The 72,089-nt window shown below is 40.0% G+C and overlaps 2 protein-coding genes across 4 annotated transcripts; one reads left to right on the forward strand and one right to left on the reverse strand.

Annotated features, from left to right (window-relative positions):
• Positions 1–3,447: 3,447 nt before the first annotated feature.
• On the reverse strand, positions 3,448–48,633 carry pex14 (peroxisomal biogenesis factor 14). 3 transcript variants are annotated; one of them, XM_034087562.2, is made up of 10 exons: positions 48,562–48,633; positions 46,436–46,486; positions 28,861–28,945; positions 22,620–22,745; positions 20,163–20,248; positions 18,099–18,201; positions 14,175–14,272; positions 8,893–8,984; positions 5,884–6,259; positions 3,449–4,469 (listed from the first exon to the last, which is right to left on the reverse strand). In XM_034087562.2, exons 1-10 carry the CDS (start codon positions 48,595–48,597, stop codon positions 4,446–4,448), a joined length of 1,077 nt encoding a protein of 358 aa, XP_033943453.1. In that variant the 5' UTR covers positions 48,598–48,633; the 3' UTR covers positions 3,449–4,445. The 3 variants fall into 3 exon arrangements, with proteins under 3 accessions (XP_071059723.1, XP_033943453.1, XP_033943452.1); XM_034087561.2 differs by having other exon boundaries at positions 3,458–4,469; positions 5,788–6,259; XM_071203622.1 differs by having other exon boundaries at positions 3,448–6,259.
• A 2,867-nt stretch (positions 48,634–51,500) lies between these two features.
• On the forward strand, positions 51,501–57,488 carry dffa (DNA fragmentation factor, alpha polypeptide). The gene is made up of 6 exons (XM_034087991.2): positions 51,501–51,729; positions 52,879–53,037; positions 53,140–53,294; positions 53,630–53,834; positions 54,782–54,906; positions 55,342–57,488. The coding sequence occupies exons 1-6, from the start codon at positions 51,636–51,638 to the stop codon at positions 55,552–55,554; spliced, it is 951 nt and encodes a 316-aa protein (XP_033943882.1). The 5' UTR covers positions 51,501–51,635; the 3' UTR covers positions 55,555–57,488.
• Positions 57,489–72,089: the final 14,601 nt, after the last annotated feature.

The following is a 72,089-nucleotide window of genomic DNA, read 5'->3' on the forward strand; positions in this document are numbered from 1 at the left end:
CTCATTTTCACCAGGAAGGAGCCAGTGCTCAGCGGCTGCTCAGAGCTGGTAAGCTGCTTTTAGAGAGACAGCCGCTGAGAGCTTTTGGAGGTGACCCAAGCTTCCTTACTTTCACAGCTGAAAACACTCTTTAGGAAACGCATCAGTCACAGTTTAGGCCTACAAACCAAGTGAATTTTTATCCAATGAAGATTATAAATCCATGAATATTTTTGACAATGCTAAGAGTCTGTAGTCACGCTAGCAGCTATGAGAATCTTTACTTGAGCTAAATGCTAACGTCAGAGTGCTAACAATCTTACAATGACAATGTCACATTCTGAAGTTGCATGTATATTTACCAAGGTCACATTTGCAATTGTTGCTTATACTGTAAGCATGCTTACATTGTTAATTAGCACTTAACAAGAAAAACCTGAAGCTAAAGTGATCACCAAAGTTATTTACATTTTCCTGGGGGAAAGTGTCACTTGGTGGTGCATAAAGGGAAAGTTAGGATCACCAAAGGCAAAAACATGCATCATCTGAAAAATGTCAGCACATCTGTACCAAGTAACTTTTGTAGCAATCCATGAATTAGATTAGATTGAAATATTCCCCATATAAATGAATTATTTGACTTTATGTTGGGGTTCTTAAATAAGAAGTCAGGGGAATCCCTAATCCAGAATTCCTCCTCTGGGCACTCGGTACAACTTCTGACTATCTTTTAAAAAGTTGTAGAAATAAGACAGTCAGAAGTAGTGGAACAATCAATGGACCAACGATAACATTCCTAAAGCCAGTTCTATTATATTCTTTATTTTCCAATAATAAAGAACATAAAAGGAAATGTTGTTGTGGGACTAGAAAGATAAGAACATCTTGAAAGACGTTTTAGTTTTCACTGCAGACGTTGATAACATCAGACCAAACAAGGATTCCTGAGGAGTAAGAGGATATTTCCAGAGGGGTAAGCGACCGGAGGAGTTCCACAGGGCTCGTCACAAATCAAAAATTACTTCAGATTTCTCCCAGGTGTATGCCACGTGCATCTTATCTCACAGGGAAGAGGAAGAACAAGTATTTGATCATCAGGCCCCCCCGTTCCTGCATTGCCAATGACCTTTCCTATGCAAATCTTTACAGGATACTTCCCCTTGGAGAGAGATGTTAGGAAGCCGTGTGAGGCGGGGCTTGAATAACTGGACCTACGCTGCTAGGTGGTGAACTAAATCGATGTGTAATGAGAAAACAAAAGCTGGACCAAGATCAACGCTCAAGGACTCAAGAAGGAGTTTTAAACAAGTAGAGCTGGTGCGTGTCTGCGTGGAGCAGGCGGAGGCACGTTAGCCCTCTGACTGGCTGCTCTGGGCTAACAACCCTTGCATTGATCCGAGGAGACACTCAGCCCTCTAACCTGCTGAGTGCTCAGTTCCAGTGAACAATGGAGTTCAGAGCGCGTCGATACACTACCCTATTGAGTGCTCTCCGTTTAGCAGCAAGATTGATGAGGTTAAGGCTCCCAACCGGGGAGCCAAATGGTGTCAAAACCAAGGTGTTGCTTTGAACAAACAATCCTTCACTGGACCACCACACTGAAAGGCGCTGGTTACTGGCTCACACTCCAGCTCTACCCAGGAAATGTACTCACATAGGCACAGGGTTTCTGAAAGGGGTTGCAGACTGTGGTGGATGTTGTTAGGACTTATAAAATGCAGATGAGAATATGAAGGTAGGATAGATGGCGCTTTCTGGACAGGAATGTGCTGCAAATCCCCTAAGACACTAAATGATGTACAAGTGGATTTATTACAGTCGGTCCCTATAAATCTAAGGTTGGCCTGAACTCCAGGGAGAGGTTAATGGATTACAAAGGGATGTGGTATCGAACCTCAGAGAAGTTTATACACCTCATCAATATGTGAAACGCTATTGATTATTTAGACCCTGATAAATTAAATTCATACACTTGATGGCAATATTCAGAATGCCCCGGATGAGGGAAAATTCAGCTCAGTTTCTGTTTGTTGGATGGGGACAGTGGGATCTTGTTTCGGGAACACGGTAAATAATTGCATATTAAGAAAACTTAGGGTGGCAGTCAGTGATTTGAGCTCCGAGGACTTTGTTGGAATTATCACCTTACAGTACAGCAGTGGTTCTCAAACTTTTTCTGTCAGGCCCCCTTTGGAGAAAAAAAAAAGTCGGGCCGCCCCAACACAAATAGTCAGAGATTTCTTTTAAAAATATTGAAGTTAAAAGCATCAATCAGGTGCACTTTTAGAGCAAAATGAAGATATCTATGGATACATCTCTCAACACCCATATGAAACAGAACTGTAAACAGATTTAATTTTTCTTTATGGATATTTTACAAATCACCCTTTTAAACTGTATTCTTTTTTTACTGTCATATAGTATTTCATAGCTGTTTTTCATTTATTCTCTTATTTTTTTATAACTATATAATGATCATATAAACGTGTGCCTCGGAAATAATTGTTTACATTAATGGTGACCAAAACATTTGAGACCCACTGAGATAACACTGAGAGAGTCCTTTAGCTCACTGAGTCTCTCAGTCTGACAGGAGAGGACTCTCCTCCACTTTGTTGTTGAAAAAACTCCTATCTGTTAGCGTAGCTCGCTAGCACCAGAAGCTAACAACAACGATCTCCAGTACCGGTGCGCTCTCTCGCTCACGCACACAAAATGGCTCGTTCACATTATCTGTCACTCAGCTAGGCAGTCAACTTACACACACACACACACACACACACACACACACACACACACACACACACACACACACACACACACACACACACACACACACACACACACACACACACACACACACACACACACACACACACACACACACACACACACACACACACACACACACACACACACACACACACACACACGAGCTTTAATGAAACACAGAGACCCAGACGTAATAGTACTGTACTGCATCATATTATTTTCGAATCAATAATTTTTCTAATTATGATCTTTTTTTATAACCATTTTTCCTCCTGGTCACTCGCGCCCCCCCTGGCATGCCCCCACTTTGAGAACAACTGCAGTACAGTATACAACAGCCACACTTCTTTTTGCTCTAATGTAAATCACAATAACTTATTGAAGCTGAGATTCTGATTGTTACTCAATATGAAATGTGCATCAGATCATACAACTTTATGTTGATATACAGTAGATATAGTTATAAGCAACAGTTATTAATTATAAAATGTTGCAGTTATTTAAAAATATCCTGGATATCTTGAAGCTCCTCAATGTATTCATAATAGTAATAGAATAGGAAACCCTTTATGAGAAGGCTCTACTCCCACAACAGAAACCAAAAGACACAGACGATACACATACAAATAAACAACTCTTCACACATTTAATGTGAAACTATGTCACTTACTCATTTCCAGAAAGAAAGCAAAACAAGGCTAAAAGTCCCCACCATGTCATGCTCTCTGAAAAGTACTGTACTATTCTCCTCTGTATCTGGTCGTACAGTAGAGCTGGTTTGGAGAATGAGACAAAAAGCTAATCTCAGTAAATATAAATGAAATCATAAAGTTGACCAGAAATGATTTTAGATTTCAAAGAGTTAGTGTATTTCTCTCCACTGTTAAAATGTTAGTGTGGTAACTAAATATGTAATGTTTATACTTGGGACACACATACGATGAAACATTGTTCTACACAATGGAAAGTCAAATGTTTCAGATTTGAGTAATACCTAACATTTTCTCTTAAAGAAACTACCCTCATATTGTTACTTGTTATGAGAAAACCTTCCTGTATCTGAACATAAACTACCACATTCACACATTAAAATGATAACTGCAACCCACTTCTTGCCTTTAAATGTTAATTGAATAGAAGGAAATACATAATAGGTATATTAAACTCAACTATTATTTAAAAAAGGCACCCTGAAAGTCATGCATTTTGCAATGTATCTACTAAAATATAAACTTGTGTATTGAAGGAAAGATATAAACATAAAATGCTCATAATACTAGGTTAAGTAGTAGAGTACAGTTGATTTAAAATGAACATAACAGAGATTTTACTTGAGTTAAGCAGATTTATTTCACATATGTACACCTGTGGCTGACATCCAGACAGTGATCAGTTACAGAGGACCAATCACAGGTTCTACAGGGGCTAAAAGCAAACGTTACATTTCTTGATTAAGTGCTTCTTTTAGCCAACCTTATTCATCCATACATAGTCATCTCTTCTGAATTCAAATATATAGTTTACATCATTCTGCATCGTCTCATCATTTAAGAGTTTAACAGAAACTCAAACAACATCACTTGTAGGTCATGATGGGTGTCACACGGATACGTGCAGAGCCCCTCTACCTCTCTGTGTTCCTATAGGCCATGTGACGGATGTGGAAATGGCACCAGAGCTGATATCCCTTCTTCTCACTCAGGGACTCTTCTTGTTAGCTGGAGACAGAGTGAGTAATTCAATAAGTCAAGTATTCATTTATTACTTTCCTTTTCAATCATGGGGCAATTTTTTCTTCTAACTTCCCCCAGCCACCTCCACACTGAGAATAAAAAAAAAGTGATTCAAGTTCTGCAACTTCCATCCGTGGCAGCCCTCGTTGTCTTACTGCAGCTTAATTACAAAATATTGACGCCGTTTTCTGTAAAGATTACTCACTGTAGGAGGCCCTCCGTAATTTGGACCGCAGGGTTTGTCACGGGAAATAATACAATGGAACTGGGCTTTCTGTATTAGATTTTCTCTTTTAGCCTCCTTGACATTTCAAGCTGCATGAACTAATACATCTGTTATTTGTTGATCATTTGATTATTAACATACTTCACAAACCAAATCAGCGGCCCTGCTGGAGACACAGACACAGCTCAGCAGACAGTCTGGGTTTTCTCTCGCCTGCCACGCGCAAACGCACTCGCTAAAGATGCACAATTCAGCCCTCGGTAAAAAGGAAAGCTGGGGAAAAAAACCATTTATCTTCCCCTCCTTTGAGCGTATGAGCACTCTGACACCGGCATGGAACAAAGCCCGTCATCACATTCTAATCTCGAATTTCAGGGCTTTTATTTCACCCAAATGCCACCCTGCTGGCCTTGTAAATTATTGACAGACTGACACCAATGCGAAAGGACACATAAAAGAGGCTAAAAGCTCCGGCCCTGGAAGAGCTTGTCCTCTCCTATTGCCATCAACAGGAGAGCGACTCTGCTAATGTTCCCTGGAAGCTCACGGTAACTTTGAGGCTGAAGTGTCAACATGCGACTCCTGACCTCCAGCTGCATCACACAGGAGAGATATTGGACCCTTGGTCTGTATGAAAGCCCTAGTACAATCACAAGGAAATGAAGTGAATTATCTGACCAAATGATGAAAATGTAAAAGCAGTCAGTCACACATGGTTAGTATTGCATCCAGCCTTTTAAAGTCATTCTGATTTGACTATTTCTTGACATTTCTCTTTTAAAAAAAACAGCATGGTAGGTGGCTCGGCGTGCACTCATTTAGTTTGTGTGATGAAAAGTCAACCGTGGTGTGTCAACTAGAAATCCAATATTTGTCAGTGTTACGTCTCCTCACGCCTACTCCTCATTTAGCTCAAGAATAAGATGTTACAGACACAAATAGGAGAAGACAGTTAGGATGAATAAAATAACTAAAAAACAAACAAATAAGTGAGAGCAGAGAGGATGAGAGAGAGTGGGCAGAGATGAGAAGCGGTGTTAGGAGAGGGTTTTAGTTTTCTACTGCTATTTAATCCACCTCGCTTTCAGTGCTGGCACCCTCGGGGCGCCTCAGTTTGTCCACCTGTTCATTCATCTGTCCATCCCCACGCCGGCCCACTGAGTGCATGCTTACACCGTCATCGTCTTTCTCTTCCACCTCTACGTGGCTGACCACCTGCTCCTCTTCCTCCTTCTCTTCCTCCTTCTCTTCCTCCTTCTCCCCCTGCACCTCCATGCGGACCTGGTCCTTCAGGTCGAGGAGCATCGTTGCAGCGGTGCCGTTGTCTCCATTGATAACATGAACTACATCAGGCTCTCCCATTGCATCCTGGGAGCTGTGGGGTCCATCTTTGATTGGGGACGAGTTGGCGGACTCGTTACTGACGGGGGAGATGTCGCTGCTGCTGGTGGTGTGGCTGACTGGCGGAGAGCCGGGTACCGATGGAGGCTTCAGAGGAATCTGCCAGGAGGGGATTTTAGGTATAGTGGGAGTGGAAGGGAATTGTTTCCTGTGGAAAAGCGGGAAAGAAAAGAGAAAAGCATGATCACAATGTTATTAAAAAACCTCACTGTGATCATAAGAGCTTTCCCACAATGTAATCAGGCATTCTGCAACCACAACATACATATAGCTTTCTAAGCCAACAAAGTGTTGACTGACAGCATATCCTCAACACTAGTTTACATTTGAGCATGCAGCAACACACGAAGCACACTATGTCTTTCTCATCATTACAGCAGAGAAAATGGCTTTTCCCCCCAAAGAACCAGATGTTTGTCACACCTGGTAGAGATGCTCTAAGATTTTTTTAATTACATCCACTGCAGCTTTTAAGATCAAAAAGACAACGCTGAATCGTAATGGGATAAGCACTTCTGGGTGTTTAAAAAAAAGAGAAAAACAGTTTGGAGATGATTTGGATCATTTGAACAGGAAGGGAACACATTTGGAGACAGATGGTGATTCAGAGCCTTTAGTTTGTGATTCAAGCCTTCGCCAGAAAACTCATTGCGAGAGTCAGGATGAAGTCAAGAAAGCAAATGACAAAGGGATTATTGCTGATTAGAATGTACGAGGGGAACAAAACACGCTCAGCCGGGTTTCTGATGTACACTTTTACTTCAGGCTTCATTATAGACGCTGATACATAATCATGCATGCTAATGGCCTGACTGAGCTGGGTTGGGCCTAACTAGAGTGAGGAACAAAGAAAGAGAGAATGAGGGGATGTCTGGCAGTATACAAAGAGACCTTTGACAAAACCAAATGTTGTACACCTTGTATTCAAATGTAGCAGGTAGGATGACAATTTCTCCTGACTACAAAAAAACCAAGCCAAGGTAAGGAGGAAGGAAATATGGAAGAAAGAGAGAAAAGGAGAAGGACGGAAGGAAGGTAAGGAATAATAAATGATGGAAGAAAGGAAGAAAAGAAAAAAGGAAAGTAAGGAGGAAAGAAGGAAGGAACGTAGGTAAAGAGGAAGGCAGTTAGGAAGTAAAGAAGGAAGGGAAGTGAGTAGAAACAAATAAAGGAAAACACAAGAAAGGATGGATTTAATATGAAAAGTAGGACAAAATGAAGATAGAAACCAAAGGAAAGAAAAAAGAAAGGAAGGAAAGAAAGAAGGTAAGGAGGAAGAAAGAAAGGAGAGTAGGACAGAAGACAGAGAAGAAGGAAAGAAAGAAGGTAAGGAGGAAGAAAGAAAGGAGAGTAGGACAGAAGACAGAGAAGAAGGAAAGGAAGAAAAAAGAAAGGAAGAGAGGATAAGGCAGGGATAGAAGGAAGGAAAGTAGGATAGGAAGAAAAAGGTAGAGGAAAGGAAGGAAGGAAGGAAGGAAGGAAGGAAGGAAGGAAGGAAGGAAGGAAGGAAGGAAGGAAGGAAGGAGGATGAAAAGAAAGAAGGAAGTAAGGAAGGAGGAAGACAGGTAGGAACTGAGGAGCTAACCTGAACCCTAACCTCGCTGGGGGAGATACGAATGATAAACAAGTACCTGTATTTGATCAGGAACCATTTTCATATGACCTCTCTCTTGGTCTGCGGTGTCAGTTTGCATCCATAACATGACTGAAGATGCATAAGAGCAATTATGCAAGTGTGGTTATCTTGCTTACCAATAAAAGCATTAATACAAAGAAGACCAGCTGATGCCTGCAGTATGCTAATCGACCAAGGCAAGGAAAGAAATGGTGTAATCAGTATTATAACCTCTAGCGCCTACATATTCAAGATGAATGATTTTGCTTTAAGTGTGCGAGTCATTTGGAAGAGCAATGTGACATTATGTGTTCTTTCATTTGATTTATTCAGTCACAAACTCAAACTTTCAGACCATAAACCACAGAAGTGTACCGTGGAAGTGGGTATGCAGATATAGATGTATAATAGGGGTTTTGTAGTATGTTGCTTCTTAGATTTTATAAAGGTATAAATAATGAATCTTAACTAAATGTAACAACTCACAGTCTTCATCAGTACATGGGACTTTCATGCTCATGTGCAACATGTAATAGTACACAGACAGTATTTCCTACATGAAACTGCTCCCACAACGTCTGCCAATAAGAGGCCAAAGACACATTTTCACTGAGTTGGACAGTAAATTCAATATATACCTTTTAAAAAGATTTTCAAGTTCATTATAAATTATTTCCAAGAAGAGCCACACAACAACCTGTCTGGTTTTTCTGGCCCTTCTGACGCCACAAATATAATCATTATAATTAATCTTCATTTGTGTCCTTATCTGTCATGTGCAAACCAAAAATAAATAGAATAAATGTCATTTCAAAGTGGCAACGTCAGATTATGTGGATAGGTGAAACATATTTAAATGTTATGTACACATGAAATATGGCCTAAGTGAACAATGGTTCAAAAGAAGTGCATCCAGGAACATTGAGTGGTTGTCCATTTTCTCACACACACACACACACACACACACACACACACACACACACACACACACACACACACACACACACACACACACACACACACACACACACACACACACACACACACACACACACACACACACACACACACACACACACACACACACACACACACACACACACACACACACACACACACACACACACACACACACACACACGACGGGGTCTGGATAACTTTGTTACCTGCTGAGCAGTAAGCCCTTCAAAGAGACGATCTCGGCCTTCAGCTCTCCAACGGTTTGGTTGTCCAGGACACGGTGTGTTGAAGACGAGGTCTAGAGGAAACACACAAGACACACACAACACATGTCACAGACACACACACACACACAAAACTGTTCAGGTCACATGTAGGGTCAACACACAAAGTCAATACACAACTTTCAACAACTCCTCTGTGCTCAGTCTCAACAACATGAAATCATAAAAAAAGCTTTGTATGAAAAAAAGGACAAAGGGTTCAAGGTAAACAAATATGGCAAATGCAAATGCTAAAAGCCACATGTGTTTGTGTGGTCAGGTCATTCGTCGCCATAACAACTTCACAACGGCTTACGGCTGGTGATGACACAATGGAGGACTAACAACCCGACTACAGCCACTTTTATGGCGTTGACTGCTCAGAACGTCCAGTGAGTGTGAATCATGCTGTTTTTACATAATTTTCATTACTATCTAGAAAAAGATTAGGCCAGTGTCCTGTGTTTTGGATAATGACTTGATCTTGAACAATGGTCACATTCATGAAGGTAGACCATAGTTTGTTCTTTTATCAAAGGCATGTGTTATCACACACGCTGGGATGGCATGAGATGCTTCAGGCTATAAAGGCAAGTATTTGAATGGCAAATTGCTGCAGAAAATCTGTCTCTGCAGCACATTTTTAGGATTGGGCATGACCTTACAGAGCTATGAAATGACAGGTTTTCACGGCAGCTGTCAATTGGGATGATAAAACAGAACTGGTGCAACGTTTTGTGACTCCTGTGTCACCACAAAATAAATGGAAATCTTACTCAATTAGGCCAAGAGTGGAGGTCAAAGTCAATCTTAGTGTGAGATGATGACCAAGTTCAGACACAATAGGAACATTATTACCATCCAAAATCATTGCATTTTTCTTTTGAAGTACTGAAGAGTTGCTGCTTCTAGCCACATGAAACCTGTCATGGGGCACCATGAGAAGGCATTGCTTGGCTTAAGTCTCAACCCAAAAAAGATTGGGAACCAGTGATGGAGATAATTGTTCCCCATCCGCGATGCATTGCTGAATAAAAAAAGAAATATAACAAACATGTGCGAGAACAGGGGGAATAGACTGATGAGACCAGAGGGAGGAGAGGGAGAAGACATGGGAGAAAGTGGGAGAAAAGAAAAGTAAAAACTGTAATTAAGACTCTCCTGACTCACTGGAGGATGCTTGTTAGGAAGCCTGGACCCCCTATCGAGGGGAGAGGGATAACTTGGACTCTTTGGCTTGTAATTAAATCTAAGAGAAATTAATTGAATCACATCTGAAAGGGATCAGACTCATTTACAGTGGAAGGAGGGAGGCAGAGGAGGAGAAGTGAAGGGAGACAGAAAAGGAGGCTTTTTTTGGCTCTTATCGACTCCTAAACCTCGCTGATAAGCAGCCCTGCTTTAGAGGTGGAGGCCTGCTGAAGACACTCTTATTACAGCCGTCACCTCATTAGAACCATCTTAATCCCTCGCCTCCCCAAGGCACCCGTATAATAAGGCTGGATTCTGCTTCTCTCTCATTTTACATCGGAAAAAATTAATTGCCGTATGGGCTGAGCTAAAAGACTTCCAAGGCAGAGAATCGACTTAAGAAGTATGCAAATTGCTCCAAATAACTAGAAATTATTTCTATATCACTTCACATTAGAAGAAAAGGCTTTAGAGAAGGATTGTTAACCGCCAGCTCCATAATGTGCATTATCTTCCAAGCAGCACTATACAATATCACACATCAAGCCTTGTCACACAACACTTCCACTGACATATGTCTTATTAAGTCTGAAGAAACCTAATTAAATGTTGGGCCAGGACTGGATTTCAGCTTTGAGATACATTATGAGAGTGTGTACACACATTGTGTAAGAATCTTGTGTTAAGTGCACTAGCTGCTTAGGTGGAGCTGAGTGGAGGGGTATCAGTGACTGGAGAGATAGAAAAAAACACAGCTGACTTAAAAAGCCCCTCCTGAAGAGCTGACACATATCCCATAGACCGCACTGTGTATATGATGTCTTTTAACAAAATGATGACCAAAATATTTAACCTCTGCAGTTATTTTTGCAGCTTTCTTGCAAAAGAATACCCGTCATCAAGAAGATATTTACAGGTCGTATGTTTTTGTTACCAATTCTATTTAAAAAATACTCAAAGAAAATTATTATTTTTAAAGGTTGAATGCTGCATATGTGACTTAAATGTAATGTGTATCATTTCTAAGACTTACATGTTAAACTTAGCAGTTCTCCTGCTGGTTTCTAGGATTTAAGCTTGTAGCTTTGAAAAGGTCTGTCTGCGTATATTTATGACTTTATACACCATTCAATTATTCTACGCAAATGTCGTTATTCATTGACCCACCTGATCTCATTGACTGAATAAATGAAAGCAACACAACTGCTTAATTAAATAAAAAAATATGAAAGGTTCAGAGTTGAGTGGAAATGTCTCTGCTGCTCTTTCCTCTGGGGTTTGACTTCTATCATACTTCCTGGTGTGCAGGTGCAGGGCTCTGAGAGCTCTGTTTGGCCTAAACAGAGGAGAACAAAACTCTCAGCTTGCCACTGCACATCCCAACAATCATCATGCATGAACAAACAACCAACAACCAAATGAACCCACCAGCCACAACCAACAACAGGACTAAGCCCTGATGAGAGGAGCCACCCAGTATCAGCTGGATGCGATTTTGTCGTGTAAATAGTGTACATAGTAAAGATTTGCTGGTTTAAAAGCCTTGTAGCTAATGACTCGGATGGGTGCCTGGGTGTGAAAAGGGTTGGCCTCTTTCTGCTGGTTAAGTAAGTGGTTCAAGAAAAAAAGAACGAAAATGTATCACCAGCAAAGAAAAAAAAAGACTATCAAGTCTAGCAGCACCCAAGGACGGCAACGCATCTGGCTAAATGAAGATAAATGCCTGTGGACCATTAGCAACAAGATAAGATCTTTAACAAGGCTTGTTTAAGAGTGTCTGAAGGCAAATTAATTCACAGTTACTCTGCCGGCAGACAGTGTGTTTTCGTGTAACGCATGTATATTTATGATGGAATTAGTTTCAAAGGAAGTCCCCAGAGGAGTGTTTTTGAGTGGAAACACTGATACAGTGCAATTGATTTTACTCTATTTATGCACTTTCCCACTGGCAGTTCATCTCCCGCATACAAGGCGGCGGTTTCTAATCTTCTATGTAGTATCCACTAATAAAGAGAACGATCAGTGAGTTGAGACAGCAGGGAAACACAGTTAACAGGCAGATTTGTAATGATAATGGAGCACAAATAGACTGGGCTGTTTAACATCAGAGCTGAATCATCTCATCCTTGGACACATCTATCCTGAACACCACTGGAAGAACACAGCTGCGTGACCTTGAGGAGTCATGATAACTGAGACAATTGTGAAAAAGAGAGGAACTGTCTCCGGCTCTAAAATATGGAAATGTGTACCGTCAGCGTGTGCTGCGTGTGTGCACATGAGTCATCTGTCTGAGCTCACTTCCATAATGAGGTCCCCAGTTTAGGGACAGTAAACGCACTCCGCAATTGAGCGGTTTCCAAACTACGAGAAATGTTTACTTAGCCGCTGAGGAAACAGAAGTCTCCATATGTTTCGGGTTAAAGGCACATTTCCGCGTTGAGAGGTATAATTGCTAAGCGTGGAGCACTTTGAGCGGCGTGGTGAAGCAAACCCTGAAAGCCGCAAACGGTGAATGATAAGTAGCTCGCCAGCTCCAACATGTGTTTCACATCAAACATCCCGGACCTGAAAACAATTTCCCAATTTCCCCCGTGGCCTGAGACAACAGAGGGCCTTGTGCCGACTCGCAGGGAAAATTTAAGATCAACACTATAGCTATAAAGCAGAGTTTATGATTTGTTTAAAAATGTATCTGTCACATTCATTTATTTCTAGGGTAGTTGGTTTGGTAGTTGGCTTGGCTTTGAATTATACTTTTTATACACTACTGCTGTCCAACAAGGCACTTATAGCAAATGAAGTAGACACTTTTTAATCCAATCTGTGATTCGGAGATGACAAATGAAAAGAAAAAAGCATTCCACGTCCCTTTATGCTGGAGAGAACTCATTGTTTGAAGTGTTCCTACAGCTGATAGGAAACTTTAGATAGATTTTAAACCAGCTGACTTGGGCCTCTTCTGCTTTGTACTCGCTCAGAGGGACTGTGCGGCTTAGATCTTGAAACAGCCAAAAATGAGCTATGAATCGTCGGTTTTTGATGAACCTCGTCCAGGGAAGAGATTCATTTTTTTTCTTTTCTCGTTTTGTGCCAAAGCAGATGTGTCCGCATATGTTTTCCTGCGATTTCCAGATGCTACAGTGAAACACCCATGCGCTTAACAAGCTGTGGACATAAAACATTGTCTAAGATTGTCTCTTCCAAGGCACTTTTTTTTAAAGCCCAGAGATCATAAAGCAATTTATGAGCGGTGTTATAAAAAGCAAGCAACATTTCATCTCAGCACATACGTTTTTAGACCAATCACTCACACCGTTTCACCTAAACACTTACAATTCTGAGTAGATTATGAACACTGTCTATAAAAATCAAGGCGAAGAGGAACGACAATATGGTTAAAGATTATGGTCCAATGATGAGATGCACCATACCTTTTTGCAGCTTGTGTTCTGATGATATACAGTATAATAAGGCTGTCCATCTAAGGTGGTTATGACTCGGGAAGCACTGGAGGTTTTAGTACACAGAGGCCTCGAGAAACCTTTTCTCTCCTCATCAATCTGCAGATTTCAACCTGCAACTTTACGTTTACGGAGCTCTTCTGCAATTTCAGAGTTAATGCCTGTCTAGCTCTCCTCAAAAACATTAATCATACGTAACAAACCTTGAAGGTGCAGTCCATAACTTTCATGCTCAAACTACAGTTAAGATGCACTTCTTGCCAGTGAGGTGTAAAGTTGTTTCAGCTCATTGCGGTTAGTTTGGCGAAAATATATATATATATTAAATAAGATGGTACTGTACTTGTGGATTCAAACTTGCATCCGACAGACCTTCAAAGGCACCTCTGCTTCAAATGTGCCAATTTCTGCTGTAACTAAATTAAAGTAAAAACTACTACAACTCTGGAGAACGATACTGTGATGTGAAGGTAGATGTTCAGATGTTTAACTGAAATTGCTGACATTATAGCAAACTGATTGTGCCGGTAAGAGAAGAGCACAGAGTTGCTGACGAGGTGATTTAGCTACCTGTGATGAAGTCAGCTCTTGAGAAAGCTCCTGGATTTTCTGCTGCTGCTGGATCAGGAGCTCCTGGACGGAGACCAGAGTGTGCTGCAGCTGGCTCACTGTGAAAGCAAGACGGTAAATTCATCAAACTTTAAAAAAAGAGAGAGATTATGTTGTTTTGGTACCTCAGAAGTTAAAATGTTCTTTCAAGCGTCGTCGACAGAACAGATGAGACTCAACTTGTGTCAATGATCAAAGCCGTCCTCTAAGAATTGTAATCAAAGTTAATACCCGGTAACTTAAGTCGCAGCTTTTTGGTCCGAGGCGCTGAGAGTAGAGGGGGGGGGGGCACATAGGATGGAGATATTAATCTCTAGTGCCTGAACTTAAATCAAATAACAGTCTCTAACCTTCCATTATCCACCCAGACACTGCCTTCTAATGCATCTTAAATCCTCAAACGATCAACAAAGGAAAAAACAAGGCTCTCATTTGGGAGGAGGCTGCCAGACAAAATGTCCCCCCTAATCCTAATAAATATTGTTCTTTTTCCATTGACTTTGAAGATTGAATTAGTTCAAGTGTTGGTGTTGGACGAGGGTGTATGATTTCAAATAACACCGAGCACAGTTTGTTGCCCCCTGCTTCCAGTCACGCGTGTATTACCAAACAATGCATTAAGTTTCCCCGAGCTGATTATATTACAGAAAACCAATAAACATTCATATAAATCATGGGCGTGTAAAGTGTTAAATCAAGCCTAATAGGATTAACATCAACAGATATTGTGGCGGTCCACTGCTGAGGTTGTCAGGCCAATGGTTAAAAGCCTGAGCTGCAGCCGGCTGGACGGGATGTAAAGAACCCTCCTCTCACATTAACCCGGGACAAAAGACAGAGCTCGGCTGTGTTTCTTTTGAAAAACCAACACACACAATGATATGATATTTGATCTTAAAAAAAGCTAATATCTTGTAGTAACACCTGTGTTTAAATGGGTGGAGTAGTATCAATATAGGTGGGGTGCTGAACGTTTGATATTTTCATGCGCGCAGAATCCTTTGGAACACGTGTTTGAGCAGGATCGTTGGTTGGAGCCAAAAAACTCATTGTGCAAACAGTTTGAGTTTGTGCTCCAGAGTGTGACCAGCCTTTCTGAAGACGGTAGTAAAACTAAAACACTGCGGCCATCCCTGCTTAAAAAGGTGTTGCTATGACAGGGTGTGCACGCTAAACCAAGAGCAGCCCTATTAGTCTCTGATTCCACCTCACCACAGAACAGCTTATCCAGATGTGTGTGTCAGTCTGCCAGCCTGGAATACTGTGCCTCCTGAATTACCACTGGCAGCGCTTTTTCAGCCACTTCAGCCAAACGCACCAAACCTTTTCATGTCCCTCCACAGAGTTAACTCCTGGACCCTTCGGACACTTGACAAAAATGCATAACTTCTCATCTTCGGTTATCACAGATATGAAGCCAAGAATAATGAAGTCAATGACTTTGGCCAGGCATGAATCAGAAGGAGGCTGTAGCCGGGGGGGGGGGGGTGTGTGTGTGTGTGTGTGTGTGTGTGTGTGTGTGTGTGTGTGTGTGTGTGGAATCGGAGACAAGATGTGTGAGGCTTGCAGCTGCTGCGAGGACGGTGCACATTGTGTATTCAGTAAATTATTCAGTAAATACCTCGATATAATGTACACTACATATGTCCAGGCCTGTCTCTGTCTTTAATGGCCAGCTGGTCACCAATATGGCTCCCACCGACAAAGAGTGCCCAAACAGCCGCACAATTCCATTACAGCCTGGGTGCGCTGAAGTAGTTCCAAGATCCATTCATTAATTGTCTGTGTGAAGTTGTAGGCAAATCATAATGGGAGTCAAGGCCTCCTTACTCTCGAGTTGGGGCTGGCGAGAGAGACTAATGTGGTCCCCATTCAAAAGGATACATCACCTCATTGCGCCCGGCACTAGAGAAATACATGAACTTTAACAAAAGGGGGTTCAAGCAATTGGCAGCAGCGAGGCAGTCGGTCGCTATTACTCAGTGCAGCGAAGAGAGAGGGAGCAATAGGGAGAGGAAGACAAAGGGAAAGCAGAGGGAGAAAACTCTCAGTGTAATTGCAACCCCTCTCCCCAACTGTTAACTACAACAGTCATTAACTACAATAGCAGCTTGGCTACTGCAGTCATAGCAAATTAGTTCCCCACACTGGCTGAAGAAAAAGACTCATGTTTTGTTTTTTTCCACTGGAGTCTCACCTACGCGGTGTAAAGCACAGGAGGACTCTCACTGTGAAATCCTGTCTGAACCGACAAACAAAACAGGGTTTGTAAGTTGGCAAATCTCCAGAAAGTGATAAGTACACGAAGAACAGGCAGTGAAATAGACAGAGGAAATGTGTTTGCATAGTTGGGAGAAAATGACCATAAAAGAGCGTGTCTTTGTTAATCAGATTCAGGGTGGCACACCTTGCACGCGATCGCACACAATTGCTGCCCTACATCTACATTAACCGACCAGAAAACAAAAGCCTGGGTGTGACTGGAAACAATGATAACAGCACTATTCTCGTCCTCACTATGTCGGTCCGTCACAGGAGCAGTATAGTCAAAAAGGTAATTTGTTTTAATTTAGAGATGAAGGGGGAAAAGTGACAAAGGATGGTGGTATTAGTCTCGCTGCAGCTCAAAACCCAGTAAACACATGCATGATGGTAATTCATACCGTTTTTAAACAAAGATACAATCACTTTAGTAATGCAATCTTTAGCCAATAAACTTGTGAGGTTATTGCAAAACACCTTTAGGATTCAACATCTCATAAATCAAAAATACCTACTTTAAGGAAAATGCCATCAAAGAGTTAGTAATTCATTCACAAATTCTATATTTTCAGAAATGCCTTAAATGTTTGATCTTATTTCCAATTACCTAATGCCTTTCAGTTATTTTACTTAAAGCAGGCTTTTAACAAACAACGCTGCATATTGTAAGCTTTACAAAAAATGTATATCACTTTTTATCTTTTTAAATACAGTAAACTCCCTGCGGGCATAGGTCGACAGTGTTTATTTAGTTACTCTCACTGACAGTGGGCGACAATTTCTTCAACCCAGCTTTTACTTTTTGTGTGAACCGTCTTGAGTATCCTGAACAAATATATTCATATTTCACTTTCAAAACTCTAGTTTCAACTGTCATTATTTCTAACCGACTAGCTATCTCAAATGGGAATTGATACCTTTCCGGGGAAAACATACTCCAGTTCAACAGGTCTGCTAACGAGACCAAACTTTCTCAGAGTGCCTCTCTCATTTACGCCTCCCTAGATTTTTAATTATACTGACGAAGAGCAAGAAAGCATCTTTCTCCCGGCTTCACTCTCTCTCCATGTCTGACAGCGAGGTTGAGATTCCTCACCTGTCCAACACAGGAGCCGCACCTGTCACCGTGCACTTAATCACACTAGGGCCAGTGCCGAGCCCAGACGCTACACAGTGGCATGCCGCACGCACATCCTGCACGCAAAAGCACTCACACATACACACACACACACAAACACAAATACACATACGCACAGAAAATTAAAATGAACTTTCTCGCAACCTACAGGGAAGAGGGTGGATGACGATGATGGTGGTGGAGGTTTGGATGGGGGTGATGTTGGTGCAGGGGGAGACGGATGGAGGGGGGGGTGAGAGAGGATGGGTGGTGGGGGGGGAAAAGTTGTCATTTCCCAACTCCTCATTAATATTCCGAGGTTAAGAGCTTTTCAGCGAAACGTAATTAATTGAGCCCGAGCCTGACAGTAAACAAGCAATTTCAAATTAAAGCGAAATGACAGCGGTGTCATTTGTTAAAAACGTGCGGGGGCCCCAGATTTTGGCGACAGATAAATGAGGGAAAATGTTAAGGAGGGAGAAAGTGATGAAGATATTAATCTTCACCTGTCTGTGTCAGCGTGCCACTCATTGCCGCAATGTTGCTCTCCATCCTCTGCAGATGCTTCTTGTCCTCTCGGCGGCCCATAATGAGGGGAAGGATGTATTTCTGCAATTAAAAGCATGGCACAATATTATAATTCGCTCTGGTGGGATGGGGCAGAAGATGAGGAAAAGACAGGGCCACCTAGACTTGGCAGCATAGGGTCAAAAGCATTGTTTTATTGGACAAGTGCCTCATTGTCTAAACTGCCTGATTATGTGCATGTTATTTTTTTGAGTGCCCAAGCAACTGATAAAGACATGTCCACACATCTAGTGTTTAAACCATTAGTTGATTACAAAATCAACCAACCTTTTGATTAACCATTAATTGTTCAAGTTACTTATCAAGCATTTATGTCAAATAGTTGCTGGTTCAAGATTTGCTGCCACTATGTCATACCATTGTTAATTAAATATCTGCTGGGTTTTTAGACTTTGGTCAGAAAAAAAAAAACACTTTTAAATGTTGTTCACAGGTTTCTATATATAAATAGACAAACACATAAAACAAATATATTTATACTAATCTACAATGAATCTGTTAGTTGAACCACTTCAAACATATTTCGAGCAATATACATGAATAAAACCCAGGAAGGGACAGTGAAAATAAGACAGGCCTCATGGGGAAAAACATGGCGATGAACCCTGAAAATAGTCTAACAAAACCCCAACAATATCATGTTGTTTATCGGCTCTCTGCCGCTAAATAAACAGAACTCCACCAAAATGATATGTTTGTCTGACAGGCAAATTAGGACGTTTGCTATCCAGTGTGAGTGTCAACCAGATGAGCCGCTGGTGAGTGTCTCACTGAGCAGAGGTCCAAGCTCACCAAATAACATCAGAGTTTATGTGGTCCTCGAGGGCCGCACTGAACTGCAAACGTTTGTTTAAAAGCTGAATAAAGGTGACTTAATACCTCAGAGCCGGTTTGCAGCCCTCAGCTGCCCGAGCCGGGTTTTCCCTCCAACTCAGGTGGCAAGCCGCAACACCAGTGAAAGTAATAAACACTTTTTAGAGAAAAGGATTAAATGAGTGTCAACACGTAGTAATTAATAAGTGGGTTGCTGGGAGTGTGATGTTTACAAGGTGCGCCATAACATAAATAAAGTATGGGCAGAAGCCTGGACATATGGTGCGACTGGCGCTACGCTCCAGTGACATGACAGCAACCTGTGCCGTCCCGCCGGGGTATCCCACCTCATAGGGGACCAGTAGCTGGCAAACCCTTTGGCACGTAGGAAACAGTGTGTGTTTTCCTCAGTGGAACAACACAGAGACATGGGCATGTGCATCCTTATAAAAAAGCTGCGTAAAATGGATGAAATAATAGGACATAACAGGATCTATAGAGAAGTCAATATGTCCGACAGGGTCAGGTAGGCATATGCAAGTACATGATACGCGCTCCTATTCTCTCTCGTGCACACACAGAGGGAACGGCCTGCCATCCAGGCGGAGAGCTACTGCTAGAGCTCCTGTCCTCCTCTAAAACGAGAGTAATGGCTTCCACATGCCACTCAGACTACTACTAACAACCACTATGGGATTAATGTCACCGGGGACAAGGGGCCTCATGAGCTCATGTTCAAGGGCTGCTAAACCCGATAAAAAACCAGGGTGATTATTTTTAGACGGTAAGACGTCAAAAAAATGGTTGTGTGCTGTGTTAGCAACTATATTTTTTAAAGGAAAAAAAAAGTATATGGAGAGGAGGAGGGACGGGGAAGTTAAAAAGAAGGGCTTCAAATGAGATCATGCTTTGACGTAAAGCAGGGTGGCTTTAATAACAAGACCAGAGTGATGTTACATACTGCAGAGGCGCCTTCTATTCTAGCACCATCATTCATCATGAACTGATGTACTTGCAAAGCCCACCAATTTTAATGTAATATCAGGGAGGCAGTACTGACAGATCTTAGGATGCAAAGGATAATTTGTAAAAACTAATTTTAGAAATATTACCTGTGAAAAAAGTCAGTGAGGAAACATAAAGAGCAGGAGAAGCAGGGTGTAACTTACTTTGTAAAGCTGATGAAAGCCAAAGGCGATGCCAACCATAATGATGGTGAGGGCACCATAGTCTCTCCATCTGTAGCCTGTGGGACCTGAAGGGGAGGATAAATTGTTTGAGGTTAATGGGAAGTTGAATTTTAGTTTATATCATACAGGCCTACATTAAAGTTTTTAATAAACATTTGTTAATGCATATTAGATTTCGTTATACTTTTTATGTCCCTCAATGTTACATAATCATTGCATGGTTGTAGTCTTTAGATGCTGATTGATTGAAAAAAGTTGTGCTGCATCACATTACTGTGACAATGTCATTTATACTTGCTCTAATTATTGTAATGTTATTTGTAGTAGATTAGACAACAAAAGCACGTTTGGAACATCTCCTAAATAATTCATTTTAGACTAAGAAATAAATGGAAGCTAATGGATGCCTTGAACTACATTAATAAATAGATTTATCATCTTTTCAAAAGCACAGCCATCTAGTTTGTTGAATGAAAATGAAATGTTTAGTTTAGACAATTTGTACTTAATGCAAACCAATGATGTGTTCCTTTAAAATAAAGATATCGTAAAAATAAATTCATAAATGAGCTCAATGCAGTACAAATGTTGTTCTTTTCATTACAATCAATCATCTATTTATCCATCAAGCTGTTTACATTCAACTCTGACCTATACAGGGTTAGGTCAACAAAGCATCACGCACTCTATCCTGCTCTTCTAGAAAGGACACCATTGTCTTCCACTTATTTTGGGGTTGGGCCTAATACAGTGTTTGCAAATAAATCACTAAAATGGACAGGAAGGTAAGTCTTTGTGTGTGTGGCTGCGTGCGTGCGTGCGTGCGTGCGTGCGTGCGTGTGTGTGTGTGTAGAAGTTGACTGCCTAGCTGAGTGACAGATAATGTGAAAGTGTGTCATTGTGCAAGCTGTCATCTGGGTAGGCCAACTGTCTGTCAAAGTGGAAATTCCCCACATAAGAGAGGCATTCAACTGAAAATGTCACTAAACAACAAACAGGTCTGCAGGAAATATACTGTGAGCTTTTTCTTTTAGACACTCTGGTTGTGCCCAAATGAATATGAAATTATTAGCTGCTAAGCCACTAAAGTACGCCACTGATATTCTATTACAGGTCTGATTTCACCTAATGGGTTATGTGGTACGTGTTTACTGGCTTGAAGTGAGTAAACCAGATTGATCTTGTGCCTTAACACTTGTGTGATTTGACATGCAAATAAAATGAAACCCACTGTCATGTTGGACTATATGGTATTTCTCAAGGTGAATGCCATTTTATTCTTCTTACTCAAGGGCACATTTCATTGCTGATGCAGCATTCAGGGATGAACCTCTAACCTTTCCAATCGAGAATTTTGAGTCATTCTCCAGCATCCATATGGTAACCACATAAATTTGGGTCTTCATCAACATTATAGCTGCGATAGACTGTCACCTATCCCAGAATACCTTGCTTCTGAAAGGCCTGGGAGTCCTTGGGATAGGTGGTTGACCCTGAACAAGCCTCACTGCATCACACGGTGTCTTCACCTGCTCTTTCCCCCGTTAGGACCTTTCATTCTTCCTCTGTCTCTCCTTTTTCTTCTACCACTTCCACTCTGCCATCTTCCTTTTTTTATTTCGTCACTTAAGCTGTGGAACTGTGGTATCCATCCCCCGTTTTTCCAATCTCCTCTCAAATTTATTGGGTTCAGTGGAGGCCTTCCTGTCCTTCTACCGCGTGGAAATAGAGATCAGAGTATCCATTACTTCGACAGAGATGGATGCGGGTCCCCGTGCACCGTCCCCATAACAAGGACATCAAAGGGAGGTAGCCCCCTCTTTTCAGCGTGACCCCCCATACAAGACTCCCCGCTCTCACCTCATTATGCAGCTCCCTTATAGCCATTTTGATATAAAAACCCCCCACTATGGACGGAGAGCCGCGACTCTCCCTAACTACATGGCCATCCCATCAACATCACTTTCATTACAAAACATGAGATGCCAGGGGAGTCAAGGACAGTGTGGTAATAAATGAGGGTGGAATACATCTGGAATCATTGTCATATGGGTTAAGCATTACGCGGACTTCATTCTGCATTGGTAAATCAGTGGACAGCACTCATAACCTCCTGAGGTAATAAAGATACAGGTTGCAGTGTGGGGTCTTCCCAGTGTGGACCCCTTTGAAACAGAATGGCAAGAGACTTCATGAGCTTGTGCTGTGCAATGTCATATCCCTGTCCCTTCCCTTCATTGTTGTATGGCAACATGTATGTAAATATTCTGGTTTTGATACAGATAATCCTCTTAAAGGGGTTTTAAATGAATAGTAACAAGAGGGAAGATGTCTAACAAGATTTTTAGACTTCTTTCTTCAGATAAGAGTGCAGATAAGTATTAATATTACGTATATGCATGGTATCAAAGGGAAGAAAAGGATGTGTGCACTCACTATGTGGTGCAAGAGCCAGCTGAGTGGCATGGTGTGGATGTGGGGGCCCCACAGGGATCAGAGCCAGGACTTCTTCAGTACTTCCAGAGCGCTGGATGGCCAACTCTACCTCCACATCCGTGAGCCCTGGAATACAGACACACACACGTTAGAGACATTCAGAGGAGGTACAGTCACTGTGTGTTAATGGGAAACGCCAAATGGCTCCTTTGCTATCATAATCTATGCTTAAATACTTCCCAAGCTGCCCACAAATCTTTTAAGTACAATTTAGAGAAAGTATGACAAACGTTCATTCAATTTTGCCTAACCTCCTCAAAAATGCATTTTCATTTCATAATTCAGAAATTCCACTGAGAGTTTCCGTTTCAGGGACATCCATCAAAGGCAGATAGCGCGGAAAGGTTCACACAATGAAATTTGAAACTCTGCTAGCCTATTAACTGCCACCAAAGGCAAAGAAAATAAGAGTCTGTCCACTTCTCCATTTATATTTCCCATGTGGAGATTTCATACACCCCAGACAGCGAAAATGCATTATTTTAATTTCTTCATTGTAATGTAAATGTATTACATAATTTTGCAAATGCCAATATAATTTAATCTTCAGATCTTTTTAATGATTTTAGTGATGATTAAATTGCAAAGGGCTCCCTGATGGAGAATCTGAAGGGAGGAGAAAAAAAATCTAATATGAACATCTCCTTTTGTGGCAAGAAAGGATTTTATTTCAGGCGCCATATGCTGTGGGTCTAATTTTCTAATGAGCAACTTGGTCTTAACAAAAGAAAATAATGACAACTATTGATGAACTACATTAAAAAAAAACATTAACCAATTCATAATAAACAAAGCTGAAGACTAAGAACCAAAAGAAATGACAGTAATATTAGACAATTATGAGCATGGTTTACCTTAGGATAAAAAACAAGCTAAGTCTGTATCATCATGTGGTCCATTGCTTATTGTGGTATAACAGAGTATCTCTCTCACTAACATCTCACTTCCTTTGGCCATTTCCCTTGCTTATTGACAGAAAACCCCCTTTGTAAGAGAGCCTTATACTTGCACTGTTCCCGGAGGATTTATAGAATTTACACAAGCTCAGAATAAGCTTCCTTCATCCTTTCCAGAGAAATCGAGCAATTGGAAAAGGTTCAGTTGCAGAGGTTCAAGAGATAGTCCAACGTTTTCATTAAAAGTAAGTGCTCAGAGCCAGATCCTAATATCTCTGGTACTGACCTCCAGGGTGGTCTTTACAAGAGAAGCATACAGTTACACCCAGGTGAAGTATTAATATTATAAACTGTGTAAACATGTACAGAAGATCTTTTAACTTCTTCAGGTTTTGAATATTTCTTATACTATGATTCAATTATCCTCCCGTTTCAATGATCTATTGAACCTTTGCCCGTATCAGCGGCACAAAATCATGGAAAAAAACCTGCGCTAATCTACCACACAGTTTGTGCCAAGAGGAGGTCCCTCCCGTCACCTATTTAAATGCTCCGAGGACTTCAAATGGCCATGAAAATGGTTGAATAATTGAAGGCAAATATTGGCCAGCCTGTAGTCTACAGCCGGTCCTGAGTGCCAGGAAGTGGTGAGCGCCATGTGCTGAGTTTGTGCAGTCAGACTGCACTGTCAAATAAGCAATAATGTGTCCCCGGACTCCTGATTCATCTGACCACAGCAGACTACATGGTGGCAGACTATTGAGTGAGACATGCAAAGATCTCCGTTTCACTGAATGAGAGGAAATAAAAACAAGCTTCTTCGTTTCACCTTGAAATGTAAAGTCTTTTGAAAATAGAAAAAACACATTTATGCTGCCATTGAGCTTAATGTATGTACATCTTAATGGCTGCTCACACCTCTGATGTTGTTTATGCAGAAAATGAAAGGTTTTGGTAGCTTGCATTAAAATAAAATACATGAAAAATACTAAAGCTGTTTACTAGTCAAATTACAGCTTGTTAAGTTGTGTTGCCTGCTCTGATCTGTTTATTGTTGAGGTGAAGACAACAGCAAATGAAAGAGCCCTTAGATCTAAAAGAAAAGGGAACACGGTGAAAGTGAGTTTTACATATAAAAGGAAAAGACCAAAAAGGGATTGGGAAATTTAGTATGGGTTCCAAAACCTGAGGAATGACCCCTGGACCCCTATTTCAGATCGACCTGTGGTGAGATGAATTTTTTAAGACATAAATTACACCTAATGACGACACCATAAAAAAGAACAATAATGGAAAGCTATTCTGTATTTCATTATACTGTATTATTTGGTGCACCTGATACACGCAGGGCCTGTTTATGAGTCACCGTATTAGCAGATGCTCAGCCAAAGCATTTGCTTTGACCTTGCCATTCTCATTGGGGCATGAAATTACGGTGCTGGCACCTCGATATTACAGCTATAAATACTGTAAACTGCATATCTGGGCTACGTTTTCTATTGTCTTTCAACATAAACCTGATCGGTATTTATTTAAAGGAAAACCCATTGCTCGTCAGGTTATTTACAGCTCTATTTTCACTGCCTCACATTCTCTGGGTATTTTTAAAGGGCAAACAGGCAGCGAGGCTCTTACATTAAATCCATTTCTCCGATTCTGGCACTTCTGGACTTTATGGGTCAAGACATAGGCCGGACAGCCAATTATAAAAATTGCTTACTAAAATATTTTCGGTGCTAAAAGGTGAATGACTTCTTCACTGTCGTCCCAAGGCCTGAATTATGAAGTTGCCCTTGAGTGAAAATTACTTACATTTTGAATATCGTATTTAGAAAAAAAGAAGGCATGGCGGGGGTCATAAATAGATGGAGGTCAATGGGTTATTAAGAAGTAGTCAAGTGCAACTTCTCATGCGGTGCTGGAGAAGGAGATTCTACATGTCATTTGGTGAGGTACAACTGCTTGAAAATAGCATGCCCTAAATAATGACCACTCTCATAGAGTATTCATTTATGTATTAAAAAAGGGGACTCTGCTCTCATTTCCCTCCTTTATCGCCTTGTACTGATGACAAAGTAGGCAAGGCCTAGGCTAGGTGGCGCCGTGGAGTAATTTATAACCACATCAATCCCTTTACCTTCTATGCAGGCCTTGGTCATTGTCATTTTTGTCCGAGAGGTGAGTCACATAACCCCACTTACAAGCAGCATCCTATTAATATCTGGGATGATGAACCTTATCCTTACCCTTACCTTCAAACCAAGTATGGTAATAGACCAATAGCCTACCTGTGTTCCCTGTGACCCTCGATCACTGGCCCTCTAGTCAGGGTTAAATCTATTAGCATTATTTATTCAACTCAATAACAATTGGGACGGGATAAAATATAAATAATTCAAGCTATCATTTATGTCTCAGTGACAGAGAATGTATTGTGCCTGTAATGCATTTAATATTGTATTTACCTGCATGCAACATTGTCTGTGTACTCGGAGTGCTTTATTTTCCCATACAAACTGCACCTAGTTTGGTAATCTGGGAGAGGCTGAGTGATGTCAGTTTAGGGGCCACGGTCAAAGTGACATGTTGAAGGCTGGAAAATGTGGTTGACTTTGTCCTGGGAATTTGATTTTTTTTGGTAATTATGTGTGTAACTGCTAATTGTCTGGGCTTAATGGCGGTGCCAAAATGGGGCCCAACGCTCTTTAGTTGTTACATCTGTTAATTGTAGAGGACATGGATGGCACAATTCACTAGATGAGACTGGAGCACATTATATTTCACTCAAACACAATAAAATTTACTTGATCTTGGCAAGGAACAAATAAAGCAAAATTGCCTCAAGATGGCTGCAAGACAGTTTAAACGCAACTCATTTCCCGACTCCTCTGCAAGAGAAAGAAAAAGACATCTGGGTTTGAATGAAGATTTATATTACATCTAAGTGACAAAGTTTCAATATTTCAGCCAGTTTATTCAACAAGGACTCGAGAAGGGCAGATAGAAATATTGGACTGCATAATTGCCAATTCATAACCTTAAATTGACAGTTGAAGGAAAACAGAAAATTATATATTTCAATGAATATTGAAACAAACCACACTATTAGGGTCTCTTTGGAAAAAAAGAGATGTAACTAGAAGGGCATCCTTCAGTGCAGATTAGGGCACAAATGCGCAGGAAAATAATATGCAAGAGCGAGATTATTGTGTAAAGATTCTGCAACATGCAATCAAAGTGGGCCCTATTTTCCCCTTCATCAGCTGTCCGGCGTAAGTACTGGCAGCAAGAGGAATCCAATTTAAAATCCACTCTACCGGGAGATGGTATTGTTTCATTTTATGTGTGCTTTGACATTTCTGGCTGTTAATATAGAGTAAAATCCAGAAGTATTTACATAAATATGACATTAAACTGTATTAGAAATTAAGACTGACACATTTGCTGTGGCGAGTGAGGGAGGAGGATGATTGAGTTTCTAGGTCAAAGGGTTGAGAGGACAATACATGCTGGTTACAAAAACGGGGAAACCGTGAGTACTGGCTTGGTGTAAATCAATGCCATAGTCTAATATGGCAGAAATGAGACGGATACAAAAAAGCAACTCAAAGATCATGATGCCTGATGTTCTCTTTGACTATCTTGTGCCAACTTATTTCATTTATTTTAGTCAACATAGAAACTTGATTTTGACACTTACTTTTTTACCTTAAAATTGTTGTTTTTTAAAATTACACTCAGAGTAAAATAATGATTATTACAGAAATGTCCAAGATGGAGCATGTCACAGCCTTTTTCCTGAAACAGTTTCCTGTAACTTAAGCATTTATAAACACAGCGTTTACAGTGTATTTCATGCTTTGAGACACTTTCCTGTAACAACTCAAGGAAGCTTTAAGTGTTTACAGGATTTGAAGGTTCACTGTTGTATGACTACACCTAAGTCCTATGAAAACGGCAGAGTGCTACTCAAACATACTTTGTGCTCAGGGTTTCATTGCTCTATTGTCTCTCATTCTATACCCCCTCTCTATCCATGAGATCAATGTCTTTATGCAAATCAAGGGTTCTTGTTTAGATCTACAGTGGAAAGGACTTTCCAAAATAAATCTGCATTAACGCATCATACATATTTCATGCACTTGAAGTGCAGTAAGAGCAAGCCATTTTAGATAGCAGAGCTCCGCAAAGTTTAACACTAAGCAGAAAGTAAGAATAAAATGTGGCTTAGTATGACATCACTTCGTATTGATGAGGCCTTATTACATTTGAGATATCCAACAGTAGATTATGAACATGCCTTGGATGTCAATAATGAGACACAAAGACAAAGACATTTCAAAAGATATCAAGAGTCATTAGAGCCACATGAGATGTGTGTATAGCAGCAGGCAACCATGGATTTGGTTTCAGGTTACCTTCTCCTGTCATGGAGCTTTTAGGCTCACTTTTCACTGTTTGACCACTCTAATGCTGGAGGCAGTGTCCCCCAGCAGGGCAGAGGTACAGCCCCCAAAGTACAGAAATGTTTTGTGAAGAAATTAAATAAAAAATATTTTTCACAAAGACCTTATCTCAGAGAAAAGCCATACTCTCTATGTACATACTCTGTGTACATATTGTCATTGCTCAGCCATAGACTGACAGTGAGAAACACATGGCACAACACTGCACATTTCCACCGCCGCTTTATATTGAACCGACTTAAATGAGTTCAGAGTAATAAAGCTTTTTGCAGGTTTATTGCACAAACAATGTGTCAGAAATAATCTCAATGAATTGCAAAGAAAACTGAAGAGCCAGCAAACATTTCCACCATCCCTGCTTAGAAAACCTCCCTGTGTCATGCTTCAAATTTATGATAACAGTTAAATTAAGTAAAAGGGTTAAAATGCTGGAAGGCAATATTGATAATCCCATTGAAAATGCGGGAGGGAGTTTGTCAATATTAATTTTCCTGAACCCAAAGGAGCATCCCAACTGGTGTGTCATTTATTCACGGGGCCTGAATCATGCACTCTGAAGCTAAATCGACCACTGTTAGACCCCCAGGGCAAAGAGCTACGGCCACAACCTTTGACCCTTATAGACTAATCTTACCAAAAAAAAGACATGGTGTGTGCATCCCCTGACTAACCGCATTTTTTAAACACATACATATGGAGTACAATGTTAATCCTATATTCTGACAGATATATATATATATATATATATATATATATTGTATTTTTCCAGGCTTCCAGCATTGCTTTCAACATAAATCAAGAACAAATCAAATGTCTCACCTTTTTTCGTTAAGAAGGCTTTTCTAGTGGCCAAGGGACTCTGACGTACTTTTGGGTTCTGGAGAAATTTGACAGCGGTGGTAATCTGTGAAGAGAGACAAATGTGATTAAATTCCTCACAGTGAGATAATGTGAGATGAAGGAGATATGGTCTGCAGGATAGTGATGCTTTCAACGGGACACACAACAGTCTAGACCTTCTTTAAGAAAAAGGTTCGTTATAAATCCAGACAAAAACTTAAATGGATATAATTTGATAGTTGCTTCTAAGCCCCCACACCCAGCAGAGAGTAGAAAGACCTCCTGACCACTTTCCAGCTAAATGTGGGGAATGACCAAATCAGCAGTTATAAAATTAGCCCATCAAGAGTGCTGGTCAAATGGAGTATGGAGCTTAATTTGCTATTACCCTCTTAAAGACAAACTTCCATTCTTAAGTGCGCAGTGGAAGAAAATCTATACTTAATGCAGAGGTGATCATTTGTATCTAATAACTTGTGAATCCTATGCTGAAAACTTCTGTAATTCTTCCAGTTAAAATCCTGCCATGATCAAATCACCCAGCCTGAATGTTGTAATGACTTGAAACGTTAATGCACTAGAACGTTAAATAGCATCAGAACATCAGTAGTTTTAAGTGCACTGCGTTCATCGATTCTATTATGTTTTCCTTCGAGATGCACCTTAATTTTCCACCCCAGTATGCATTTCCAAGAATTGGAGCGAGAAAAAAAATCTTCCTCAAATGGCATTAAAACATAAATTTGAAGTGGGCGCCGTGAAGTGGCGCCTCCTAAAATAGATAAATATGTAAGAACACAGAGAAAGGGGAAACACACTGGAGGGGAGGTTTAGATGACTTATTATCGCACCTGTGGTCCCCGTGATTCAATTGTAAAAGTCATCCCTCTAATAGGTTGAAAGGTTTTGATTACTCTTCTTTTCTCTTAGTGTTGAAAGATACAAAGTGATTGAGCGCCCTGCCAGTGGTAATTCGTTTTGGGTAATGCATTGCATATACTATGAACCGGTTTCAATCCAAAAGAATTGCAGTTTAAACTTGTCCAAAGGGTAGGTGTGGCAGAGAGGCTGCATAAAGAGCTGGATTTCTGTGACAAACACACAGTACAGTAGAATATCATGGCACAGGCAACTTTAGGGAACAAATAAAAACATATTTAACTTGTCTTTAGAGCACTATGAATACACTCATTGAGAAATAAAATGAAATTTAGTCGTTTTTGAGTCAAAAACGTTTTACTGCAATTAGGTACAAACATGAAAATAATGATGCACAATCCATTCATTTACTCTTGAATTATACTTTTGTTGTAGCTCTACTTTAAGATAAACACAGTAATGAAACTTCAATGTCAATTTTATCAAAACATGCCAGATTCCTCCCACGAGATCCTGGCACAATTTATTTAGACACTAATCTACCATTTCACTGTGACACCACCGTGACCTTGGTGTACATATGGGTTACGCAAGGGGTATGGAATTTCCTGCATCTCTATATGCTGAGGGCTTATTAAAGTCACTCACCCGGAACCTTCATTGTGACAAGCAGATTAAACCATTTGCATGGTGAACCCCCAACTGATGTTCTGGGCCAAAAGATACAGTCAAAACACAGAGAAAATATCCCTTTGATAACGAGACAAAATCATCCTGCTCTTGGCAAAGCTCTTACTGCTCAAGTTAAGTGAGCCAATGAGAGTACTTGTGGTAGAGGCAGAAACCAGAGATAATAAACACACTGAAATCTAATATTCTAATATTTATTCCAGTAAATAACAGAGGCCCTGTGAGAGGTAATGACCTAATAGAGGAAGAATATGCTGAGTGAGCAAACCTTGTTTACGTACTCCTAAAGTTTCAATAGCAAAATATTGACAGGGAAATGGTGTCAATGTTAATAGGCATAAGTATGACATCTTAGTAAGGACCGCAGCTTGCTCAGCGGCAAACTAATGAGGCAAATGTCCATTTGGTTAAATCTGTAGTGGAAGGATCTTCAGGGAGAGGAAAAGTGCACTTCTTAGCAGATGACATAGATGCTTTGCACAAGTTCCACCCAGACATCTCAATCAATTATAACCACATTGCACAGATTTCAGTCTTGTCTTGTTATTGACTTATGGATCATCCCAGTTATAGTGTTGGGTAGCACACAACTGGGCTTTTAGAGGGTTAAGATGGATGGAAATGTATGCACATTTGGATTGGAAGTGTAAATTACCAAAATAAAATGTAGGTGAATTTCCTTCATTTTTGGAAAACTATAGGAAAATATTTTGGTGAAATCAATGTTGGCTCTTTTGTAAAGCTTCTTGTAAAGCTTTGACTGCTAATGCACCAAAGTGCTCCATATTAACAGCAATAATCTTTACAAACCAGATAACCAATAAAGTGTCAGGTAAAGCCGAAAAAGAGGCGAAAACTCAATCATAGGAAGAGATAACATTAACCAACACACTTAAAGAGAGTGAAGTTGATGAACAGACAAGATTACAGCAATGTTATTGAGTTTGAATTGGACAAGACTTTGCGCTGCACTTGTCTGAAAATTACAATTGTGATACGTTGAATTGTGAGAAATGAGAATAAAAACCAATTATGTTCGAACCACATGGTTGGACGCCTGAGGGAATCCATGTAACCAGTTGTATATGTTTGCTCTAACTAGTGAGAGCACTTAACTATTATATACAGTGAGGCCTGCAGATATACTGCAGGTGCGCATTATGGGGGTTTCAGAAGTACTTGGAAAATTCATAATTTATATACTGAAACAGCAACAAGCTGTATGATTGTTTTCGGCTGGTGTCAGTATTGGAAGTTACAGTTAGTTTCAGTATTTGAAATTAACTAGAGAAAATCATTTTAAAAACAACAAATGTAAAGATGCAACAGAATAAATGATTTAAAACTTTTGAAAAGGCTATAGGATCAGAAAGCAGTGGTTGAAACTGTGGCTTTCCTTCCTAAGAGGTTCGCTGCATGTTGTTTGACATTTTAAATTACATATACTTCACGTTTTTTAAATCTCAGAGCTTATCTAAACTTCTATCCAAGTGTCCGTGTATAATGAAACAAAACACTTCGTTGAGGCGATTTAAAAGTAGAAAGTAGTCACAGATTTTCTTTTACAGAAAAATAAATTCCCATGCACTTAAAAACAACTTCATCTATTCCACAAAAAAGGTATATGTAACAATGAAGAGCTTCAGAGATCATGATGGAACTAGATGTTTGGTGGGGGGGTTCAAGGGAGGGGCTAAGAGGAAATCATTAGCAAGTATAGGATTCAGTCTCAGTGTGAATCAATTCATTCCAAATTGCCCCGGCCTGTACATTTGTGGAGAAGTGCCCCTGATATAATAACAGACTGATAGACATGAACAAAAATTGTGTTAGGCTGGTCTCAAGTTTCCCCCCCCAAACACACGTTTGGAGGACCAAAAGTGAGAGAAAGTGAGAGACGGGGAAAAATGAAGCTCTATATTAATTTGGTGCTTTCATGGATGATCTGCTATCAGTGGCAGCTGTCTTAAATGACTTAACCCAATACCTTTCTGATACCAGAGCTCTACCAGGAAGGAATGAAGCTTTAATGCAATTATTGTGTTTCCTTTAATCGCCTGACTGCTTGATGTGGCCAGCAGTGCTTTTTAATCTTTTGAAAGAGCAGCTTTAAATGCCCTTCTAATTGTGACATCTTTCCCGCCTTGATGTGACCTTTAGTGGAGGAAGTAGGGCCTCATGGGAGCAGCAATAGGGAATTATTGACCCTGAGAGACATCAGGAAGTGAGGTGCAGACCCGACCACATCCACTCTCACTCAGACCCTGCAGGAGCTTCAACGGCTCTGCTGGAGCTGAACCATTCTGACAATGACTCTACAAAAGGAACTTGTCGGGTCTTTGTGTCTCTTTTGGGCAGTGCTTTTCAGAGAAGCTACACAGTGAGCAAAAAAAAACATTGCTGAAACTCAATATCAGTTAAATCAGTAAAGAGTACAGGTGAAAAATGTCCCTCAAATGAACTAGTAACAAATCTACCTTTACTTTAGTTATAAAAAGGACCAGTGAGTGGAGAATAAATAGAGTGGTTTTGGTTTTGTGTGTCTTATTCTCTCCTCTGTGGGTAATCCATTTTTATCGAATGGTATGAAATTTGAAAGATCAGAGTCAACATAGATGAAAAAGGGTCATGGAAAACTTCATTGACATTTGCTTTGCAAAGGTTTAAAAATAACATACAGCTCCGTGTCAGTGTTAGAGCCATGGGCAAGGCTACAAACATGACATCAAAAGCACATTATGCAAGTTTTGTAAAGGGGGGGGTTGGTGGACGGAAATCGAGCTTTTTTCAAGTCCATTGCATGTACAGACTAAACTTTCCATTCAGCAGCATTTCCCTATCAGAACTCTGTGATCACAAACACGGATAAGTTGAGTCGGTTCAGCGGTAATAAACACTTGGGGCTAAAGTACATCTGATCCAGCGAGGACACCATCAAATTGTAAAAACTGTGCAGAGTACAAATAAAAGCAGATAATACAGCCTTCAAAGTCATAGTAAGGCTGTCAAGGGAAAAAATGGTTTTACTAGGGTGTAAAATTATATTTTAAAACTGTAAACTGTATTTTAAGATTCATTATGTCGCGTATGAAAGATGTTACCATGTGATTACTTCACTTCCTGTTCTTTGTACATTTAAGTTATGATATGTCTAAAAACTGGGGTCAACAAGTGTGTTTTGTCTTCAAAGGTTTGAGTTTAAAAAATAATAATTCAGCCTATTTCAAGGTCGAACTGAACAAGATTGAAACAATGACAATGTACTGCAGTATTGAGAAACAGTAGTTGGTGCTCACAGTCTTTTTGAAATCAGATGAATCAAAGTGAAGCATTTCTTATATTCTTGTGAGACCTAAACCTGCATAGAAACAAGTGGCATCCAGCCAATTCAAAACTATCTAGCGGGGTCTGACGTTTCTTAATGTGTAACTGTCAGTCGTGCTGCCTGGGGTTGCCCTTGCTAAACTAGCGAGACAGATGACTGTTTAGATAAGGACGTCCCCAGCGGGGCCCTGAGAGCCCCGATGACTAAAGAGCAGCGACTCCGTCAGTGACACCTCACTTTCACCCACTTCGGACACAAATACTTATATAGCCCACAAATTCCTTTTAATTCAGGTAAAAGGCCCAAACCATGAGTCTGGAGCTGCTCTGAGAGATGAGGGTCATCAGAGATTAACCCATGGCACTTTAGCAGTGGGGGTGCAAGAGGGGAGTCGCAGCGGAGCACAACAAACTACTTAGCCACCACAAAACATTCCAGCCCCTTCTCAGCTGCAATCCAGTAATGGATACTTCCTCAGCTCCTCGATTGGTCAAAATGTTTTCATACAATAATTTAATTCAGAAACACATTTACAAAGCAGGAGTAATCAATTTTAATTAGTTGATTTTTTTTTCATTCGCATAAAATGTAATGTACTGCCATCGATCTCCTTTGTTCTTTAATGCAGTGCCTCTTTCCTGTAATACGAAGCTTTTCTTTTTCTTTTTTCTTTTCTTTTACAGTCAATGATGACATTCTGTGACAAGCAGTGCTCTTCAATATAGACGATGAGCGTTACTTAACACGAGAGTGCTCACAATGCAACTTTAAAGCAGGAGGAAGTGCTAAATTATGTGGTTGTACTTTTTGAAATGTGCAACGTGTGAAAAGTTTTGTAAAAAATGAAACTCAATCATATGATTTTTTCTTTAAATACAATAAAGCTATACAACTGAGTATAAACTCTGGTTACCAATATTTTCTTGCTATCATAAAAAAAATGTAAATCAAAAATTACATATTTGTTATTTTATTACCTTAAAATAATTGTGTAACGTTTTTTTGAAATGAACAAAAACTGAAGTGGGGAAAAGATTAAAAGTCTTAAAATGAGACATTACAAATATTAAAAAACGTGGTCATCATTGCTTGCTTTCTTGAATTTCATAAAAACATAATTATAGTACATATACTATCTGAATTTTTTTTTATAAAAAGAAACAGATAATGCTCTGAGATAAATAAAAACTATTCAAACAATTACATTTGGAATTACAAGTGTTTTGCCAGAAACTGATCTGCAGGAGTCATCTAAAAGTTATTTTGTGAACATAAATTAGAGAAGCAACCGGCTTCAGTCACATAAACAAAGGCTTAACTTAAAAACTGCCACCGCTCTGTTTGTTGTCCTTCATATCATCAAGGCCCGCCAGCCTTTCACAATCAATTAGTTGATTGAGGCAAAACGCAAGCGACACCAGCAGCAAACAACGTGAAGCTTGTGTCCAAGCGACACACCACAGAAGTTGTGTAGTGGTGTCAGAAGAAGAGCTGCCTCCGTCACGAGCAACTTACAGTGACAAGCCTATCCTCCTCTGTTGATCCAAACTGCTCCTCTCACTGGGAAGACACCAGCCCAGTGACACACACACCCTGCGACACACACACGGGCAAGGCAACTTGAAGTGAACTTCTGCGATGGGCAAATAATGCAGGGAGCTCGGGTGAAGATGCAGAGAGTTGGCATCAGTTTTGTGTGCATTCCTTTCAGCCTGCCAAATAGACTAATACAACTAGAATAGAGAGGGCAGCGACAATAGGGAGAGAGGTGTCCTTTTATTGATCAAATTATTCCTTCTTGGGTACACTGTGCCACAAAATGAGAGTCTGCTCACAGAGACAACCAGGCAGTTTGTGACATTCCAGTGACATTATAATCGCGCGTCAACCCATTTCCAGTCAATAGGCCGAATGCACTAATCGTACGTCTTCGATCAACAATTTCATGGTCTTCAAAGGGGGCAGGAATTGATGGCATGACCCTCCACACGGGGTGAGACCCCTCCATCCTCAGCGAGTGCCACAGCGAGAAGGATGGTGTTAAGAGAGAGGCATCAAGCCAGGAGCGCAGCCAGAGAAGATTAACATCGCCATCTACTGGTCAGGGGTGGTAGAGGTGGAGTCAGAGGGGGGAGAAAAGCTTGGCAGTTCAACCTTGCGGCCTGTCTTTCACTGAGACCTGTCAGAAACATTTAGACACACTTGCCAAGACAATGGGCCACACATCTACAGAGGCAGATACGTCATCCTGAAATCACCATCAAATGAGGGAGGAAACTTAGGGCAGCAGGACTTCGCTTGGTTTTGGAGAAGGAAGAGTCTGTTCCTGATCACACTAGGGTGACAAAGAAAAATGTTGGCTAATTCTGCTTTTCTGGAGGCTTCCAGCCGCCAGTAACAATCTAACCTCGAGAGTAGGATAAGCATAAAAAGATTGCGGTGCTGAGAGCGTCAGAAAACAACACTCATCAGGGTCGCAGAAGTAGCAGGGCTCTTTCTTCACATTTAACCCGATACCAGAGAGGATACAAACACGACAGCTCGTCAGATCAAATAATAATTCTTCATTTCAACCTTTGAGCCAGGGAGGCTGCACACTAGAGATTTCATTGGCTATAAAATGTCATAAAGCGACAAAAGCATGCGTGACATTTGGTGTATGCCCCACCTAAACATTATCCACCTCTTCTGAGAAGTTCAGACAGAATTTTCAGGTTTTGCAACATGTTTGCCAGATTGTTAAGAAGTTTATGTGACGTATAAATTATATAATTTAAAACTACTCCCAAACAACTCCAACCTTTTGCCTTAAATCACAGATGTCACACAATGTTTGTGCATTTATGATCTTTCTGTAGATCTCAGATTATTAGTCTTTTAAACATAGTTGATCGCTCTCCCATAAAAGATGTCTATATTGTACAGGAATCTTAAAAAAAACAAGCTTCCCTCTACCAAAATAGAAAGATTTAATCAGCATCAAAACAGCAGATAAAAGACGCAGGAGAAAAAAAATCAGAAAGGAATGCTGCACAGCACCCATACTTGTTGTGCCTACGTGACAGTCACAGGCAGTGGTCAAGTTTGACTCTTTATCTTGGTTGATAAAGGTTGATTGGAGTGTTGCGCTGAGAAACAGAGAATTGAGCATCTGAACTCTACATCAACTCACGTGGTGACGGGGGAAAATACATGTTTTACCGGGCTCCTCCAAAAGAAAGAGGAGAGGAGAGAACCCACAGTGAACCACTATAATGTCGCACAGGGTGGCGTGTTACAGCAAAGGGGCTGAGTTGGCAAGCAGCTCAGCAGCAGACGCGCACCTGTTCTGACATTTTCTGTCGACCTTGACACAGAAAACACATGACAATGCCACTCTGTGCATTTCACAAGTACAGGCTGTTTGACGAAGCCCTTCCCCTTTTCTTGTCCCCAACCTAAAACTACTTTCCAGGCAGCATGGAAGAAAAGCATGACGTAGACCAAGGGACAACCAGCACTAAAGTCAAATACTGATAGTAAATATCAGTGAAAACAGTGAGGGAGGTTATACACAAAATCTGATACAAAGTCATTTTTGAGGAAGACCAGAGAAGTGTTCTGCTTCCAGAGGGTCGCAGACCACCAATAACTTCCTTAAAATTCAAAATTAGACAGTAAACACGATCTGAAAAGGGACACAAAGGCCTCAGTCTTTCTTCTTTTTAGTCAGTTTCTATCATCTCATTCTCACCCTTTCTTTTGAAGTTCATGACAGAGCTACAATGCATTCATCCAGCTACTATTTTAATCAAAGAGAAAGCAAAGTAGTGCTGCCAGGAGAGCCGCACAGGAAAACAAATGCAATCTTCCTGTTAATCACTGCATTAACAAGAAGTCGACAGACTTGACGCACTTGCCAGGGAGGGGAGCCAGTCCAGGTGTTGGATAATTGTCAGTTGTGCAAGTGGCTTTGGTTGCTTTTTTACTGTGCCAGCCTCTGTTTCACTGCTGGTCTACACTTGTGCCCCACCTTAATGATAGCTTTTAAAAGTCCTCTTTCTGCTGAAGGCTGCATACAGCCACTAAGAAGTCTTGGCAAGTGTTTCTCCATGCTGACTGTAGTGGACTATGTATGAAGGATTAGACGTCCTGCTGCATTCAGTGCAGCTCTATTTTAAAGTATGAGGAGTGTCTTATTTAAATGTGGCCAAAAACCACTTTAAAAAACATATACAGGCTTCGTAACCCTTTATGGAAAACAAGTCCATATATCCTCTTCCTGGCAAACAACCATATATTAGAAACGTCACAGTAGCCCGGAAAAAAACAACTTGCCAAGACAGCAACTTGTCAGAAATGATTCACGTGTTTCTTTGATTCTTAAAAAAAAATCCTTCATCTGTAGGTGAGGAGAACGTAATTCTGAGAGGATATGAATTACAGACGAGGCTCAACTTTTCATTATAAAAACACTGGAAACTTTACCGTTCACTGTCAATGCACAAACACATCACACATCTCAAGTTAGGCGAATTAGAGTGCTACATTTTCACTTAAGTGCTCTTATTTTTGCAGGTTTTAAGATAATTTATCTCAGTTTCTGTATTCTGTCACTTTCATTTTAGCCTGAAGAGTAGCCCACTATCTCTTTTTTTCAGATTCCCCAGATAAAGCCACAATCTCAGGGCGCCACACACAGAGAAACTCCGAAATCCTATTAGCATTTTGCTTTCATTATTTTTAATCAAACCCAGAAAACTGACACATATTAATTAATATCCATTACCAGTTTTTTTTTGCCTCTCTCCCAGAGAAGACGTTGGGGGGGGGGGAAGAAGCAATTAACTTAACAAAATAATCAAAAAAAAAATCAGAAATCCCTGATAAATGTCATGTGAGGTCCCGTCTAAATGTAAGAAGTGCAATACATTCTTGCTGTCATATTCCATTAAACTGCTATTACAGTCTTGATAGAACTATTAGTCACTACATTATTAATAACATTAATGTATTTACATTTTTGGTGTACAAGCCTGCTTTCATGCAATAATTTATGAAACAGACTTCAGATATGTTATAAGGCTCCACATCTAGGCTCTTTTGTGTTTATTATTGATTGTGAAAACAGTCAAAATTCCAAGCCATATCCCTCTCTGCCCTTCCCCCCACCCCCTTAATGTATTGGAGTGGGCTGTTTACATTAAAGGACTGGAATAAGTGCATTTACATCTGAAGCATAACTTCATAATTTACATTCCAACATTTATTAGAGGTGACAAACGAGCATTTGGTCCACTCGTGCTTTTCCACAATGCAGCACTCATTCAATCCATATAAATTACAGCTGGGCTAGGGAGTGCAAGAGCAAATTATTTTATTATATTTATGCATGTATGACTCTATAGGGGGTTACTAAGACAAACAGGGAATTACTTGATTAGGCCAACTGTGGTTAACAAAGAAAGAAATATGAGACTGCGGGTTAGGGCAATCAAATGTCAGCATTATTTAAATGGTTGGCCTCAATTCAAAAATGTAAAATACACAGATCTTATTGTAAAAGCTTAAGATCAATAAGACTGTTGTATCTATAAAACGGGTAAACTGCAGACTCCGTTGTTGACTTCACTTAACAGTACACAACTGTGTATTTTATACGGTATAAAGGGCACTTTTATGTATTGCAGTCCCAATAGCTTTCGCTGAGCTAGAACTAATATTATTCAATTAAAAGAAACTAGCCTAAAAGGCAGTATTATATTACATAATTAGACAGAGCAGCATTTTCAGAAGTGTAGTTACAAATGCGCTGAGGGAATCCCAGCATTTGAACAAATATCTGGCGCTGTAGGGGAGCTTGCCGACAAATTAACAGCTAATAACTTACTGGGAAGCCAGATAAAGAGAGAAAAAAATGTTCCCCAAAGTGTCAATTACAAACCATTTTTCCTCTGATTTCCCACACTTGTGATCGTATGATGTGCTCAAAAGCATTTTGAATATTGAGCCAAAATTGCATCGTTGTTCATTTATTTATCTTCTTTTCTTTTTTTTACACACTGGATTCATTCACAGAGAATTAATTCAGCAGCGGCAGCAGGATAGTTTAGGATAGCTCTGAAAGCGTAGGCGTATGGCTCCCTCGTGAGAGCACTTGCTGGTCAGAGAGGAGACAGACGGACAGGCGCAGGAACAGGGGGAAATGAAGGGGGATTCAATCAAATTCATGTTCATTAAAATCAGAGGACATCACAAAAATTAGAAAGATGCTGACAAATCAAAGGGTCTCAGTACCTGAATTACCATAGTCATTTACTTATTAAAGCCAGGATGCTTCCTGTCAATCAAGAGCCATCACATTCTCCATTTGCGGCGGAAAGCCAGCGTAATTGCTTCTCATACTAATCAACACAACTTGTGTAATTATGCCTTGAAAGTGACATTGGAGGCTGAGAGCGATGTGAGCAGTCTTGACAGCGGAGACATCTCAGATTCATCGGGAGATTTCCAGCCTCGCTGCGAGGAGACAAGCCACTCTCAGACCAAGTTACTCACTCGAGCAGTTTACAACCATAAACACAAAGAAAAGACGATAAATCAAGCTGAAGTCATTACAAAGCAGAATACAGTGTATAAAGGAAGCTCGGCTCAATAAGGCCACTTTCCTAAGTATATTGAGGCAAAATGACTACGCTGTAATTAAAACTGCTGTCGTATTTCTATCATTTCTTAAGTAAACATATTATGACAGTTCACTAAATTGTGGGAGAATAGGAAATTACAGCTCTGTTACCATGCTGTTTACATTAATGTACTCGCTAAGCCGAAAACCCTACAAATAAAACCCTAAGTATTCATTAAAGTTTATTGAATTCTGCTTAATCACAGACTTTACATGTGTCTTCAGAATGAACTTTGGGTAAAACTAGCTTCAACATTCCTCCAGGCATAGGAAAACTATCCAAACCATATTCCCAGGCTGCATCTGTCACCAGTCACACTGCGGCCGAGCCAGGAAGGTCAGAGCGAGGTCAAATTACTGCAACAAATCAAGAGCCACGGGGCCACGACATGAGACTCTATCTACATAAAATATGCATATTATTGACATACAGTGACAACAGATTCTTCTTTATATACTGTGAACTTTACAGTGAATTAAGGATTTTCAATGCTCTCGTCAAAATCCAAAGATAAAGATGCTGCATTGTCGGGGTTTGACGACGCAGATCTAGTCCGGCTCAGCACATAAGGCAGAGACCACAACAACAAAAAAATGGGCTTCATCTGTGCTCATCTCTTTCAAAGAGGTGGGAGGAACCATCGGAAAAAAAGTCACCAACATCAAAAAGAACTCTGGCATGCTATGAGTAGAATAATGATTTAATCACCAAACAGAAATAAAGATGAGAGATTTATGGCTCGTAAAAAGTTCAAACACCAGAAAAAAACTAAAATGTGTCATTCCTCACTTATGACCTCCAAACTTTGGCACATGTTGAAGACAAAGTAAAGAAATGCCCTTTTGTGGCCAAATGTGAGAAAAACAAGAACGGTTACAGATATAGAAAACAGAGGCTTTTACAGGAAAAGCCTGTGTGATTCAGCCTCTGTGTTCAACTCTAATGAGTCAAAAAGCGTGACCTGCACTTAAACAAGAAGTCACAGCCAGAAGCTGTAAACTCATTTTCCCCATCCGAGCCAGCAACGTCGGCAGGACCTGGAAGATGTGCTCCGAGCATGCACGATAAATCTGACGTGAAATCATAATCATAAAAGCAATTAGCTGACCCTGCGCCACTCGTCCTTGGACATGACAGTGAGAATTCATACAGAGTCCTCTAAGGAGGCTGGCTGCCGGGTTGGGCGAAGAGGGGGAAAAGTGCAACACAGCAACAATAAAACAGAGGGCCCTTCTTGTATCATTAACCACCGAAACAAACAGCGCATGATGCACAATGAGTGTTGCGCTGAGAAACAGAGAATTGAGCTTTTCAAAGATAAAAACTTCGACCGCTGAAACAAACTGTGGCGGGCAGATGTTTCACATGTAAACCTATGGGCATGGGAAATTAAACACAATGATGTCATGGCATTATCATTTGTAGTGTTCCGTTTGTAGATCAGAAAGAGTTTACTTATTTCAAATGAAACACAAGAGCATGAATATTAATGTCCCACACGCCTTTGTTCTGTGCTTCTGCAGAACATGCAGCATGTTTAGAGTCACATGTGACAGGATACTAAATCTATTGACTGCGCGATGGCAGGTGATCAGATTTATTCCACTTTTCCCTTTCAAGGAGTGTGTTAGAATCTGAAAAATCTCTCTTCTCACACTCTCACAAGCACACACACATCCACATCATTTCTCGCCATCACTTCCCACCGAGTAATTACAGCAAGGCCGAACTAGTGGCTGCCACCTAGTGACCGTCTTCTCCAATAATCATGAAATATCTCTATGGCTCGCGCCCCCACACGGACCATAACTCTCCTTTACTGCAGACAGCTCCAATAAAGGATTACAATTACAATTAAAGTAATGAGCAAAGAGGAAAAAAGGAAAATCTCAGAGAAGGTTCCCTTGACTAACTAAATGGTAGCCTAGTTTCTTGACAGAATGGAGTTACCATATCAGACTCATTACCGGCTCCCATTTCTTATTCTGCCCTAATAATTAATTTGGGGCGTGTTGAAACCTGGAGTCCTCAAACATTTAAATAATGGTTTCGAAAGTGATGAATGTGAAATGAATTGAAATATGAATGCTCCAATAAGAGATTAACTTCTTGTTATGTTTGCTTTATGGTGGTGAGGATGTAAAAAAGCAGAAATCACTTACTGTAAAACATATTATCTTTTCTTTTCTAGAAGATTGTGCAAGTCATATAATCCAGAGAATAAAAAACAAACATGCAGAGGAAACACATTTCAACAAGCACATGGGGGAAGCCATTGGAAAAAAAAAAGTACTGAGTCAAGACCCGAGAGTAACCTCTTGACTTCCTGGTATCAACGCTGTGTTACAGTTGTGCTACACCCACGCATAAGTGAAGTTTTAAAAAAATCTCTTTTTAGCGCCAATATATGAAGAACATCTGTCTGCCTGCGACTCATGGGGCTCAGCTGAAGAGAGTCGTCAGGGAGAGCGGGGTGAAATGAGGAGAAAAAGAGCTGGAGAAAGACAACAGGGGACGACATCAGCAGCAATACCTTCATGTCGCTGGCTGAAACCATTTCTGTTGGCCCGTCCTCTGCTAACTTGCCAGGTCCCCCACAACTCCTGCACTTAACATACTGTTCTTTTTTCTCCCTCTATAGTGTGATGGCTATTGCAGAGGGGCTACGGAAATGTGGAGACTGCTGAGCCAAAACAGATCACTTCAAAGCGGCTTATTTAACGCTTGCTAAATTTTTCATCACAGTCGCTTAATATCCTGGGGAAGGGGAGCTTTTGAAGTTGCTGTGAGACCGGGGATGTTCTTCTTACAATTCTTTTCCCCCTCCCATTACCACCCTCCCTCTGTTGTACTCAAACCCCTAAACCTAAATACAAACACACTCAGTTAACACTACATATGCCCACATGCACATACAGAGGTGCCAAGATGGTACGGATGCAACTCCTGCACAAGTAAACCACATGCTTGCATACGCACACACAAACGCATTTCTTTTCATTTGGGTAATTTTTCAACATGTTGAGAGTAAAGGACAGGTCTCATTCTAAAAGTTTAAAGAATAAGAATAATATTTGGTGAAATGTCTACACTCCTGTAGATCAGCTGCACAGCCACACACATTTTCATACACACAAAAGTTTCTCTTTTTGTTGGGCGTGTTCACAAACTGATTATTTGCTGCTTCTTTTCTTTATCATATAGAATAGTAAACCAACAAATCTTTGGTTTTTAGACAGTCAGACCAAATAAATAATTTTAAATTATGAAGTGTTTTTTTATATTTTATAGACAAGATTATGCAAGAAAATAATAATAATCAGATGAATAGATAATTAAATAATTTTGTATCTATAACAAAAATATTTTCTCCACGATACGAGCGTCTCTATGAATGTTCTTATTCTTTACTTTATCTTTATTTAAACTACAATTTAGAAAGAAACAAGTGTGTATATACTGTATAGCCGTTATTCATTCTTCATTTCCCTAATAGCAGACACATTTGTGAAAAAAAGACTAAATGTAATTTTGAATGCAGCTTTTATAATGAAGAAAATACAACATAAAATACAATATCTAGTCTCATATTACAATATTCTCTTATGATACTGGATAATATGTTGACGTATTTCCTTGTTTCAGAGCTAGCCCTGTTCTCTTTTCATGTGATCAAAGGGATTTGTAGACATATAATTATTGTTGTGATGCGTTGGATGGATGGGTGGATATGAAGGCAGTGAGGACTGAGTGATCGGAGGAGACGAGGAGTGAGCGCAGGGTGTCACTGCAGGGAGAGAGCACAAAGACCAGGGAGACACCGGCGAGAGACTGGAAGGGGAAATGGCCATGGCAGCAGCGAGGGGAAGGTGGGGGGGGGGGGTTATAGATGAAGCAAGCCGGGGTGAGAGCGAGCAAAGAGCAGTGCCAGAGGCAACAGCAGCGGCTGGCAGCCACTGGTATACCAGTCAACCATGATGGAACACACACTCCAACAGTCCCTCCCTCCCTTTTGTCTCTCTATAACTGCAGGTCCGGGCCTCCCCCTCTGGCCCGGGTGGGGGCAAAGGCTGTGGCACCGGCCCCTGAGCTAAGGCCCCCTTTTGCCACAGAGGAGCGCCCACACTGTGTGCCAGGGCCTGCTGATCTGGGCGAGGTGAGTCAGAACCTGTTAACATGACTGGTGTCCCCAGCCTGACACACTGGCTTGGTTGACATGCACATGTGCACATAAATGTTCTACAAATGCGCGCGTGTGTGTGTGTGTGTGTGTGTGTGTGTGTGTGTGTGTGTGTGTGTGTGTGTGTGTGTGTGTGTGTGTGTGTGTGTGTGTGTGTGTGTGTGTGTGTGTGTGTGTGTGTGTGTGTGTGTGTGTGTATGTGTGTGTGTGTGTGTTCTCTCTCTCTCCCCCCCCTCTCTGCCCTACCAACCCTGCCAGCACTCCCTTTCCTCTCATCCAGATAAAATTCTTTCAGACATAAATTTCAATTATTCACCTCATCCAAATAATGCCATGTGACAAGAATTATCCCTACTGTAATAATCCACTTAACTGGGAAAGAGCAGCTCATCAAAAAGAGAAAGGAGAAAAGGGCTTGGAAGTGAGGGTGGTGGTGGTGGTGCGGGGAGACTTGTCAACCAGTCTCGAATCAGGACCCTCATAACAAGAATGTCTTCCCTTTTTGAGGAGGCAGTCTCAAAGCGCACTGGGATGATGAAATTGAAGTAAATTGAAAGAAAGCCTCGGAGAATGCTCCCACAATCAATAACCCCAGGATTAAATTAGCCTTGGCATGAAGGGATGATGGGGGGAGGATGAAGAGTGAATGGTGGTGAATGACATTGAGACATGTAGACTGAACAATGCAGCACTCCTGTAACCTGGATGCTGTGTCCATACAAGGACAGTGAATGCACCTGTGATGTATTCCATCCCACTTAGCGATAAGACAGTCCCGGCTATAATCATTGTCATCACTTGATGCGAGCAACGTGTAATGAACACTTCCATTCACACATTACGGAGAAATCTATTTACAACTTAGGGAACTTATGAAGAGTCGAGAGAGCCTGAGTTAAAGGGGGGACAAAAATCATGTGAATATTTCTTATAGCTGAATATTGATATGACTATTATTACTACTGTAATGCAGCAATTGAGCAATATCTACAGAAAGTGGTATGCAAGGAAATTAAGATATTATTATACTGCAGTCTACATCTTAAAGAATGAATTGACTAACTTTCTTTGAATCTGTTTTTGTGGCTACTATACAAAGTCTATAGTTGATTTTTTTTTCTTCTTCTTCTTTATATTGGTGACCTAGAGACAATTGAAAAAATTGGATCCAACTGTGGCTGATGACCCACTCTTGAAACAATGGGCTAAAAATAAAATAGATATGTAGTAAAAGTGTTGTGCTAGACATGATTAAAGCAATGTTAGAGCTAAAATAGACCTTTTTCCTCTAAAGACAAGGAACGTAGAGTACACTCTCATTATTGACTTGGGGACATCAGAGTGGTGCTAAAGTGAATGTCAGCTAATTGGAAGGCTTCACCACTTGATCTCACTGGGGTTTGGGTAATATAATCTGGTAGCAAAGATAATTATTTTGCTAATAAAAAAAATAAAAGAGTACCAACTTCTTTAATTTACTAGATCATAAAAAAGTCGACTGATTCTCAACTATGTGTTATCAATTGCATAGTGTATCTTGACATTCATTCTCTCCAAACAGCTGGTTTCATTGGAAAGCACACAATTAGTACTTGGTTGACAATCATGGCATGCAACATTCATCAATATTTAGAAGCCATAAATAATACACAGGTTGTTTTTTTTACATGGGATTAAATGAAATGTGAGTATCATTTGATCTCACCTGCAATGTCTATCATCTTATATGCACTTATATTAATTAGCCATTCTTTAATTAGTTTTCAACATTGTGGTTATCAGTCAAGTTATTTGTATAAAACACTGAGTTCTTACCAGTGCTTCTCTGGGGGGGGCCGCCGTATCATCTCCAAGCGGGAGGCCAGGCTGAGGGGATAAACAAACACTTGTATTAGACTGCCATCTACTGGAGGATGGAGGCTATGCTGGTTTTTGGAAGCAGTGATCAAATAGCAACTGTTGTGGGAAATTACTAAGAAAATGTATCCAGAACTGTACAATTTTAAATAAATTTGCTTTACTTGAGTATTTCCATTGTGTGCAACTTTATACTTCTACTCCCATACAAGGTCCTTCCTTCCTGCAGCGGTCAGACTTTATAACCAGCACGGCCCCTAGTAGACCCCCCACACACACACACACACACACACACACACACACACACACACACACACACACACACACACACACACACACACACACACACACACACACACACACACACACACACACACACACACACACACACACACACACACACACACACACACACACACACACACACACACACACACACACACACAACAACACAGACTATAACACCTCTTGTTGTTAAATACCAACTATGTGCAATGTGTGCAATATATATATATATATAGTTTTTAACGGCAATATATACCTGGCTGCTAAATCCTCAGAACTGTTACAGGGTGTGTACTTTTGTAAAATGTGTAACTTTTTTTATTATAATTTCTTTTTTTATCTTTAGTACTTTTTTTTATGCATGCTTAGGTAACATTAAGCTGTCTTTGGTTCTTTGCTGCTGTAACAATGTAAATGTCCTCTCTGTGGGACTAATAAAGGGATTCTGATTCTTATTAATATCTTGACTTACTTGTAACTTTACAGATTTTGATTTCCACAAAATAAAATCAACTGTTAGGATGCATTTTCAACAGTAACGATGCGAATGTATTGATCATAAGATGCAAAATATAAAAGTACTTCAAATTACAATGTACATATTACTGCATCACCAACTATAATGATTAAAATAATACATGCCGTTAGTATACTTAGAGAAGGCCCTTATTTTTATGCTTATAATTTTGTCTTTTTACTCCAGTAAAATTGTGTAAGTAAATTGACAAGGTAATTGATACTTCTTCTTTAGTAAAAAATTAGTTAGTGGAAGTAGTTCTTCCAGCATAATGTAATTTTCCGTGATCATTCATCAAAAAAGCAATATCACAGATTAATGCTGCTGAAATAACAAAAAAGAAACTAAAAAATGAAATTCTTAAAATACATATATATTTGACAGCATCAAACTACTCAGGAGAGTTTAAGACATTGCCACATACAACTACTTCACAACAGACATAATCAAATCTAGTAAAGTAAGTGGCTAAATCCGTGGTAGAAACAGAGTGGTAAACGATATACATCGACATAAACTCGATACACGTGCATACAAATGAATACATATTTATGGCTATGCTCATGCACCAGTTGATTAATTAGTAAATAAGTAATTGTTATGCAAATGTTAGCATGCATGACAATCATTCATGACTTCAGTTCCTTACTTAATGTCTTTCCTGCTTCATCAGTCTCTTGGTTTACTCAGTCTGCCTTTTCATGGTTAATGGTTAAACTATGCTCTTTCATTCTGGATAAAATATGATTAATGCTTGGCTAAATGAATAGTGGATGTAGAGGCAAATTGTAAAGCTGTCCCTGCATACATGTTTAAGCATTGCGTTTATTTATGTGCATTTTTCTGCTTGTCAATGTTAGCAGAGGTTCGAGTGATCCACCAGGCTTGTTTGGCTTACAGTGACCTTTGCACATCATGTCATAATGCACAAAATAAGACAGAGAAAGAAAGACTACACGTTGAAGTGGAAGGACGTACTATGCAAGGTCATGTTAAACAGACTACTTAGAACAGACACAGACATGTTAGCATCGTACGGTGAAGCAGAATAAAGTCGGCCTTTTGCGTTCACTTTGTCAACACAAGCATGTCTGAACTTTTGAAGCGATGCAGAAGCTAGCTAGCATGCTAACTAGCAAGTGTTTGCTAACCTCTTACTAGCAAAGCAGTTATAAAAGTAACTAAAGAAAACGAAGGCATTCAAGGGTCATGTCATCTAAACACATTATACTGTCGCGTCTGGACAATAAGAGGTGAATGTATTTGTTGCATAAATGTAGACCTGTGTTGGTGGATCAGGTTGCTCGGTGGATGCCATCTTCCTCGTCTTCTTACAGGCTGCTCGAGTGAGCCACTCTCGATTGCTTTTCCTGAAGGCTCTAAACACTGCATATTCATCACACACAAACTGACTTTCTTATCTTATCATTTTACAAAAACACTATTTTTGTTATGTCAAGGAAAATGCCATAGCATGTGTCCTGATTGCTCTCTCTAAAAATAACATAACTATAACATTGTGTTCATTTGTGTGTGTGCATTTGTATCAGTGTTTTGGACTACAATTGTTTGTCTATCTGATAACCCACTTAAAGGTGGGGTAGGTAAGTTTGAGAAACCGGCTCGAGATACACTTTTTGTTATATTCCATGGAATTCTCTTAAAGGTGGGGTAGGTAAGTTTCAGAAACCGGCTCGAGATACACTTTTTGTTATATTCCATGGAATGCTCTTAAAGGTGGGGTAGGTAAGTTTGAGAAACCGGCTCGAGATCGCTAGAATTTGAAAATACACAACCGGAGAAAATCTGCCACTTCCTTATAGAGCCCCTCCTCGAACGCACACGAACGCGCACATGACCAATGAGGGCACGAGATAAGTTTGTGCCCCGATGGAAGGCTGACAGGCAGGTTGGCCATCCAATCCGGCTAAACGGGTTGGTTGTACTTTTTACAGTATTACGACTTCTACAGATGACATTTTTTTATGGATTTTTTGTCAAAGCACTTAAGATATTCATTGCTATCGGGATGTTAAGAGCATTCCATGGAATATAACAAAAAGTGTATCTCGAGCCGGTTTCTGAAACTTACCTACCCCACATTTAACATCCCGATAGCAATGAATATCTTAAGTGCTTTGACAAAAAAACCATTCAAAAATTTCATCTGTGGAAGCCGTGGCGCTGTAAAAAGCACGACCAATAATTTTAGCCGGCCCAGCTAAAATAACTGGATGGCCTACCTGCCTGTCAGCCTTGTGCACAAACTTATCTCGTGCCCTCATTGGTCATGTGCGCTTTTGTGTGTGTTGGAGGAGGGGCTCTGTAAGGAAGTGGCAGATTTTTTCCGGCTGTGTATTTTCAAATTCTAGCGCACTCGAGCTGGTTTCTCCAAAATTACCTACCTAAATATGAAATACTTGATTGTGCTCCTTGTAGTTTCTGAGATAGCCTACGGCCATTTTCTTATTATACTTTATACTTGGTCTTTGGGCAGATTAGATAACCGTTTTAAGAGATCCTCACTTATCAGCCAAAGGGTTTGACTGATGTGTTATATTTTTTCAGATGTGTGCACTGTACATACATTCAGAGAAAACAGAAGTCAAATGAAAGGTACTTGGAATTTGCTTTGCAAGCACCATATCACAAACTTTGATGAATAATAATAGTTATGTCAGTAAGCTATTTAAAATATAAGATGTACTGGCCCAGTGTGTGTTATCAAATAATAATACAAAACAAAAACATAGTTATGAAAATCAGGTTTTTCCAAGGGGGCATTTTTTCAAATCAATTTGTATTCTATTAAAGGATCACTTTAGGTATGATAAATAATGCAGGGACAGCATTTAATACAGGATATTGTCTAAAGATATGTTGTGCATGAGTGGTGCATTAATTTACACAAATCATAACAAATTGAATCAACAGAAAAAGCAGTCATCTGGGGCCATCGAGGCTCCTGACAGTCTGGGGGCCGGGAGTAGTTGGTCCCATTATCTGTTTTATAATCCAGCCTTGATTCTGAATCTGCCTGCTCAAGATAATCCTTTCAGTTGAGGCCAGTACTACTGATATAAACTGTAATAATAATAATAATGGAACATTAAACGTCATTATTGCCACCAAGTGACACATTAAAAAGAAGTGAAATTAACTACACTGACTGTAAAGATGATGCTGTTTTCATGTTTCCCGAGAGAAGTTGACACATTTCAAGTCAGAGTCTTGAAGACAGACTCTGTGTGATAACATAATGTACTATTTATTATATGGTAACTGCGCCTGTTACAACAACCAATTTCTATAAGTGCAAAAACGAAAATGTAACTAAAGTCCGAGTTAATTGTTAATCAGGGTTTACAATAATTTGTCTGAGAAGGCAAAGATAGAGCAAAAACTAAAAGCAAGTGGGTAAAAGGAAAATGCTGCAGAGCAGATGATGGGTGCTTGTGGAGAAAATGGAGATGAGTACTAAATGTGTTCCAGGCCCAGGCTCTAACAGTATGTACAGAACTAAGTTGAGACAGGAGAAATGTCACAGAGTTTATGCAGAAAAAGACCTTTAGATAATTTAAGTCCATGAAAATATTCAACCACCAAATCGAAACAGAACAGGTCTGCTTTTTGTCCCTGAAGCCCAAACTAAAAATAACAGCTATCTGTTTGATTCCTTTATTATATCAACAAACTATTCATGGCGGAGTAAAATGTATTATTTTGTATTGTATACCTTCCTTTTCCCCTTTTGAGCTAATGGTTTGAACTTTCTATTCTCTTGGGTCTTGTATGACTATTTTTAAATACTTTTATATGGAGTGTTTTTCTTTGCACTTTGTCTCAATACTTCTCATGTTTTATGTAAAGCTCTTTTAATTTACTTTTAGCTAAATGTGTTAACTAAACTTGCCTTGCCTAGATCAGGTACATCCAGTACTTTTCAGAAGTTTATAACAATGGCAATCAAGAGAAGGTATAAAAGAAATAGCCAAACAAGGTATCAACAAAATAATACAACTAGACATCCTTTAACCTTAAAATGCCATGGGAAGTGTTTGTTCAACACAGGCATCATATAATGATAAGACATTCACATTTTGCACAACAAATAGTTGGTATTGTAACAAAAATAGGTAAGTAAATTAATAGAAAGAAACAAATCTGACCTGTACGGTGACTTTTCTCCAGAAGATGGCAGTGGAGCAACACTAACTCAGGACGCTGCCTTTCCACCTCAGAGAAGAAGACACCACCGCGGTTCCGTGTTCGAAACAGGCGAGAACTGCAGTCCGCATCTGACAGCTTTAAGTTTGAAGAAAGAAGAAAAATCCGTTTCTCTATATAAAGCCTAGAATGACAGATAGGAAACCGTGTAGGGTGTGCAATTTCACACGGCAGAAATCATACGGGTTGGTAGTTCCCTCCTTAGATGAGCTGAAGACAAAAGGTAAGTTAGAATGGCTATAATTTGTTAACATGTCTAAAGGGTGACTATCATATCTGGCTCCTATTAACAAAAACTGTTTTATACTATACATATTTAAGAGAATACTCACAATAAGTCTATAAAGCGGTCACAATAACTTCATTTGTTCTATATTTTACTAAACTGAATTGTGCCATCTTATACACAAATGTTATGATGTAAAATGATTGTCAGCACTGTTTCGGCTAACATTGCCGCCATTTGGATTTTGCTGCAGTTTAGTCTTGCTAATCTGTCAGCATAAAGAACGAGCTGAGTAGAGCAACATCGTGTTGAAACTTGCAGGAACTAAACATGAAAAAGTCAGGCAAGACCTCCCTCCTGTTCTCTCATTCCTGGAACACTAGTCAGCAGGCGTTGCCCATAGCTATTCCATAGCTATGGGCCATCCTTTACACTCTGATAAACCTAAAATACAGGCTCTGTCACAAGTGCTGTCTTTTTTTTAAAAACTATCTACTATCTTTAAATCCTGTTACTCCAGGAGACACAAAACCTGACCCTTTGTACACATGCCAATGAAATGTGTTGTTACAGGCATTTTGTTAGAGAGCACATACCAGAGGATAGTAGGCTACAGTTAAACACAAAATAAAACTGCTCACTGTTGCTCTATTAAACTGTGGTTAATGAATCAAGTAAATGGTTTCAGTTTTACTTTCACCACAAAGATGCTTCACATGTGATTTCCAAAGTTACAGACTCAGTGGGGACTGTAACTTATTCTACCAGAGCCATGTTTAGCAACCCCATTGCTGAATTATCGATTGTTCAGTAACAAAGAATATACAAACAAGTAAAAAGGGCCTCATGTTGGATTGGAGTAAACAGCACAATCAGCAGTGATTGTGCTGTGATAAAAGAAGAGGTGACAGCTTAGACGGATTCAGTTGTTTGTCGAAGTGGTCGGTATTTGCTTGAATCCTCTGATAGTAATTTGCTGTGCGATGGTGTGTTTGTTGTTACTGCCTGAAATATTTAGCTTAGCTAGAACGTAGTTGTCCTGATTGTTTTGCTGTTATGTAGGCTATGGCTAAAGTGTATCAAAGTTCTCAGCACTTGTGATAAAGGATATTCACAAAAAAACTTTAATATCTGCTCTTTCCACAGGAAGTGAGTCTCTTGGGTTCAGCCCCGCTGGGCCGGTCTCAGTCGTCCTAGAAGATGATGGGACAATAGTAGAGGATCAGGCCTACTTTCTGTGTTTACCTTTAAACACAAAGTTCATGCTATTGCATGAAAGAGAGACATGGTCTCCAGTTCGCAGGAGTAAGCTTTTTACTTCCTTCTGAGATTTGTCACAGTGAACTAATTCCTATAATTTTACAACGAAATGCACATCCCTGTGTTCTAATCGACTTTTCATTATAGTGGATGGTGGCACGGCCTGGATGGCCAGGGATTCTTTGGTGCTGGATGCCGATACTGTGGACGCCTCCAGTGCTATAGCACCCTGGTGGAGCCTGGCTCAGCAGCTGAAGCAGGACCTTTCCAGCATCATCCTCATGTCTGAGGCCGAATTACAGGTGCTAGCATTATTACTCTGTTTATAAAAAGCTGAAATATGCCTTATGACAGGCATCTCCTTCTTTCCATCTTTAATCGATTGTGTTCCTGTTTAATATCTGCAACACACCCATATAACATGTGCACTTTAAAACTGAATTCAATCTTTATAAAAAAATAAGTAAAAATAAAACATTTTGGAGGATTTGATCGGCTTAACTTTCACATGTTCTGTTCTCTTCCTCCTTGTTTTGTTCTGCTTTTTGTTGTTGCTGTGAAGCACCACATAGACCAACTGTATTGTTCTTTATCAAAGTTAAAGTATTGTATTGCTTTGTTTCACCTGATGTTCCAGACCTTAGTGGATGCCCCATGCCCCGAGCTAGCCTCTGCTCTGGGCTTCAAAGAAAAGAAGGCCGAGGACCTTCAGCAGACACTGCAGGGTGTTTTGGACCGACGGGAGGAGGAGAGGCAGTCCAAAGAGTTGCTCCAGCTCTACCTTAAAGCTGCGGAGAAAGAAGAAGGACAGCAGGAAGCGTCAAGCCAGGCTAGCCAGGAAGGTAAGGCTGTGTCATTGGGGGTGGTTTTCATTTTTACAATATGGAATTTATTTTAAAAACTATTGTATTATAATATAATTCCTGGTTAAACCCTTTTATACTGTGACTTTCTCATGCTGTGTGATGAGTTGTCTATGTATTTCACAGTTTCGTTAATGAAGAGTATTTCCCAGTTTCGTTAATGAAGAGTGTTTCACAGCAATAGTGGTTCGAGGAAAAGCTATCATTTTCATTGTATTCAAGCCCCTAAGACCAAATAGTTAAAGGTGGGGTAGGTAAGTTTCAGAAACCGGCTCGAGTGCACTCAAATTTGAAAGTACACAGCCGAAAAGAATCCGCCCCTTCCTTCAGACTTCCTTACAGAGCACCTCCTCCAACACACATGAACGCGCACATGACGTCAGCAGACTGGTGAAAGTGGCCGCCTGTTGCTGGCGAGTCATTGAAGTACTGCTGCAATGCACGCCCAATGAGGGCAAGAGATACATTTGTGCGTGCACAAGATGGAAGGCTGACAGACAGGGCGGCCCGGCTAAACGGATTGGTTGTACTTTTTACATTATCACGGCTTCCACAGATGACATTTTTTTATGGATTTTTTGTCAAAGCACTTAAGATATTCATTGCTATCGGGATGTTAAGAGCATTCCATGGAATATAACAAAAATTGTATCTCAAGCCGGTTTCTCAAACTTACCTACCCGACCTTTAAGATAATTAATGAAAAATGTTTTTCATTGTTGTTATTTATTTCGGAGCAGAGTTTATTTTGTCAGATGCATCTTTGTATTTAGATGGCTTATAAGATAAGAGCTATGCCTTTGCCTTATAGCCACTAGGTGGAACCATTGTTGCTGCTAAATAATCCCACCTCTCAAAGAGATTTATTCAAAAAATGTCCTTATACAACAAATGATCCTGAAGGAGAATCCATTTTAATGTGTCAGGGGCTGTAGAAGTGGAGGTGGATGGGATGGAGGTGGACTCTGCATCCGGATTCATATCCAGGACACTGATGGTCCTGAAAGGAAAAACAAGCCCAGAGACCAGACTCTCCACTGAGGATCTGCAGGTAATGATCTCAGAGACTCAACACTTCTACAGTGTGTGCTTTAACATGCCTTAATAAGTGTCTTGCTGTGAAATGATGAAGAAATTACGGAAAGCTGCAAGTCCTGACACAACACATTCATACTTTATAAGTGACTCTGTCTTAAAGTCTTAAAGTCTTAAAGGGCATTCACTTGAACTAAAATGCTAAGCAAAGATTTTGTCAACCCCCATTTGAATACATAAAGAAAGCTAAATATTAGAAGCACCTTTCACTGATATAGAGTTCAGTGCACAAACACCACTAACTACTCCCTCGGCTCTACTCTCACAGTGTCAACAAAAACTGAACATTATAAGAGTCACAAAGGATAGGATTTATTACAGGGATGTCTGATTGGATTGCATTATCTTTCTATATGTATCTACAAATGAAGCCTCCTAATGTGTTTTTTAGATGGTAGTTACCAGAAGGGTAGAAGTGATGGAGCAGGTGCTGGGCTGGGACAGAACGAGGACTTCCGCGCTGCTGCAGGCCTGCGAGGCAGAGCTGACCGGACGTCTCCAGCAGGTTCAGGCCGTGCAGTCTATCAGGAGCAACGCACAGCTGGACAGCGGTGTGCACAGCGCGGAGGAAGCTGCAGAAACGCCACCCCAAGGCAGCAACTAGGCCGAGGCTTCACCTGAGAAGAGACTGATAAGAATTTACACTACCTGCCTCAGGGTCAGAAGAATGGGATATTTCTCATAGTATCCATAATGCTGGAAACCATAAATATTAATGATGTTGACATTTGCTTTACTTTGTGAAAACTTGCAAACCTCAAGCAGAAGCAGCACAGTCATTTGCACAAGCAATGTTCATCAAAGAGATGCTAGCGCTAACCACTGGCTTCACCTCTCTATTTACTCCCTATTGTGATTAGTGTCATGCTGTGAAATTAATCACAGGTCAACATATCCATGACCAAGTCAAAGCTAGTTTAGCTTAGCATAAGGACTGGAAACAGGGAAATAGCTTGCCTGGCTCCATCCAAAGGTAAGCAATTAAAGCTACGAGCACCATGTAAGCTCATTTTTAACATATTAGTTCAGTCCCTGCTCGATGCCTTGCAATCTCATTGCGGTGACAATACTCCTGGAAACAACTGCGGGTGAACAGCAAGAAATAGCCCTGCAAATATTGCCCCATTGTCTGATTGTTTGATTTAACAATTGAGATATCACATGTTAAGTAATGAGCTTTAAGGGGTGCTAGTAGGCAGATTGTGTTAACTTCAGAGCCAGGCTAGCTCTTTCCTCCTGTTCTAAGTCATTATGATAAACTCTGCTTATGCCAGCTACTTTTTAAGTGGATAGGCATGAGGGTCAAATCAAACTTCTCATATAACTTGATGAATGTGTATCTCCCAAGATTTGGAATTATACCATGGAATCAGCTTTCCAGTATAATTGTTTACATTCTGCTCTCTCTTAAAAACCAATTCAGCAAATTGTACACTGCATTTTATTTTAAAAGGCTAAATATGTGTAAGAAATGTACTTACTTTTGCTAGAGAAACCCTGTGGAACTCCAGTTTATGGTACATAAATATATTATTTTGTGTCTGTTAGAAATAGTTTTATGTTCTATCATTGAATTGTCATTTACATCTTAATTATAAAGGATATTTTTGACATTCAGAGTAGCAGTGCGTTCCTAGTTACATGAGCTGGGAGCCAGACGGGCCCTCCATTTTAAAGACACCTGCAGTCAAATCTTAGAATAAAAGAATTTCGAAATTGTGGTGGAAATACTTAGATAACAGGTATCCCTATTCAGGATTTAGGGAACATACACCGTTTTATGAATATGCACTTATGCCTAAATGTGGTACTTCCTTTTTCCAATTTGTACCACATTCTTCATGTATGTGCACCTTAGTTTGAAATGTCATTCATATGTGAGCAAACTCACCATGAATGCTACATTTGATCAAAATATGGTGAGCTCAGGAACTCTTTACCCTTGAAGGTACAATACCAAAGTAACTTGTACATTACAGTGCAGACAAGCGTTTCTGGCAGAAAACCAAATATATTTTTGATAAAAGCTCAGTTTTAATCGTGAAAAAGTAGGACAAGATGTGAGATGATATTACTTCATACATGAAAGCTTCACTGAACACATGGGTACAATGGCTTCGTCCCATAGAACCAATATTTCTGGATGAGAGCTCATTTAAGACCTACTGTACTGGCTGTGTGGTGTAAGATGGTGTGTGCAGGTCTTTGTGACTCATAGGCCCTGTAGAATATAGCCTTTGTCATGCCTGTCATTTCATCAGAGCTCTCTTGAACAATGAGCACACATGAGGCGGAAGGATCATCTTTGTTGTGTCGTTGTGAGATTAAGATGTCATCACCAGCTTGTACTTTAGCATAAAATAAAGAGGAAAGTAGTGCATTCACATCAAGGTCTGTCATTTATTAAGCCGTCACTCTGTTTTGCAACCCTGTAAGAATTGATAAGTGTCAGTTGGCCAACACATTCCGACTTTCTATTTATTTTAAACATGCAAATATTGGAATGTAAGTTTCATGAGTGTACATTATGTGATTTAAGGTGCCTTTTATAAACATGTTGATGAATGGTGGTTGGAGGGATTTTCTAAAATAAAATTTGACAGTGCTTTCATAATTTATTATTAAATTCATGCCAATTTATGCACTGAAAATTCTCATGCACAAAAATCTGTTTATGTATTCATCCTTTATTTAACCATTAAGTTCCTATTGAGATAATATCTCAGGGTTCGTACGGTCATTGAAAACCTGGAAAAGTCATGGAAATTCAAAATGCAAATTCCAGGCCCTGGAAAAGTTATGGAAAACAATATTTCTCCCAAAGTTTTGGAAAAGTCATGGAAATGTAACTAAAGTTGCGTCAAATATAATTTACATTTTATCTAATCGCCGAAATAATCTGCGGTCGCGAGCTGTTATGTATATAATATATGAAGCGCGAGCACTGCGGTCAACTCAGCAGTCTCTCAAATTTGATTGGTCAAATGAGCAGTTCTTCATTTTTAAGTGCGCGATTTATTAATCAATACTTAATACAATTGGTAGTGTTGGACTCAGTACTACTTGGACTAGTAGCACAAGTACAATCAAGTACTTTTACTGTGTACTTTTTGAGTCATCCTTTGTCAAACTCCACCCCTGAGTACAATAATGCATGTTTTCTGCCATCTTTGATGAGAGATACAATTATTTTGTGCAATAAGTTCTTAATGAAATTGGTACTGTTGGATTCAGTACTACTTGGACTACTACCAAAAGTACAATCAAGTACTTTTACTGTGTACTTTTTGAGTAATACTCGTTTAAACTCCTGTCCTGAGTACACACATTAATGTATTCTGCTATCTTTGATGAAGAGATAAAATTATTTTGTGCAATAAGTTCTTAATGAAATGTGTACTGTTGGATTCAGTACTACTTGGACTAGAAGCACAAGTACAATCAAGTACTTTTACTGTGTACTTTTTGAGTAATCCTTTGTCAAACTCCACCCCTGAGTACAATAATGCATGTTTTCTGCCATCTTTGATGAGAGATACAATTATTTTGTGCAATAAGTTCTTAATGAAATTGGTACTGTTGGATTCAGTACTACTTGGACTACTACCAAAAGTACAATCAAGTACTTTTACTGTGTACCTTTTAAGTAATACTCGTTTAAACTCCTGTCCTGAGTACACACATTAATGTATTCTGCTATCTTTGATGAGAGATAAAATGAATGTGTGCAATAACTTCTCAATGAAATTGGTACTGTTCGATTCAGTACTATTTGGACTACTACCACAAGTACAATCAAGTACTTTTACTGTGTACTTTTTGAGTAATCCTTTGTCAAACTCCACCCCTGAGTACAATAATGCATGTTTTCTGCCATCTTTGATGAGAGATACAATTATTTTGTGCAATAAGTTCTTAATGGAATTGGTACTGTTGGATTCAGTACTACTTGGACTACTACCAAAAGTACAATCAAGTACTTTTACTGTGTACTTTTTGAGTAATACTCGTTTAAACTCCTGTCCTGAGTACACACATTAATGTATTCTGCTATCTTTGATGAGAGATAAAATTATTTTGTGCAATAAGTTCTTAATGAAATGTGTACTGTTGGATTCAGTACTACTTGGACTAGAAGCACAAGTACAATCAAGTACTTTTACTGTGTACTTTTTGAGTAATCCTTTGTCAAACTCCACCCCTGAGTACAATAATGCATGTTTTCTGCCATCTTTGATGAGAGATAAAATGATTTTGTGCAATAAGTTCTTAATGAAATTGGTACTGTTGGATTCAGTACTACTTGGACTACTACCAAAAGTACAATCAAGTACTTTTACTGTGTACCTTTTAAGTAATACTCGTTTAAACTCCTGTCCTGAGTACACACATTAATGTATTCTGCTATCTTTGATGAGAGATAAAATGAATTTGTGCAATAACTTCTCAATGAAATTGGTACTGTTCGATTCAGTACTATTTGGACTACTACCACAAGTACAATCAAGTACTTTTACTGTGTACTTTTTGAGTAATCCTTTGTCAAACTCCACCCCTGAGTACAATAATGCATGTTTTCGGCCGTCTTTGATGAGAGATAAAATGATTTTGTGCAATAAGTTCTTAATGAAATTGGTACTGTTGGATTCAGTACTACTTGGACTAGTAGCACAAGTACCATCAAGTACTTTTACTGTGTACTTTTTGAGTAATCCTTTGTCAAACTCCACCCCTGAGTACAATAATGCATGTTTTCTGCTATCTTTGATGAGAGATAAAATGATTGAACTCCCTTCCAGAGTACAATAATGTATTCTTTTTTTACCACGCCAAATTCCTCGTACGTGTAAACCTACCTGGTAATAAACATGTTTCTGATTCTGATATATAATATGCGTTGTAAAAATCTTCTTCACAATACTGACTATGTTCAACCCTGTCTCCTAAAAATTACGTTCCCACAGAACTAAACTGCATTCTCAATTACGTTTAGCTAGAAACGTATTTTCTCCCACGTTACGTTTGTTATGAACGTATCTCAAATTTTTTATATATCTTCTACATATCTTCTAGAAACATATTTTCTCCCACGTTACGTTCGTACACACTCTACACGTACAGTACAGAAACACGTAACTCTGGATTTGTTTTAATGTTTGAGGTGCAATAAACGACACAGCAGATTTTTGTCATGTTAAAACTATTATTTTCTGCCTCGCTCATGAGAGTAACAGCTGGCGAAATTACAGCCTCGCCTACTGATTTTAATTTAACCATATATCGAGCCCGATTGTCGATTTCAAAGGTGTGCTCTAAAATGATATTTATAAATGACTATTATCATTATTATAAGCAAGACAATAAATGGCAAAGATATGTAGAAAATAAACGTATTTAAGATACGTTCATAAGGAACGTAACGTGGGAGAAAATATGTTTCTAGAAGATATGTAGAAAATAAACGTATTTTAGAGACGTTCATAACGAACGCCACGTGGGAGTAAATACGTTTCTGGCTAAACGTAATTCAGAATGCAGTTTAGTTCTGTGGGAACGTAATTTTTAGGAGACAGGGTTGCAATGTTGGACAGAGTATTTTAACAGGATATGGTAAACACATGATATGAACACTAGATCCACTAGATCAGTACTCCAGCAACAGCATTGTTACACTTTGGAAAGTCTTTAGAGACTGGCCTGGATAGCTGTTCACAACTTTCCTTCAGCACAGTGACACACCCTTGTCACTATTGTTGGCCTCTTATGATGCTGCTGTCTTTTAATATATGTATAATATATTATTTCTCTGCCCCAAGTTCTTTCCTTGCAGATTCTTCAGTCTCATCAGCCTCATCAATCCATCAGTCCCAGTCAACGTCTTCAGCCTCCAGCACACTTTCCCTGTACAAGGCTCATTCCTCATGATCACAACACCTTATATTGTCCTTTCTTTAACAAAATGTAAAGTCCTTCTACTGCACCTTTTGAAGACTCCAAATAGGCATTTGTACTGTATGTGTTTGGAGAAATTATACAACAAATGGCCCAGATTTGTACTATAGAAAATCGAAATCTTGTAACAATTCATATAAATATTTGTGTTTTATTTTCAAACACAATTATGTATATAACTACTTTTCTGTTGAAATACAAATTGTACCCTAAACGAGCTTCCATTACAGATGAGGTCCATGGAAGCACTAATTGACAGGTATTGACGCGCTCTGTTACCGCAAGGAGATTGGTCGTTTACACAACGCAGAGGGCGGGGCAAACATACACTGTAAAATGTTTGGCTGTAAAATTACAGTAAATTACTGGCTACTAGTTGCATGGATTTCACAGTAATTTACTGTAGATATTTTACAGTAAATTAGAATAATAGTACAACTAAATACTGTGACTTTACAGTCGCCATGCCCATGGAATTACTGTGATATAGCAGTACAGAGCTGTGGTATTATGGTACCTTGCTGTACATAAATTACAGTAATTACCTGTATTTTCACACTTTTACTGTAGAAGTAATGCAACACAGCCAGTAACTTACTGTACATATAAAAATGTAAATAATACGATAATATATTGTAAATTTGACTAGTTAACTGGGATTTTCCCATAACTACATAATTCAATCAGCTCAATCAACAAAGAAAATGTCCATTTTAACTTTGTATTACTCCATTGAAAGTGCAAAGTACATTTCACAGTGTCTTGGATATGTTGTTATGGCCCCAACCTCTACTCCGCGGTAGTGGCTCGTGCTGAGACCCGCAACATGAAAGAATACACGCAATAACCGGTACTTGGTAACGAGCATTTATTGATAATCAGCCGTTTGCTCACACAAGCGAAACGGGAAACAAAAAGAGGTCTGGAGGACTGGCCAAAAGGAACAAACAGAAGGACACACGGCATCTATTGCACGTCTGTCCGTCCTGGGAGAGGGATCCCTCCTCTGTTGCTCTCCCTGAGGTTTCTCCCATGTTCCCCTTTAAACTGTGGGTTTTTCTCTGGAAGTTTTTCCTTGTACGATGTGAGGGTCTAAGGACAGAGGGTGTCGTATTGTCATACTGATATTCTGTACAAACTGTGAAGACCACTGAGACAAATGTAACATTTGTGATATTGGGCTATATATTGATTGATTGATTGATTGATTGATTGATTGATTGATTGATTGATTGAAGGAGGGAACCCGAGCCAACCACACCATGAGCCGTAGGACCCAGAGCTCCCCCCCTAACCAGAAATCAATTATAAACCCTATGGGAAACAAAAACACATAGCTACAGTACAAATGCCTGTTTTGGAGTCTTAAAAAGGTGCAGTAGAAGGACTTTACATTTTGTTAAAGACAGGACTATTGTAATTCAGTCAAGAGAACAGACAAGAGAATAAAGGAAAGTGAATTGTTATAATGGGTGATGTAACTTTAATGACAAGACATAATATGAGGTCATTGGTACTCAGACTATAGTATACAGGGATCGTTTTGTGATCCTGGGGAATGAGCCTTGTTCAGGTAAAGTGTGCTGGAGGCTGAAGATGTTGACTGTTCCTGATGGAGAGAGGTTTTGGTCCTGATGGAGCGTGGCCTCCTGCCAGAGGGGAGAGGGGTGAACAGTTTGTGTCCAGGGTGGGAGGGGTCGGCCACTTTCTTCCCGCCTCAGGGTCCTGGAGGCGTGTAGGTCGTGGAGGGATGGCAGACAGGACCCTCTCTGCAGAGTGGATGACATGCTGCAGCCTGCCCTTATCCTTGGCTGTGGCTGCACCGTACCAGATGGTGATGGGGGAGGTGAGGATGGACTCGATGATGGAGATGTAGAAGTTCACCATCATCGTCTTTGGCAGGTTGAATTTTTTCAGCTGCCTCAGGAAGAACATCCTCTGCTGGGCTTTTTTGCACTTGAGCGATGATGGTGCCCAGGAAGTGGAAAGACTCCACAGAAGTGACTGGGGAGTCACACAGAGTGAAGGGGGTGGGTGGGGCTCCTAGTACAAGTAGTACTGAATCCAACAGTACCAATTTCATTAAGAACTTATTGCACAAAATCATTTTATCTTTCATCAAAGACAGCAGAATACATTAATGTGTGTACTCAGGATAGGACTTTAAACGAGTATTACTCAAAAAGTATACAGTAAAAGTACTTGATTGTACTTTTGGTAGTAGTAAGTAGTACTGAATCCAACAGTACCAATTTCATTAAGAACTTATTGCAAAACATCATTTTATCTCTCATCAAAGATTGCAGAAAACATGCATTATTGTACTCTGGAGGGGAGTTTGACAGGGGATTACTCAAAAAGTACACAGTAAATGTACTTGATTGTACTTGTGCTACTAGTCCAAGTAGTACTGAATCCAACAGTACCAATTTCACTAAGAACTTATTGCACGAAATCATTTTATCTCTCATCAAAGATGGCAGAATACATTAAAGTGTGTACTCAGGACAGGAGTTTAAACGAGTATAACTCAAAAAGTACACCGTAAAAGTACTTGATTGTACTTTTGGTAGTAGTCCAAGTAGTAATGAATCCAACAGTACCAATTCCATTAAGAACTTATTGCACAAAATCATTTTATCACTCATCAAAGATGGCAGAAAACATGCATTATTGTACTCAGGGGTGGAGTTTGACAAAGGATTACTCAAAAAGTACACAGTAAAAGTACTTGATTGTACTTGTGCTACTAGTCCAGGTAGTACTAAATCCAACAGTACCAATTTCACTAAGAATATTGGTACTCAGATATTGTACTTAATAAAAGTAGAGTACTCAGATCTTGTACTTTAGTAGAAGTACTCAGATATTGTACTTAATAAAAGTAGAAGTACTCAGGTCTTGTACTTGAGTAAAAGTAGAAGTACTCAGATCTTGTACTTTAGTAAAAGTAGAAGTACTCAGATCTTGTACTTGAGTAAAAGTAGAAGTACCAGAGTATAGGAATACTCTGTTACAGTAAAAGTCCTGCATTCAAAATGTTCCTCAAGTAAAAGTATAAAAGTATTATCATCAAAATATAGTGAAAGTAGCGACAGTAAAAGTAGTCATTGTGCAGATTGGTCCATTTCAGAATAATATATACGATATGTTTTATAATGATTGATCATGAAAGTGTTCTCAAAGCTGGTAAAGGTGCAGCTAGTTTGAATGACTTTGTATACTGCAGGGTAGCTTTTACTCCAGGTGGAATTAAAGTCTGATTCAACACTTGATTATATTTCACATCATTCATCCACATCTGTAAAGTAACTGAAGGTATTAAATACATGTAGTGGAGGAAAAGTGCACCATGTACCTCTGAACTGTAGAGGAGTAGAAGTACACCATGTACCTCTGAACTGTACCGGAGTAGAAGTACACCATGTACCTCTGAACTGTAGTGGAGTAGAAGTACACCATGTACCTCTGAACTGTAGTGGAGTAGAAGTACACCATGTACCTCTGAACTGTACACTCTTAAAACTACTGGGTTACAAAATAACCCAATCATAACCCAGCTGCTGAGTCACTATAGGACAGAACATGCGCTGGATTGTCTTAACCCATGTGCTGGGCTGGATAATTTTAACCAATGTGCTGGGTTGTTTATTTGACCCAAGCTATTGATTGAAATTAACTATATTGTTGAGCTAAATAGAATATAATAATAATAATGTATAATAGTGTAATAAATTATCTACAAACACACCATATATATAAAAAATGCATTTATTGATAATTTTAACAGCTTTGGCAAATCGTCAACATTCCATTTCCACTATAAAAGAACAATGCATTTAAGCACAATACAAATTAAATACATTTAACTCTTGAATAAAATAAAAACACCGTAAAAACAGTGCTCGGGCCTTGAGAAATATCTGTGTGTATTTTAACCATCACTTATGAGTGAACACAATTTTCAGGAACAGTTCTGCGTATTAATTTAACACATGGACCATAAAGACCCAATACATATAAAAGTATAAAACATCTACGAACAGTCCTTCAACTTGAAGCTGAACAGTAACAACTCTGTCAATGAACACAACGGAACACAGATGTAAAGCAGCAGGATGTAACTAAACACAACAGAGGAGAACAGTGTGTGTGTGTGTGTGTGTGTGTGTGTGTGTGTGTGTGTGTGTGTGTGTGTGTGTGTGTGTGTGTGTGTGTGTGTGTGTGTGTGTGTGTGTGTGTGTTGTGTGTGTGTGTGTGTGTGTGTGTGTGTGATTGTTAAAGTGCAACTTTGTTGGTAGGATTAAACTGCCAAAAGCTTTTTCAGGCTCAACACCCTGGGCTTCAAGTTCCCCTCATCCAGGCCCATCAACACTTTCTGGGTGAAGTCGAAAGTGTTGGCCAAGTCTTTTGGGTAGCTCAGATGCAGGGCAAAGGTCAGTGCAAAAAGCAGGATGAATGCGGCAGCCAGTGTGGGGAGTTCGATAACTCCGTTACCCTCAATGACAACAGTGATCCTCTCTGGGCAGAAGAGCGTGGTGTCTGTTGACCTGGCACTGATCATGAGAAGTCCGACCGCGATGTCCTCTGTGTCTGGATCATCAGACTGCTCCACCTGATGACAAGAACAGATAAACGTTACCCAAATTGCCATGGCTATCTCAGAAATGTGTTTTCTGAAAAATACATCAGTGACATATCACATAAAATAACCTTATGTTTTGTGCATAATGTGGGTTTAAGGAAACGCCTATTAGCATTGCACAACATAATGTTACAGCACCAGAAATGCCAGCCTCCAAAATAACCAATCAGTTGACATAAATGCTTTCAACAAAAAAACATTTATAACCTTCATAAGGGTAGGATTTATTTTATCACTGTATTAGACTGTTACTATTAGCTAGTTGTACCTAATAAACTGGCAACTGAATATATATTTACAGTATAATCTCTTCCTACTACACATACAAAAAAATATGGGGAACACTAGAGATTATTTTGTATTGAACACTGATGCTGCAGGAAAGAAAGCCCTGTCTTGATTGTGTATTTTATTAAATCACGTGAGCCCATTTTTTACACTGAAACCTAAAGAGTTTAATTTCAAATAAATCCTAAAGACTTCTGAAGTGTTGAAGTAAAGGGAGATTATATTCAACATGTCCGTTGTGTACCTTACAATAATTACAATTCTTATGGCAATATTCAAATCTTGGAACTAGAACCTGAATGGGATGTGAGCAACACAAGAGATAATGTTTGATTAACACCTCAGTGACAGAATCAAGCTTTGATGACACCAGGACAGTTCATACTTTTTCAAACTAAAGCTATCATTTATTACAATTTTTTCACTATAAAAATTCAAATAATTGTCTACCTGCGATAGAGCTCCTGAAACAATGTAACAAGATAAACTATATTTTTGGATGATCTGTCACATACATTGAATACAGTTATTATGCTGACTTACATGCCACAGCCTCAGAAACGTGGAGTCATCTTCATGCAGATATGCAGGCAGAGCACGGAGAACAGCAGCACGTCGGACATGGACGTCACCTTGCTCCTTGAGTGTGAGAACACATCTTTGTTTTACTTTGGATGCTAAACAGTATAACCACACAACAATTGATATCACAAGAAAGGGCTCTTCCATGACTGAAGAGATTACCATTTTGACAAAGATAATCCACTCTAGTCTGAGAATAAAACACCAAGAGGCATAACCGACTCACCTGGAGGTCATAGGAGGCGAATAGCTGATCCAGAACTTCAGCTTCCTTTCCTTGCCGCCTTCTTCCTGAACAGGCTCGGAAGACGGGGACATGTCTATCCAACTCACATAGAAGTGGTTCTTCAGGTTGAGGTTTGTTATCCTGTGAAACTCTGCACAAATCTGCCAAAAATATAAATATTTTTAAACAGAAACATAACATGCTAAATCTGAGTAAACATGTCAAAGTTATCAGTGACAAAGGCATACAAAATAATTATATAGTTGTAATAAATAAAATATTTTCACCTGTGACTCCATTTTCAAGGCAGGTCAGCGTTCCAGGATCTCTCCAACAGGTAGCTCATCATTGATGATCTCATTGCACCGCAGGGCAAAGGTAGTCTGCATTCACTTTTAAATCAAGGGAATAATAATGTTATAATGTTCAAGTAACTCTGCCCTTGTATCAAAGACAGCAGCACAAAGTTTGCATCTCCAAGCCATTGGAAAACGTAACAATATTCACAGGCACCCCTACAAACGGCGGCGTGCGTTGATGCTTGCCTGCGGGCATGTCTGAAGCGAGACCAACAACCAATCACATGAAAGCTACGCTTTGCTCCCACAATGCAGTTTGGCTAAGCGTGACGTCACCCCATTCAAAGTGAATGGGCAGAAGCATCAACGCACACCGCCATGTGTAGGGGCCGTAACGTCACTCCAATCACTTCACGCTTTGCCAAACTGCATTGTGACAATCAAATCATATGCCAGTACAAGCTCTAGCCAATCAAACCGCGTGCTTGTGTCCGGGGCGGGATATTCATGTGATTGGTTGTTGTTCGAGCTTCAGACAAGCCCGCCGCCGTGTGTAGGGGCCGTAAGCATGCCACAGTTGCGCCGCTGCTGTTGCGTGGCTCCACTCGCGCCCCCCCACAGCTCCTCACAGTTTCTATACTATGAGGCATACCAGATTGAAGAAGCCATATATCTGCCAGTTGCTTCAGTTTCCTTAAAGGCCCTGACACACCAAGCAGTCACCAGAGGACTAGCCGACGCTGAAGTCGGCTGTTGCCTGGCCGTGTTCTCCTGCGTTTTGGCCATGTGTCGCACGGGAACACACCGCACCGACTTCAGTGCGTGAGTGGCAATAACTCTCCTTACCAGCAGGCGGCGGTAGTGTGTATTCGTCATTCAAAAGAGGCAACAACCGGAAGACAGAGAAGAAGAAGAGTATCTTTTCTCCGTAATATCATACAGAGCTGGCCTCTCCTGGATCAAGGTGATGAGCAGGTCTTCGTTTGCATCATTCCAGATCGCCATGATGAGATGAAAATGAATAGCAGTCTGTGTGTGCCTTCTTAAATCGTTTGTTTACGTCCCTCACTTCCGCTTCGCTTCTCATGCACTGATTTGCTAGCTGAACAGCCAATCAGAGTGATTATTTGGTCCGACTGCCAGACCCGATGCATGGCCGATTCAACATGTTGAATCGGCCATGCATCGGGTCTGGCAGTCCAAATAATGCCCGAATGCCCGACAGCCTCTGACGGCCTCTGACTCCCAAAATCGGGTTGGTGTGTCAGGGCCTTAAGAGAAAAAACATTGAAGGTTAGCTGGGTTGCAAAGTTTTCACAAATGAGAAACACTATTTTCGAACCTCGGCAGGCGGCGCGCTTTTCTTCTTTTTTGTTACAGTATGCATGTCTGTGCATGTTTTATTAACTTAGAGGCATATAAATTAATAAAACGAGGATTTACTTTCATTTTAATCCACTAACGTTGTACCATAACCGTGCGTTCTGCATATTTGTAAAAGCAAGCTAATTTGAAACACTAGACTATTAATCTGTTAAATCCGGCAGCTCCCGGTACCGAGGGCTTCTTGTTCACGAAACTGTGTTTCAGGGCTTCTTAACATTTAAAAACCTATTAATGTGTCATACCCACTTAACGAAACTCAACTGAAGATACGAACCATTTTCACCGAAACAAAACACAAGTCTCACAAGAAGCGTCTAAATTAGTCTAATTTAGGTTCGACTTTTCCAGAAAACTTTTGCAACACAAACGTTCCACTTTGAGATATAACTTAAAACAATATAAAAAATACTGTCTTACACGTAAGTTAAATCATTTTTCAAGTGAGGCAGATATTAAATGTAGGCTAGCTAACAAGAGCTCAAATCAAACTAACACACCATGCGACACAAAGTGCATTAGATGCAGAAATTAATAACACATCATTTAAAGAGCCTGTGACAGCATCCCAACAACTGTTGTGCAATGAAATATTGGGCTACTAGTAATCTCGAAGCGTCAGTTTAAAAAAGAAAAAGCGATACCGTTCCGTTAAATATCAATAATTTCGAACATCGCGGGGAAATTCCTTCGACTCATTTTGAAGTTTTGGGGGAAGCCGGAAGTGACGTCAATGCGGGAACGCTTCGAGAGCCAAACACGGACAAAGTGTGTTGTGTCATGCGTAGAAATGGTGAATTACTGAGATTAGGCACGTTAATAACGTTTTAATGAAGTTGACTACAGTATATTCATATTTGTCAGTGCTTTCATGTCAATTCGGCGACATAAACATAAATGATCGTGGTGAAGATGATGATTACATTAGGATTAAAAATCGGTAGTGAGAGCTGCTGAATTTCCTCCCGTCGGATGTGATATAAAAACAAATCGATTATTTTTGTGTTGTAAACTCAAGTGGATGAAACTACATGTATGAGTGCTTTCATGTCAATTCGGCGAACATATGATACATTAAATGATCGTGAGGATGATGATTAAAAATCGTTTGTTTGAGTCGGTCTGCATTTCCTGATGAGAAAACAAACCGATGCTTTTTGTAGTTGTAGTACAGCAACAACATGGATTAAACGTGTGTTTTTTTTACCACAATGTTGGGGAAATTAATGGATAAAATGCACGGATTATTATTATTATTCCCACTCCGATCGGGACACTAGGTCCACCGTTTGCCCGCAGCGAGGCTCCCCCTGTTGACAGTTTACGTGGGCTGGGTGCAGTGGCGGACTGGCCATCAGGACGAATCCCGATGGGCCGGTACCGAAGTGGGCCGGTCGGATAAGTAACTAGCACATCCCCCATAGGCGGCGTGAGGCTCAGGTTTGAGAAGGCTAAATAACTTCTTTTACCTGACGCTGCCCGCCTCCGGCGTCTATAGAAAAGAGATCCACTCAGTGTGCGGAGTTTAAATCTCTCAAGTCATATTACAGGATAAAGAAAATACAGTTTAAACTGCCGTATGCAGAGAAGACGCCGACGTGTCGCACTTATCATTCATATTACATCATCAATCAGATCATCGATCATATAATATCATAATATATCATATATTTCCTTATCTGAGTCAGCTTCTCCAGCCTCATCTGGCCGTGCAACACTCACAGTGTCACAGACTGTATGCAGAAGTATTATTTAACACATTATGTTGACGAAACACTCGAGGCAAATGTAATTAAAGTCAGATCCACTCGTGTCTTAGACGTGAACGCGCTCTCAGCTGGAGAGAGAAACCCTGGCTTGATTTATCGAGTTGATAACCAGCGTCGTAGGACCGCTTAGCGAGATCTCGTTTGTTAGTTTGTTGTTGTTAGTTTGTTTGCTACTCAAACATATCCAGGGTATGTTGAACTGGCTTCGTAGTACAGGGCACAGGTGGCTAGCAGCGCTAATGTCAAAGACACAGACATACATTATACATTATATTTGTATTTTACCAGGATGCAGTGACACAAATATTTACATATTTACATTTACTATCTACAGCACCCGCCGCCCCTGACATCCCCCACTCCCCCCGTTGACAATTTACTAGCGGTACCGAAGTGGGCCGGTCGAGAGTCCCGGGATGATTTTTAGTCCCATTCCACCACTGGCTACATGACCATATGATCGCCCATATTGACGCACCTCATTCCTAAACTTCTAACAGATACAACATAAACCGATCCTTCAGCCTCATTTGAGCTCTCAGACACGTTCAACATTAAACTGTCATCGCTGTCTGAGCTTGCTGCTGTGTGCGCCGTCGTGCGTTTACATCTGACTGTATATATATAAAGGTTTACATGCAGATGCTGGGATCCTGGACGGTGCAGCTGGAGCGCTGTGCCCGCAATGACGTCACCCATCATTTGGCGGGACTTGAAGAATCCGCGAGAAGATCCAGAAAATTGTCAACATTGAAGGCAGATTAATGGTTATCAAAGTACAAATATCCAAAATCAGTTCAGTAACGGTTTTCAAGGGGACAATATGTACTCAAATAGATGGGTTTGGATGATGGGGGAAAACCGTGTCACAGGCTCTTTAAATACTGTGCAAAGGCAAGACGTAACTCACCAGAGTAGTGCGGCCAAAAAAAAGGATCACGATTCCGGCAGTGAGAGCACGGTGGGCAAAGTATTCTTAAAAGTCTGAGCGATCTGGTGAAGGCATGGGTAATAAAATGTAAGGAAGTAGTATAGAACGTCTAGGCACGTCGGGGGCGGAGCACATACGTGATGGCGTCAGACAGATTCAGTAAACATGTTTGAGTACTATTACTAATATGACCCTAAGTGGTTGAACACTGTATACACAATATTAAAAATCAGTTCATAGTCATCAGAAAATTAGCGGTGAATTAACTTTTTTAAATGTTTGAGTTAAAACAACCCATTTTCTTTCAGAAGCTTGTAATGTTTGGTTTTACAGTGTGCAAGAACACTGGTGATTCTGTGAAATCACTGGCTGGTTGTAGTGGTTTTTCAAAATCACTTAGTTACAGTGATTCAACAAGTTACAGAATTGTATAATTATATAAATATAGGTAAAATATAGTGATAAAATATAGGTTACATACCTTGTGTTGTGAGAAATGACAAAAGATGGTTCCAGAATGATTCAGAAGTGGGGAAATGAATAAAGCAAACCTCTGGGTTAAAAATAACCCAGGCAGGTGTTCAACTGCAATGAAGCCCTAATAACCCCTTTGACCCAGCATGAACAACCCACCAGTGTGTTTACAGTACCCAAATAACCCATAATTATGACCCAGCCAAATCAACCCAGCAATGTGTTTATAGAAATAACCCAGCATGTTTTAGAGTGTAGTGCAGTAGAAGTACACAGTAGCAAAACATTGAAATACTTAAATAAAGTACAAGTATCTCAAAATTGTACCCACATATAGTACTTGTTGAGTTTATGAACGTAGTTACTTTACATCAGTGGCTATACAGATAGAAAGACTAAGCCTTGAACAGAGGCATGAAAATACATTTTCAAAATCCTCAACAGTGCTGCAAGAATTATAAACTCACTGCTACACAATTAAAATAAATGCTTTTATATATTTCTATTAGATGTGACTCTTTGGCGTTTCTGTTATTATTACTTGCTGCTTTAGTTGTTCCGACTGCTACATCCTGTTATTCCTCATTTTA

This window comes from Pseudochaenichthys georgianus, chromosome 7, assembly GCF_902827115.2.
Source record: "Pseudochaenichthys georgianus chromosome 7, fPseGeo1.2, whole genome shotgun sequence".
Taxonomy (NCBI): domain Eukaryota; kingdom Metazoa; phylum Chordata; class Actinopteri; order Perciformes; family Channichthyidae; genus Pseudochaenichthys; species Pseudochaenichthys georgianus.

What these genes read in the sequence shown, in the direction of transcription:
- dffa (XM_034087991.2), top strand. Translation starts at nt 51,636, where the DNA reads ATGACAGATAGGAAACCGTGTAGGGTGTGCAATTTCACACGGCAGAAA. An exon ending in AAGCCAGGCTAGCCAGGAAG is followed by an intron (nt 53,835 to 54,781) that starts GTAAGGCTGTGT and finishes TTAATGTGTCAG; the next exon opens with GGGCTGTAGAAGTGGAGGTG. An exon ending in TCTCCACTGAGGATCTGCAG is followed by an intron (nt 54,907 to 55,341) that starts GTAATGATCTCA and finishes TGTGTTTTTTAG; the next exon opens with ATGGTAGTTACCAGAAGGGT.
- pex14 (XM_034087561.2), bottom strand. Translation starts at nt 48,597, where the DNA reads ATGGCATCCACCGAGCAACCTGATCCACCAACACAG. An exon ending in CCCCCCCCAGAGAAGCACTG is followed by an intron (nt 28,946 to 46,435) that starts GTAAGAACTCAG and finishes CTCTCTTCACAG; the next exon opens with ATTACCACCGCTGTCAAATT. An exon ending in GCTTTCATCAGCTTTACAAA is followed by an intron (nt 18,202 to 20,162) that starts GTAAGTTACACC and finishes TTTTAATTGCAG; the next exon opens with AAATACATCCTTCCCCTCAT.